Source organism: Arachis hypogaea, chromosome 20, assembly GCF_003086295.3.
Source record: "Arachis hypogaea cultivar Tifrunner chromosome 20, arahy.Tifrunner.gnm2.J5K5, whole genome shotgun sequence".
NCBI classification, from domain to species: Eukaryota; Viridiplantae; Streptophyta; class Magnoliopsida; order Fabales; family Fabaceae; genus Arachis; species Arachis hypogaea.
Window position 1 is genome coordinate 77,723,243 of NC_092055.1, and position 72,089 is coordinate 77,795,331.

The 72,089-nt window shown below is 38.4% G+C and overlaps 4 non-coding genes across 4 annotated transcripts; 2 read left to right on the top strand and 2 right to left on the bottom strand.

The window, feature by feature from the left end:
* Positions 1–11,524: 11,524 nt before the first annotated feature.
* On the bottom strand, positions 11,525–11,631 carry LOC112787257 (small nucleolar RNA R71). The gene has a single exon (XR_003194678.1). It is a non-coding gene; the product is annotated as a small nucleolar RNA R71 (small nucleolar RNA).
* Positions 11,632–31,707: 20,076 nt separating this feature from the next.
* On the bottom strand, positions 31,708–31,816 carry LOC112788129 (small nucleolar RNA R71). Its single transcript, XR_003195508.1, has one exon. It is a non-coding gene; the product is annotated as a small nucleolar RNA R71 (small nucleolar RNA).
* A 12,085-nt stretch (positions 31,817–43,901) lies between these two features.
* LOC112788549 (small nucleolar RNA R71) lies at positions 43,902–44,009 on the top strand. The gene has a single exon (XR_003195909.1). It is a non-coding gene; the product is annotated as a small nucleolar RNA R71 (small nucleolar RNA).
* A 10,895-nt stretch (positions 44,010–54,904) lies between these two features.
* On the top strand, positions 54,905–55,008 carry LOC112788335 (small nucleolar RNA R71). Its single transcript, XR_003195703.1, has one exon. It is a non-coding gene; the product is annotated as a small nucleolar RNA R71 (small nucleolar RNA).
* Positions 55,009–72,089: the final 17,081 nt, after the last annotated feature.

The window sequence follows — 72,089 nt, forward strand, 5'->3', positions numbered from 1 at the left end:
TCTCCCACCTAGCACTTTTGTTTATTGTTCTTAAGTTGGACTTATGGGGAGCTCTTCATCAAGGTGGCTTGTGCTTGAATCCATCCTTGAACATCCACCAATGCTTGGACTTCCATTGTGCTTCGTCATTCAAAGTTAATAACTCCAAGCTTTAATGGAGTTCTTCACAAACCATAGGCTCCCAAAGTTGATTTTCCTTGTGCAATCCAGGATCCCACACTTTGTTTTCTCACCCGTCCTTGAGTTGATCATGGTGGTTTCCTCCGGGTGGCAAGAGAGATGAATTCTCATGGAAGTACCAAACTATCCTCCTCGATCCATCCAATTGAGCACTAGTCCAACCTTTACTCCTTGAACTTCAACCATAATGAGCCTTGATTTGCAACACCAACCATGAAACATCTTTCTTTTACGCTTCATCCCACAAAGCATCCTAAGTTGACCATCCGTTTCAAGCAAGCCATATTTGTAACATCCCGCATTTTTGAAAAATCTAAATATAAATAAATTGTGATTTTACCTTATTGAGTTTAAACTTTATAATTTTAGAAATTATTTTATTAGAAATAATTAAATAGATTCGAAGATAGTTTTATTTTGAATCAATTAATATTTTTAAGTAATTTTATTATAATAGAATATTTTGTATAATTTTAGTAATTGAAAAATAAGAAAGAATTGTATAATTTAATTCAAGTAACTTTTATTCTGAAAAGGGTATGATTTATTTTATTAATTTGATATCTTATTTTATAAATTAATCAATTAAGAGAAATTGAATTCGTTTTATTAATATTTGGAGTTAAGTTAATTAATATTTTTGTGTACATTCTTATAATTGGTTATTTTATATAATTTCAAATTAGAATTCAGTAATGAAGGTGTTATATAATTAAATTTAAGAAATTTCTATTATGAATAAATTATGATTTATTTTATTAGTTTGAACTCCTAGAAATTATTTTATTAGAAATGATTAGATTGATATTTATAAATACTTTAAGTTTAAGTCAATTAATATTTATGTACAACTTATATTATAATAAATTATTTTATAAATTGAAATTAAAGTTTCAGAGATAGAAATATAATAGAGATTTGTATGATTTAATCTAGAAAATTGATATTTGAATTTAAATTGTACTTTACAAAATATAATTAACTTGTTCATTTTATAATGTAAATTAGAAATAATTGATTGCACTTAGCCATATGTTGATAAATAATGTTCCTAAATATTTTTGATAAAGTATATTTGGTTTTAAAATAACTCTACTCATCAATTTTATCAAAATATCTATTCATATCTATCTATATTCATTTATAAAATCCTAATTTTAACCCTAATATCATAAATTCCTAATTTATAACCTAAATTCCTAAATCTACAATCAGAAAAGGAAAGAAAGGGCATGGGGAGCTTAAGGGGGGGAAAACAGAAGGGAAGAAAGAAGGAAATGGAGAGCAGAGGGAGAGGGTGACGGAACAGAGAAGAAGAGGGAGAAGTGGATCGTCATCGGGGAGGGAGGAGACTGCTGCCGCAAGGAGCCCGTGCCACCATCGTCGTCATCCTCGTGAACTGCAGCGTCGCCGTTCAACCTCGTCCCGCCGCGTCTCCATGGTCGCCGTTGCTGCGAGATCGCCACCGTCGAGAAGCTGTCGTCGCGTCTTGTCCTGCCATCACCACCGTTGCCCTGGAGCTCGCCCGCCGTCGTCGTTGAGGGGCCAGCAGAGAGAGAGAACGAGCGCGGGTCAGGGTCGCCACCAAGGAGAGGAGCTATGCTCCACGCCGCCGTCGCCACCAGTCTACAACCACCACTGCGAGGGTTCCATCGCCGTCATTCCAGTGTCGCCGTTCGTGCCCTTCGTAGCCGTCGCCGTCGCCGAGCCATTGCATCGCCGGACATCATCGCTAGAGGACAGAATGGAGAAGCTAGCCAGTTCTGCTTCTGCCTCTGGTTTTTGGAATCTGAGAAGACGCAATCGCCGCTGCTGGAACTGTTATTGTTGGCGTGGCCCTGTTCTGGCTCTACTCTGAATTGTTACTGCTGCTGTTTGGCTGATGCTGAAGCTTTCCATCACCACTGGAGCTACCCGGAAACCCTGTTGTTGCTGCTCCGATCATTTATTGTAAGCTATCTGTAGTTCCAATTTTATTGAACTCCTTTCCATTTCCGACTCCATTGAATTTGAACTCTATTTTGTTGCCACCGTGGTTACTACTGCGAGAGTGAAGAATGAATCGGAAATAATGCTGCTGCCATTGATTGGAGATGCCAAACTATTGCTGCTACTACTTTGAGATGATATGGCTGCTATTAAGGTTGTTGTTCATGAGTGCAGCATTCCCAATTTCTATGGATTTCGACACTTTGAGGTAAGGGGTTTAAAACGATTTCAATTTAAGAATGCCTACAAGGTTTATTGAATAACTGCAAATAGATTTAATAGCTGTGAGTAATTGATTGATTATGTAATTATTAAATTGTGGCTGAAATTGTGATTGGAATGGTTGAGATTGTGATTTGGAATTGTTGATTTGTGATATTGATTGATTATGTGGATTGGGAATTGCTTGATGACTAATTGTTGAGAATTTCTGAATTTTAATGGGTTATGTTGGATTTGTTGCCGTTGAGTTGTTATTTGGTATATTGTAATGTTAATGAAATTGGTTGGTGATTGATTTGGAATTGGTTTTGAGGGGTTTTGAAGGGTTGGATTTCGAATATTAAATAGATTGCTGAAAAACTGATTTTTGAAATTAAAAGGTGACTTTGGAAGTGAATCCGTTATTCAATGATAATCGAAATGATATAAGAGTAAAGGCTGAGTAAAGTATAATAAAAGTTGTTGTTGGGACTCAATTTTGAGAAGTTTGAATGAACTATAGAACTAGTTATGATTTTTTCAAAGTTAAAATGTAAAACTTGATTTTCTGCATTATTTTTAAAGGAAGCCGGAAACTTTGAAAAACTATAACTATTTCTGTGATTATCGGAATTGCGTGGAACTAAGTCTGGATTGAGTTTGGGGATATAGGGAACTGGACTGCTGAATTTGAGACTTTTTCACTAAGTTTATGATTTATGGTGAATTTTTGAATCATGGATGTCAAAACTGGTTTTTCTGCAGAACGTTTAACGCAGCAGCAACTTGATTCCTCTATTGGAAATTCTGCAGTTTGAATTTTGAAATGGAACCAATTTTAAATAAAACTTTATTCCTATTGTTTTAATGCCGTAAAATTTCAGAACAATTGGACTTGTATTTTTAAAGACATGAATTTTTGAAGGATGATGCATTATGCAGAAAAAGCCAGATTCTGTTTTCTTAAATTAGTAACTTTGGGAGTTTATAACTTTTGATCCTGGATAGATATTGAGATGCAACTAATTGGAGATGAAAATTATGTTTAGTATATGTGATTTAAATTTCAGGATTTTCCATGTTTTAATAAGTGAGTTATGGGACTTGGAAGAGGTTGTGTTCAATGATTTGTAAAATAGAATTCTGCAGAAAATTACCTAACTTCCAAGCTACGTAACTCCTTCATTAAAAATGGTATGACCCTAGAACCAATTGAGAGAGAAATTTGGATGAGTTATATTTAACCATATTAATTTTGAAGGTAGTTGGATTTAATTTGGATTTTATATGAAATTTCAAATGTTGTATGGTGCTGCTGTCTTCTGGTTTTAAAACACTGCAGAACAGTCACGGTTTTGCTTATATTCCCGAAGCTATAGTCAGCGAAAAAATATGATTTTTGATTTAATAGAAAGCTTTATTCAAGACGGTCACATGGATATAAGGTTTGCACAATTCCAAATTCATTTGATATTTTAAAAACAAAATGGAAATCAGGCTGCCAAGTTGTGTTGGTAATTATTTTGGATATGGAATTTAAGAGATAGATTTTCTATTATCAAATGTTTTTGACAATATATTGCTGTGGCAAATGCTGAAAGAGGCTGATGAACTGTTGAGAAAGAAGGAACCCGTAAGGGTGGATAAGTCCTATTTTTAAAGGAGATTATGTCCAAATTTTTATAAAAAATATAAGGACTTAATCAACATAAATATTCAAGGCTTATTTAATAATAATAACTTCAATGATTCTTTTAAGAAAAGAATATTTGATCTATGAGATTGTTGGTAGGGGCGTGGGTCTAGTCCCGCTTGTTCAGTGCGTAAACCATTATGCAGGGATGGTGGTTTTGTCCCGCCTGCAGTGAGGACGGTGGTTTTATCCCGCTCACGTATTGATAAATTGTTCAGCAAGGACGGTGGTGTGATCCCGCTTGCATATTATTTTATGTACCCAGTAAGGATGGTGGTTTAATCCCACTTACTGTGGAGGCAAGGACGGTGGTTTAATCCCGCTTGCGTGTTCCGGGTAAGGATGGTGGTTTAATTCCCGCTTGTCTATGGAACCTACGGATAAGGATGGTGGTCTAATCCTGCTTATCCGAGTTGGGTCTGGCAACATAACCGACACGTGAGCTCATGGCCAGTAGGACAGGCATGCATCATATGCATCTATGTGACATTGTTTGGGTGTGTATATTGTAATTGGTTTGCCTAAGTGAATAATTCTGTTAACTGCTAATTGCTATACTTGATATAATTGCTCTTGATTGTGTTTGAACCTCATTACTTGTGTTTGTAACTGATTGGCTGGATTATGGTGAATTGGGTGCTGGTTGAATTGCTTGGGCCTGAGGCCGTGATTGGATTGTGTTTGAGGTTTAGTAAGTATGAAAGATTGAGCTGATTCAGCATAGACTTAATGAACCTATGCTTGGAACAGATTAGTCATTCATACGGTCTAGGAAAACTTTTAAGATTTTTATAAAGGAAAATATGGGTTTAGAATTTTGGATAATTAACTGATGCTTTATAAGATTTTGGATTTTTGAATGTTATGCGGTTGGTTTTCAAAATAAAAGGTTGACACGGCGAGTAAAGATCACTGCAAATGAAAACAGTTTTTCTTTTAAATACTTTTGAGTTAAATTAACTATTTGCGTTTTATTCTTTACTTTCACGGCATTCTCTACCTCTACTGAGAACATGTGGTTTGGTTCTCACCCCCAAATTTTCCACCCTTTCAGCGACAGGTTTGAAGACGCAATTTGAAGCTGCGAGCGATCAGTAGGCTTTCTTTATGGTCTTAATTGCTTTCATAGAGTCCCTCGCTATTGTCCTTTGAGATTTTATTTTACATAGAGGGGTAGGTTTAGTATATTGTATTTGAGTTTTTTTTGGTCTCTTTTGTATAAGAATTATTATCAATAATATTTATGTGATTATTGTTATTTGTGAATGTTTGAATTATGACTTTAATGAATAAAAAAAAAAACAACAAAATTTTCTGGAATTTTCTTAAAACTGAAACGCGAACTCGATACAAAGGCTCGATAATTAAGTAGTTAATACTAGAGAAGGTTACGTAATGTTCTTTCTAGTGGAAATACCCTGACTTAAGCAAGGTATTTTGCTGGACGGGACGTTACAATATTCGAGTGGGATAATAAAGATAATAGAAATGAGTTTCATCCACTCAAATGAAAGTGTAGATGGCAACCTAGGTAAAGGTGATTCCAAGGGTCTTGATAAAGCGTATTCAATTCCCATCCTCCTTTTTCTAAGGACTTCCACCTCTCCACAAGATTTCTTAATTTCAACCCTTTGTTCAACAATTTTATCTAAACATTTTCCCTTACTCAAATCACAAATGGGAGGACGAGAGATATTTACCTCCACATTGCTTTCAAATCCAATGGGGGAAAGTTCTTCATGTTCAAAGGATTTTTCACCACTAAGACTTGGTTCTTGATCTTCCTCACCAAGGGAACTTAATTCTTGCTCTATCCCATCCGATTCTTCATAAGGGATATGCCTTGGAAGGTGTGCACTTTCCTCCCTAGCATCAATTTCAATCATTTTGAAGGGGTTTTCTTCAATCCTAGACTCCCAAGGTGGTTCCGCATCTCCTAAGTCTTCAACCACTTCTTCCTCTTGTTCAATAATCTCTACCTCATCCTCTTGTTGCATTTCTTGCTTTAACTCCTCTTCTTCACCTTGGAGCTTCAAGTTCACTCCCTCACTAAGCTCCTTCGTTGCTTTTCCACATTCCACAATGGAAGTGACTTGATCGCATAGGCTTAGGCGGGATGAGACTATGTTGCCAATGGCTTCTACCATGATAGCCATTTTTGCTCTTAACTCCTCAAAATTCTTTTCATCCTCCTCGTGTTGCCTTAATATATGAGATTGAAGATCCCTTAATTCTAGCATAGAGGTTTCATCGAGAGGTGATGGTGGAAGAGAGGGTTCATTGTTTGGGGGAAAGGTATTATAGTTGGAAGGTGGTTCTTCTTGGTAGAGTTGTGGTGGTAAGTAGTATTCATCTTGTGGTTGAAAGTTTTCATGTATTGGAGGTGGTTCATCTTGGTAATAATATGGAGGGGGTGGTTCTTGAAAATATTGATGTTGGAGTAGGGGTGGCTCTATGTGTGGTTCATATGGCTCATATGTTTGTTGGTAGGATGGATATGGATTAGGGTCATATGAAGATGGTTGGTAAGAAGGGGCTTGTGAGTATGGTTGAGGGTTATATTGAGGATATGGCTCATAGGTGTATGGTGGTGGTTCTTGGAAGTCACAAGGGGATTCACCATAACCATTGGATTGGTATGCATCATAGAATGGCTCTTCTTCATAGTGTGTTGATAGAGGTTGTTGCCATGAGGATTGATCATATGCATATGGCTCCTCCCACCTTTGATTATCCCATCCTTGATACAAATCTTCATTGAAGTTCCCATTTCTTACAACATAGTTGTAATCACACTCATAGCCAAAGTGAAAATTCATGGTGAAAAGTGAAAATAAGAAATTAAAGCTAACAAGAAATAATGAAACAAAGTCCTAAAACTAGCAAAAACTAACAAGCAATCCAAAAATCAAGCTATTCACAATATTCACATATATACAATGACCAATAACATAACACCATTGATGTGTGAACTTTTGTGTGGTATAGAATTCCACTAATGAATGAAATCTTGTTGCAAGTATAGTTCTACACCAACAAAGAGTCCTCACATACAAAAATTTTGGTTGTCACGAATAACAAACCCCAAATAAGAAATAACTGGAGTATTTTGGACTCCGGGTCGTCTCACAAGGAATTGTAATGAAGTGAATGATTATTGGCTATGAAGGGGTAAAGGGGGGTTTGGTTGATAATTGGGCAAGAAAATAAATGGCAAGAAAAGTAATTCGAACAAGTAACTAAAGAAAGCAAGTAATAAAGAGAGACATTCATGGCAAAGATTGAGATCATAGGCTTTCTATCCTAGTCATGCAATGATTAATTCATCTTATTTAGTCAACTCCAACAAATAGGGAGAAAGTCAAACAAGATTAATCAATCATACCACAATAATAACAAGAATTTATCTCATTACGTCATCTCCAACATTGGAAGAAGGTATCATGTTATCCTCATACTCGGAGAAAGTCTAACAAGACTAGCTAATCTCAATCCAAAAGTCCTAATCAACTTACTAATTTAATTAGCAAAAGATTAGCGTCAATGGAAACAATATAAGCTAACAACTCTAGATCACCAACATGAGTTGGGTTTTTATGACTCAAGATTGCCTAATTACTCTCTCCAAGCCAAGAATGCTAAAAATCTACTCTAACATCCAACCAAGCATTTTGTCAAACACTTGGAAGGCATACATGGAAAGCATAGCAAAATAGCAAGGAAAGTAAATCTACACTACTCAATTGCAAGGAATTAAACAACAACAAATCAAATCAACAATAAAGGAACATGAATCATAAATTGCATTAAAGAAAAATGGAAGAGCAAAAGTGTATCAACAACAAAGTAAGCAATTACAAGAATGAAATGAAAAATTAGAGAGAGGAAGAGTAGAGGAACAAGAAATTGTAAAGGAAAAGTAAATCAAAGCATGAATTAAACCTGGATCTAAGATGAAAATTAACCTAACCTAGTTCTAGAGAGAAGAGGGAGCTTCTCTCTCTAGAAATCTAACTAAAGGCTCATATTGGCTAAACTAATTGCTCCCCCCTTTCCCAAGCTTGAATTCTGCATGAAATAGCATTAGAAATGAGTTGGGTTGGGCCCAAAGTGCTTCAGAAATAGCTGGGGGCGATTTCACCTTGGTGGGCCACGGCAGAATCGGCGCGCACGCGTACATGGCGCGTGCGTGCCCCTTAGCGTGAAGCAACATATGGAAAATTTTATATCATTTCAAAGCCCCGGATGTTAGCTTTCCAACGCAACTAGAACCGCCTCATTTAGACCTTTGTAGCTCAAGTTATGGTCGATTGAGTGCGAAGAGGCCGGACTTGACAACTTTACGGTTCCTTCATTTCTTCATGAGTTCTCCCATTTTGCATGCTTTTGTCCTCATTTCTTCCATCCAATACTTGCCCTATGAACCTAAAATCACTCAACAAATACATTAAGGCATCGAATAGAATTAAAGTGAGTTAAAATTACCAAGTTTAGGGCCTAAAAAGCATATTTTCACATTTAAGCACAATTCAAGGGAGAATTACAAAACCATGCTATTTTATTGAATAAATGTGAGAAAAGGTGATAAAATCCCCCAAGGGTGTATTGGTAAAGATTTTTTTCAGTAAAATTGCGTTGCAAGTATAGCTCTACCAACAACAATCCTCGGGTGTCAAATTTAGAAGAGGGATTTGGTTCTCACAAGTTTAACCCCAATAGAAATAACCCAAGTATTCAAACCTCAGGTCGTCTCACAAGGAATGGGCAAACATATGCTTCAACATTAGTTAGAAATCCGGGTTTGTGAGTTATGAGCATGAAAATAAATTGGAATCTTAACAAGCAAGTAATCTTAAATTGCAACATACTAATTCAATTAACTAAGCAAAACATGAGCAATTCCAATGAATAAGTAACATTCCACTTAATTCTATTATAAACCAAACAAGTAATTATAACTAAAGCAAATAATTGACAAAGTTGGTTTTCAAATATGAATAATAAAAACAACTCTTGGCTAGGCATGGGAATTGGGATCACCATCCTTGTCTAACAACCATATCTTGACAATTATAAGGAACCAAGCTCATTAAGTCTACCCTCAAAGTCTTAAGTACGTGACATCTACTCCTAGACTTGAAGTACGTCAAATGGCTTTGATCACATCAACCCATAAGTCCCAACCTACCTACTAATTAGATTAGTAGTGGGTTGGCATCAATGAGTATCAAATTGACCACCAAGGGCTCCCAAATCATCAAATCCATTAGACCCAATGACTCAAGTTTACCCAATTCCCTTGACCTAGGCCAAGAGTAAAGAAGACTACTCCATAATCAAAGTAAACAATTCATCGAACACATGGTAAGCATTAACAAAAGACATGTTCAAAATAACAATTAAATTAGAATCTACAAATACCCACTAACAATTATCAATATACAATCATCAAAACAACAAGACTAAACATAGAAATCATCAATGTAACATCAACAAGTCAATAATCAGAACATTCATGAAATGGGTATAAAATGACAAGTAACAAGGATTCATAAACTATCACAAGATATAAGCAAAATTGTAGTAAAGAATTCAAATTGAACAATTAAAACTAGCAATTAACAAGATCCAATTCATAAATCAACAAGGGAAGATCAAATTAAAACTAGATCTAGAGAGGAACAAGGGTTTCTCTCTCTAGAATCACCCAAGAACCCAAAAACTAGCAAAAAATTATGTCCTAGTGTAAAATGATTGATCCCCCCTCTCCCCCTAGCATCCTTGGGTCTTTTCCATGCAGAAACAGCTTGGAATTGGGCCTCATGAGCCTCAGAAATTGCCAGGCACGATTTCCTTTAATGAGGTCACGTGCAGCTTCCCACGCGTGCGTGCCATGCGTGCGTGCATGCGCGTCGATAGGAATCTTCTGATCCGCGCGGATGCATCCATCCTTGCACGCCCCTTCCAGCCAACCTCATCCACGCGTGCGCGTGGAGTGCGTGGGCGCGCCGATGCTGCTTTTTCCAAGATCTCAATTCTTCATGTTCCTCCCTTTTTGTACATGCTTTCTCCCTCTCTTCTAAGTCATTCCTACCCTATAACTCCTAAAATTACTCAACAAATACATCACGGCATCGAATGGCAATAGAAGAGGATTAAAATATGGCAATTTTAAGGCAAAATAAGTATGTTTTCCATCATGGAGCAATATTGGGAAGTGAACACAAAACCATGCATTTCTTGTGAATAAGTGTGAGAAATGTTGATAAAATCCCCCAAAATAAGCACAAGATAAACCACAAAATCGGGGTTTATCACTTTCCCATTTACAATTAAGTCAATTATGTTTCTGCACTTTACATTATTGCCACTTCTTTTTCTGCACTTCACTGCTTTTATTTACCTCTGAGTCATTTATGTTTCTGCCCATTTATAATTCTGCAATCACAATCTATTTTGTTTAGCTTGACTAATTCACTAATTGATTAAAATTGCTCAAATCTACCAATCTATGTGGATACGATCCCACTCCACTGTGGGTTATTACTTGACGATAATTTTGGTGCGCTTGCCAAAAGAACGAATTCATCAATTTTTGTATGGTGAGTGAATTCCGTTCATCAAGTTTTATGGCGACGTTGACGGGGATTGGTTTGATTTTGACAATGACTAAATTGATTGGAGAACTAGATTAAGCAATTTAATTACCTTGCTATTTTTTTTAGTCCTTCAATTTTTCTTGCTATTCTGTTTTCTTTTTACTTTGATTAATTTTGTCATTCATTGTTCATATTTCCATTCTTCTAACTATTTGATTAATTACATCAACCAAGCTAACCACTAATATTGACAAGAGTGATTCCTTCACTTGCCCTCTGCTTGCCGTTTGTTGAATGTATGACAAGTAGAAGGGAAAAAACTTCATCCTCCTTCGATAGTAAACCTGAGAGGACCCTCCTGAGATTAAGAAAAGAGGCAATAGGCAAAGGCATAGTTGGAGAGGAAGTAGTGGAGGAAGATCTGAGAACCACTATAGAGGAAGAGGTATATAACAATGTTGGAGAGGATACTGGTAATCATATTGGACAAGAGAGCAGAGTCTTAGGCTCCTACATCAATTCAAATCTAGGAAACTGTGGCAGCAGCATTCTGAAGCCAACAATCCATGCTAACAATTTTGAGTTGAAACCTTAACACATCACACTTGTCCAGAATAATTGTTCACAAGGAGAAGGTTCTCAAGAGGACCCAAACCAACATCTTACTACATTCTTGAGGATCTGTGACACTGTAAAGTCCAATAGTGTACACTCTGACACCTACAAGCTATCTTTGTTCTCTTTCTCACTCAAAGATAAGGCAGCAAAGTGGCTGGAAGCATTTTCCAAGGAGAGCTTAACTACATGGGATGATGTTGTGAACAAGTTTCTAGCAAGATTCTACCCTCCACAGAGAGTCAATAGACTAAGAGCCGAGGTGCAAACTTTCAAACAGCAAGATGGTGAAACACTTTATGAGGCCTGGGAGAGGTTCAAAGATTTGACAAGGAAATGTCCACCGGATATATTCAATGAGTGGGTACAACTACACATCTTCTATGAAGGGCTATTATATGAGTCAAAGCAATCAGTAGATCATTCTTCAGGAGGCTCACTCAACAAGAAAAAAACCATTGAAGAAGCCATAGATGTCATAGAGACGGTGGCTGAGAATGAGTATTTCTATGCTTCAGATAGAACTCAAAAGAGAGGAGTAATGGAGCTCAATTCCATGGATGCCTTGTTAGCCCAAAACAAAGTGATCACTACACAACTAACAGCTTTGAACAAGAAGATGGAGAAGAATCAAGTCTCAGCCATTCAAGCCCAAGCTCCTCAACAAGAAGGAGATGCACTAGAAGGAGGGAATTGGGGGTTGTGAATGTAAGAGAGAGCAAGCAATGTAAATGGCAAGAAATTAAAGTACAAAAGGTTAACTTGGCATGCAAGAAAGTAGAAGTCAAAGCAACTAAAAGCAATGAAGATGGCAATTAAAAGCTAAAAAGGAATCTTGGTGAGAATTGGTTAATTAAGGATTCCTATCATAATTGTGGACCACAAACATGGTAACTATGTGTAGATTAATCCCAATCAGTCAACCCTACATCGAGAATAAGTCAATTAGGCATAATTAATTTCAATCCACAAGTCCTAATCAACTTACCAATTAACTTAGTGAAAGATTAGCGTTAGTGGAAACTAAATGAATTAACAACCCTCACGCAATATGGAATGGACATCCACCACTCAAGTTCACCCAAACCACACAATTTCTCAACCAAGAGGGAGAAAAACTATGCAAAAATCCAAACAAGCATGTTATCAAACACTTGGTGGGCATGAAAAGAAAGCATGGTAAATGACAAGAAATAATAAATGCTACAACTACCAATTGCAAGGGAAATAAAGATAGCAACTCAATAAAGGAATAAAGAGGCATGAAACATAAAATTGCATTAAATGTAAATTAAAGTAACAAGAGTGAAAATACATAAAAGTGGCAAAAATGGAGAAAGTGACAAGATAAAATAATGAAATTAAGACAATAGAACAAGGAAAGGTAGAAGAAATTAAAGTAAAACAAGAATTAAAAAGGCAAATTAAAAGGAAAGTAAACTAAGAACCCTAATTTCTAGAGAGAAGGGGGAGCTTGTCTCTCTAGAAAATGAACTACATGATAAAAATCTACCCTAACTGCTCCCCCTTCAAATGGAGTGAGGCCTTGCTTAATATAGGGAGAATCAGCATCAAAAAGTTCAAAAACTAGGTTCTGGAGGCCCAGAAATCACCCCAGCGATTTCCATTAAATGAGTCATGCGCTGGGACGTGTGCGTACGCATGCACACATGGTTTTGTGGCTTTTGTGCGTACGCACAGGTGGTTGTGAGCACGCACACTCCAATGTGTGCTTCTCCTTTGTTTTCTTCATGTTTTTGCCCTTTGTGCATGCTTTTCCATCACTTCTCCCATCCATATTAGCCTCGTAATCCTGAAATCACTCATCAACCACATCAAGGCATCGAATGGAATAAAAGTGAAATAAAATTTAGCTATTTTAAGGCCTAAAAAGCATGTTTTCACAATTAAGCACAACTCTAGGGAGAATTACAAAACTATGCTATTTAGAGGAATAAGTGTAGGAAAAGTTGATGAAATCCACCCAAATAGAGCAAATAAATATCATGAAATGTGGATTCATCAGCCATAGACTCAAGCATTACCTAGGAGACTCACTGGATGAGAAGAGAGTGAGCTACAACCTCAGCTGAGAATGGAAGAACGTCAAGCTAGTGACGATAAAGAAGCACTAGTTGGGAGGCACCCCAACACTTTATATCCTTTTGATTTATCGCTTTCTTAGAAGTAGTTAAAAATTTTCCAATTTAGGAAGTTTAAGTTTCAGTTTAATATTTGTGTTTCATTGCCTTCTAGAGGTAGATTGTAGGTGGTAGATTAGGAAGTTTTAATATCAATTTTTGGTAGTTAGAAAAGGCTTACATTCTATTTTCTTTTATTCTGGAAATGCAATTTGATGAATATATGTACTAATGATGAGTAATTGGACTGAGAACTAGCTAAAAAGCTAAGTTTGGTGTGGCCACCAACCCACTTAATCTAGGCTTACAACCAATTGAATAATTAATTTAAAGAGTAAGCCCATAGATTAAGTTTGGCGTGGCCACCACCACACGAAGATCACCTAGCAAGCCCAATGCCATGCAAGTTAAAAGCATTTAATAAATTGGTGAACACATAAAAGTTGGTTTTAAATGTGTTCTGAAGGAGGTTAGAGGTGAAAGAATGCGAAAGGATGAAAATTAATTCACCCTCATAAACACATTAAAACCCAATGATGAACCAAATTTATTATGATGCAATAGGATTAAGGTTGGTGTCCTAAAGGACACTCATCAGTTGCTATTTCATTGGTTCAAACTATGAGAAATGTAAAGGGTTCTTTTGTCATTACTATTGGGGTTTTCGGTTTTATTTTTAGGAGAGAGAATGGGGCCCACATGATTGATATCTCAAAAAGCAAGAATTCAAAGTGTACTTGCACTTTGGAACTCAACACTTGCAAGAAGCCAAAAGTGATTAGGGTTGGTGCCTCTTCCCATGCTAGGTGCTACTTTCCAAGTGGGAAAACATTGAAGTGCTTTCACTTCCCACCGTCCAGAGTACACTTCCCACCACTATAAAAAGCCCCTCACTTTCCCACCTCCCTTCACAAATTAAACCTCAACCTCATACACAGAAGAACCCCCACACTTTCCTCCTCTCTTCCCCTTACCTTTCTTTTCCTTTTCTTTTCCTTTTCTTGATTGGGACAATCAAGTCCTAAGTTTGGTGTTGGAGTAAAACTGTGTTTTGCTTATTCTCTTGCAATATTCCCCAACCTTCTTTAAACTTTCAAGCACCCTTTTCTCACCCCAATGGCACCACCAAGAGCCTCATCATCAAAGAAAAGAAAGACCAAGGAACCAATTTCTGGATCCTCAAGTTTAAGATTCAATGAGTATAGGTTCCTCTCATCATTCAACCAAAACCAATTTTATGGTTGGGTGAGTGAGAGATAAATTATCCCAGAGGTTGGTTCCCAGCTAGGAAGGTGGTGGAATGCTTGGTGAGAGAGTTTTATGCCAATGCTGTACCTCAACGTAGGCAAGCCTATGTCTATCTCAGCTATGTGAGGGGAAAGGCCATTGATTATAGCCCCTCCAACATAGAGAGGATGCTAATGGTGAATTGGACAAACTCCACCCGGAGCTATGAGGAAAGAATGAAGCAACAAGACCCAGGATTTGATGAAATCCTCAATGAGATCTATGTGCTGAATGTGCAATGGATAAACGACAAGGATGAGAGGCCCAATCAGATGAGAAGAAGGGATTTGAGCCCCCAAGCTAGAGGGTGGCTGGATTTTGTGAGAAGGTTTCTAATTCCCACATCCAACACTTCGGAGATAACTAAAGAGAGAGTTGTGCTCATATACAGCATAATGAGAGGAGAAGGGAGCCTAGAGCTCAAGGTTGGCATTCCCCAGCATCATCCAAAGGCTGTGTGATGAAGCAGGGGTAGAGAAAATTATTGATGAAGTGCTAGTAGAACAAGAAAAGCCCATAACTGCCAAGAAGATGGCCAAAGTGGTGGGTGTCAACCCACTTGAGAGGAGAAGGGAGCATAGAGCTCATGCTCATGTACCACAAGGGCAGCCACAATAAGAGGAAGAAGCCGAAGAGGAACCACATTTTCTAGCACTCCAACCACCACCAGACCAATAATACCAACAATTTCCTGAAGGATTCAACTGGAAACAACTGCAAGGAGACGTACACCAAATGAAGGGAGACCTACATCATCTGAGAGAAGATGTCAACCAACTCAAGGATAATCAACAAAAGCAATGGGACTAAGTGAATGAGAATATACAACAACTCCAAGGAAGTATGAAACACCTGAAGGAGCAGCAAGACCAAATCAACTGGGGAGAGATGCAAGGCAGCCTAAGAATGATTTTGGAACAACAACTACATCAAATGGGGGGCCTTGCTGAGTTCAAGCATCTTTATGAAGCAAGAACTGTAGCAAGAGGAGAATATGACTGCTACGCACAAACAAAATTGACCTACTTGTGCAATGCAGTAGCCAACATGAATCCCAGTTATCCTACCTATATGCAGAAGATGGAGGAACTCAGTGCAAGGCAGGAAGAAATAGCATACCAGCACAAAGAAATTGTGAAATCCTATATGAGAAGGCTAGGATTTTGGAAGCCCAAGGACAAAAAGGCACAAGAGGGATCCTTCAAGAAAGATGACTCCTCCCCCTCCAAAAAGAAAGACAAAGGAAAAGGGCCAACGAACTGAAGCTACTCAAGGTGGTTAAGTCCCATGGTTGACACTCTCTAAATTCTGAATTCTGTTTAAGTTTTCTTTATGTTTTAATTTCTATTTGAGAATAAATAGTAATGCTAGGATAGTTTATGTTTAAAGCTTTTTTTATGCCTTGAAGTCTTTTGTGAGTCCTTTGAAGTACAAGAAAGAAAATGCAACGTTAATTTTAAGTCTTTTCAACATCAATAAAAGAATAGTTTGTCTCCATAAGAGTTGTTGTGAGTTGTGCAAGAACAAGTGGTAAAAGAGACTAAGACCAAGAGAGGCCATTTAAAAACTAAGAGACAAGGAACTAAGTGTAGAACCTTAAATAAACTAAAAAGAAAATGAGACATGAAAGGCAACTAGGTTAGAAGGTATGACAAGTAGAGGTTAAGGGGTGTTCCTTGAATATCTATAGAACCAAGAAGTAGCAAGTAATAAAGACCCAAGGCTCTGAGCATCAACTACTAGAATAGAAAGAAACATTAAAAAGCTCAAAAGAGTTGGAAACTCTAGTCGATGCTGGTGGTGAAGATGTATCAAGAAGAGACCTGGGCAAGTAAATTCCTAGGGGTGCTTCAACACCTAGTACCCTAAAACCAACTGGTTTGGGAGTGCTAATTGAAAGCCTAACTAAAAGGTTATCTTGAGACAAAACACTTAGAGTCGTGGTCAATAAATAAAAAAGAAAGAACAACCAAAAGAAAATGAAATAACTCTTACTACTTCAAGGTGACAATCAATAAAAACGACCCCTGAAGCTTATACTTGAAAGAACCCTCAAGGATCTAGGAGTTCTTTGTGGTATTGAAACAAAAATATTCATGCATGTGTTAAACACTTAGTCCTATCCTTACTCAATTTTGCATCCCTTCAAGGTCAAAGTCTCAATTTATAAAAGGACTACTCACATTGATTTGCTTGGGACAAGCAAAGCTTAAGTTTGGTGTTGTGATGACTTGCATCATCTACCCTTTTTTCTTGTCTAAAAAGGACTATAAAAGAGCATAATCTCATTTGATCATCGTAATTTAGGAATTAATTGATGAATATTATAGTACATTGCTTTGAAATGGGGTTGTACTGAATTTCAGGTGGAAAAGAGCATCAGAAAGGGAAGAAAAACAACAAAACAAGCTGGGTGTGTGAAACTGGCGTGCCACTTGGAACAAATGCCACAAAATTGTATGGGCGTAGCATGCCAGGAGCTGGGTGTGGCACACTAGTATTGAAGTCCAGAGGGGAATCTCAAGCAATTATATGGGCATGGCATGCCAGGAACTGGGCGTGGCACGCCAGTGTAGTTTTTCAGAGAGCAATAATCAAGGCCACTAAAGGGGCGTGGCACGCCAGGCTGGGCGTGGCATGCCTAACCCCTCACATACTATGGGCGTGCTACTTGAGCCATGGGCGTGGCACGCCAGTTCATCACTCCAGAAGGGATCATCACCTGGGCGTGCCCCTTGGTATCGAAGGCGTGGCACGCCAGCTTCAAAATGACACTTGGGCGTGCCACTTGATGAGCTAGGCGTGGCACGCCAAGCTTAAGAAAGCCACAAATGAATGGGAGTGTGATGGGTGGAAATTTAGATTTCCACACAAAACTCACCGGCAAGTGTACCGGGTCGTATTAAATAGTAATTACTCACAAGAGTGAGGTTGATCCCACAGGGATTGATGGATTGAGCAATTTTAGTTATGTAGTTAGTTTAGTTAAGAAAACAGTTGATGTATTGAGTGAATTATGATCAACAGAAGCTAAATTGCATAAAAATTAAAAAGGAGAGGGGAAAGTGACAGAAAAGTAAAGTCCAGAAGAGTAAATTGCATGAAACTTAAAGTGCAAGAAAGTAAAAGAGCTTAAACTTAAAATACAAGTAATATAAATGACGGAAACTTAGATTGCAAGAAATATAAATAGTTGAAGCTTAATGTGCAAGAAATCTAAATTACTGAATCTAAATTGCTGAGGAACTTAAATTGCTGGAAGAGTAAAGGGATTTGGGGGCTCGGATTTAGAATTGAACAAGAAAAGACAAGCTAAAGTAAATCAGAAAGCTGTGAAATAAGAAATGCAGTTTAGTTACCAAGAAGAAATGTAAAATTACTTGAAGAAACAAAACAAAAAGAAACTTAGCTCAATTGTGAAATTCTAAAAGAGAAATTAAAGATCGAAGAAGAGCAATGAGATTAGGAAACAGATCTAGATCTCAATTACTCCTTTGATCAAACAGAAAAGAAATTTCAAAAGAAATAAAAAGGAAGACAGTAAATGAAACTTAAATCCAATTCTCCAATTCCCTAAACAGAAAAGTAGATATTGCAGATGAAGAGAATGAAAACAGAAAACTAAACTCAGATCCAATTCTTAGAATAATTGAGAAAAGAGGGAAAAGATGATTCTCAAACTTAGAATCAATGAAGCTCTTCAATCTCAACTCAAATTCCAAGAATAGATAGCAGAAGTTGCAGAAGAAAATGAAAATGCAGAAAGAAGAACTCATATCCAAATTCAAATTCCCAAATGCAAAACAATTGACAATTTAAAGTGAGCTAAAGGCAAAACTAAAAGTGAGCAAAAGGTTTAAAAAAAAAGGTCCTCTACAAATCAAATTAACTCCTATTTATACACTTTCTATTTTTTGGTTTTCAAAATTTGGAGTGGGCTTTTCAGGTTGGTGAAGAAGTGGATCCAAGATGGCATTTGTTTGAAAATGGTCCATTGGTGCACTTGTTTGAAAATGGCTTAGGGGGCTAGCTCCAGTGGAGCGCTGATAAACCCATATTTCATGAGTTCTTTTGTGCTTAATTAGAGTGATTTATTCAACTCTTCACCTACTTATTCACATTAATTGCATGGTTTTACTTTCCCTTCCTTATTATGTCATGTTGTGAAAAACATGTTTCCTAAGCTTTAAAAATTAATTATTTTAATTACCTTTATTTCCATTCGATGCCGTGATTAGTGTGTTGAGTAGTTTCAGATTTTCTAAGGCAGAATGACTTAAAAGATGAAAAAGGAAACATACTAAAATGGAAGGAGAAAGCAAAACGGAGCTTTAAAGAAACTGGTATCCACGCGATTGATGCCAAGGCATCTTAGGCTAGTTTCACTAGCCTTTTTCTTTTATTTTTAGTTGTTTTATGCATTTTCTTGAGCCTTAAGTAATCATTTTGGGCCAAATAGTCATGCTTGTCTTAAATCATTCAACATGAAGATTTTGATGCAATTTCCATGAGTTTTAGTTATATTACTTGAAAGCTATGAATGGAAAAATTCTCATGAATTTTTGCAAGACTTTGATGCAATTGTTTGGATGATTTCAGGGAAGAAGAGGCTAGGCAAGGAAGCAATAAAATCAATAAAGGAAGCTTGAATATCACATGTGGAGTTTAAGTTCCAGTTTAAGCTTAAACTGGAACTTAAACTACCAAGCCATATAATGCTGGAATTGAAGTTTAACCTCCAGTTTAACCTTAAACTGGAGGTTAAACGCCAGAATGAAAAGTCTCACCAAGGAAGCATTCCACGTTTAACCTCCAGTTTGACCTCAAACTGGAGGTTAAACGCCAGAATGATAATGCCACTCAGGAAGGAGTTCCACGTTTAACCTCCAGTTTAACCTTAAACTGGAGGTTAAACGCCAGAATGGGAAGAGCACCAGGGAGCTTAAACGTGTTCGACCAAGAACTCTCCTCCAGGGTTGCTCCCTCCATTTCCACGTTTAAGCTCCAGTTTGACCTCAAACTGGAGCTTAAACGTGTTCGACCTCCAGGGCTACCTTTTCCATTTCCACGTTTAAGCATCAGTTTAACCTTAAACTGAAGCTTAAACGTGTTATATGGAACAGCTTGACCATGCCTTCTTCAAACATAAATAACTTGAGCTACAAAACTCCAAAGGAGGTGATTCAAAATGAATTGGAAAGAAGACATCTAGAGCTTTCCAAGCATATATGGCATGCATGGTGGATACTAAAAATTGAGGGAGAAAACAGCCCCGTAATGTGCATAGAAGAGCATAGTACCAACATGCAATCAGGCCAGCTGACCTCTTCACCTTCCATGGAGTATAACTCGAGTTGTAGAGATCCAATTGAGGTGCTTCCAGTTGCGTTAGAAAGCTGACATCCATAGCTTTCCAACGAGGTATAATAGTCTATATTTGGCATCAAATTGGCAAGGTTGACAAGAGAACAAAGTGACGACTCAAGAAAGGGGGTGCAACATTTGAGTGTAGTTTAATGGATCATTATCCTTTTTGGATCAATTATGTCACTCAGCCCTTCAAGCAAGCAAGGCCCATCAACAACACCAAATCAAGGCCACAAGAATCATCTAGAATAGTTTATTTTCATTTGATTGTAATTTGCTTTGAATTTCATTTTCATTTTGTAATTTAGGGAGCCTATTTAAAGGCCTTAGTTTCTGCATTTGAGGAAGACACGGGGGATTGAGGGGGAATCCAGCCCCTGAGGGGGAGAACTTTGGATCATTTTCTTTTAGTTTTGTAATTGAATTCAGAGCTATGACTCACTAAACCCCTTTCATTGGGTTAGGGAGCTCTATTGTAATTCAATGAATCAATAATAGTTTATCTTCTTCTTCAATCTTTTCTCTTGAATTTTGTTAGAAAGCTTCTCGATCTAATTCCATTGGGTAGTTGTCTTGGGAAAGAAACTACCCATAATTGGAATCCTTCGGAACCTTGGGAAAGGAATGGAGGATTCATGCTAGAGAAGCTTTCTCACAGTGAATTGGATTGGGGTTTGGATGGATATTGTGACATGTAATCCTACCAAATTGTGGTTCATGAAACTGTGTGGTAAAATCAGTGATCGAGCATCATCTCTTCTTATGAACATTTAAACCAAGGGATTGGGAATTTGTTTGTTTTTAGAGAGAATTGGTGAGCCAAGGGATTGGGATCCAATCATATAAGATTGCCAAGCAAAATTCAATGAACGCATTGGTTGAGGAAGAGATAAACATGTTTTGATTCGGAGATCTCAATATCTCCTATAACCCAATGAATTCCCCATTTCTGATCTACCACTTTCTCTTTACATTCTGCAATTAAATTCATGCAATCACCCCATCCCTTTTAATTTCAGCAATTTAGCTTCTCGCTCTTTAATTCATGCAATTTTACATTCCGCAATTCTCATCTAAATTTTGATTCCGCTCAACTAGAACATACTTCTAATCCGAATTGCTCACTCAACCAATCCTTGTGGGATTCGACCTCACTCTATTGTGAGTTTTTACTTGACGATAACCGGTGCACTTGCCGGAAGGAATTTTGCCGATCGTGCAATTTCCTAAATCGTAGCATAACAAGTTTATGCGCATCAGCGATCGCATGGATGACGCGATCGCGTGCCAAGGATGAATCAGCAGCGACGCGGCCGCATGACTGACGCAACCGTGCGCCTTAAGCAGAACGCATATGATGCGGTCGCATGACTGACGCGACCGCGTGGCAAGGAAAAGCTCCGAATGACGCGACCGCGTGACCCACGCGGACGCGTGACAGAGGCCACGCACCAGAAATTACAGAATACGCCCCCAGCGAATTCTGAAGCCCTTTTTGGCCCAGATCCAAGTACAGACAGCATAGACCAGAGGTTATAAAGTATGGGAATGCTTCAATTCAAAGGGAGCTCGCATATTTTTACCTTTCAATGATTTAGATTTAGTTGAGAGGGAGATCTTCTCTCTCTCTTTTAGGATTTAGGATTTCTTCTTGTTTTAAGAGTAACTCTGGATCCCAGGTTTAATGTTCTTTTAGTATTACTTATATTTATTTATTCCAACATTTGAATTGATTATTATAATTTGATTTATGAATTCTCTCATGTTACAGACTGTTATTTGAATTAATGATAATTGAGGTATTTTCAGTTTATGATTGTTCTCTTTGATTTAAGTTACCATTGCTTCCCATCTAAGGACCTCTTTATCATTCCAGCAATTTTACTTTTCCCCTTTTGGTTCTGGTTAAGAATTTAGTAACTCAACAGTTATTAAACTCAACATAATTGATAATCGTTATCTTGCTGATTGAGCTGAACTTAAATAATCCCAACCTTTTCTGAGGAAATAATTAGGATTCGAAAGTCAATTTAATTAGTCCCTTGACTTTCCTTTGCCCTGGTGAAAGTTGACCATGTGGAGTTTAGATTCAACTTTCATTATTGTAGAGAGAGATAACTAAGTTGGACTTCTTATTTCTCTACCTTGCTAAAAGTTGCTTTACAGTTATTATTTATTCTCAATTGCCATTTAATTCACTCGTCATTTAAATTACTTGCTTCTCACCTTCTAAACCCCGATTATAACCTTTATAGCCAAGAATAAGAACATACTTCCTCGCAGTTCCTTGAGAAGACGACCCGAGGTTTGAATACTCGGTTAACAATTTTTAAAGGGGTTTGTTACTTGTGACACCCAACACATTTGTACGAAGGGATTTTTGCCAGTTTAGAAACTATATCTACAACGCAACCATTTCTATGAATTTCTTTACTGGTAGAAAACCCGACGTCAAGCGCTCAGTGAAGAAAGGTAACGTAGCGCTCCCTTGCTTAGTGTGCCTCCCTTCGAGCCAAGCATGTTTCACTTTGTGCCAATATATAGCGCTCAGTTGGAAATTTCCAACATAGCACCCCTTGCTTCCACGGTTCCCTCTTCGAACCCTGCTGGCTTCCTTTTGCTAGCAATTTCCTTGTAGTAGCTCGGTGAGAACCTTTGAACGTAGCACTCCTTTGTGTGCATGGTTCCCCTTTCGAACCCTTGGCTGCCCCATTTTAGGAGTGTCGCACCTTATTTTTCTTTAAATGGGCCACGAAAACGATGAAAGAGTTAACGTAGCGCTCCTTTGATTTGAGCGCTGGCCTTGCTAGTTGAGTTTCCTTGTAGCGCTAAGTTGGGAAACTCAACGTAGCGCCCTTGCTTTTCTTGCTTGATGTGCCTTGGTGCTCCCAACTAGCGTTCGCTCTTTAAACGCTACGCTCATTTTTTGAGCGCTGGCCCTTGCTCCTTTGGCTGAGCGCCACGCTTCAATATTATAGGCCACACTTTGATAAGGCACGCTTTCATGGTTCTTTCTTTTCTTCACCATTTCTTCACCTACAAGCAACCAAACAAACATATCAAAGTATCACCAAATTCACAAGGTTTCTAAATCATTCATAAATAAAACTAATTCTAGTTTAAACCTTATAATTTTATGTTAATTAAATAATGGTTGATTAATTTAACTTAACCATGAAAATCCACTCCAAATCACTTACTTATAGTGTAAGAAAGTGCATAAAACCTAATGAAATAAGTGAAAAATACTTGAAAAGCTAGCTTAAGATGACTTGTCATCACAACACCAAACTTAAATCTTGCTTGTCCCCAAGAAAGCACTAAACATAAGAAGAAATGAAATGAAACAGAGAAGCATACATGTCCTTATTTAGCAGATAATTGAACTTGGTTCATGGGGTTTTATGCAGACAAATGTAGCTCAAATATTCTTAGCTATTTGATATGGAATGTCTCTTTGATGATTCACTAGAGTTGCTGCTATAATGCCTTGCTTTTTGATTGATCCCTATTATCTTTTTCTTTCTTTTTTTTGCTTAGAAAGCTTATTTATTAATGAAAGCTTGGTAGCAAGTGTTGCAGCAGCCTTTTGGCTCAATTTTTGCTCAACACTTCTTCACCACAGACACTTGGCTCATAATTTCTTCCTAGGAACATTGATGCCTAGCATCTCTTTGGATTACTAAATGCTTTGTAACTAGATTGCTCTTGATAATGGACTTTCGGTTGGCAATCTATTGATTAGCATGCAGAAATTGTGTGTAGGCGTTTGAACTTAGTTTGGTGTGTGAACACCAAACTTAGTTTCTTGCCAATGTTTTTTATACAACAAACCAACCATATATGAAACCTTGTGCCTTTGCTGAAGGTCACAAAACTAAAACTAGAAAACAGACAGTGGCTAAGTAGTTTCTCTGATTGCTTGGAGCTAGCAATTATTTATGCAGAAGGTGAAAATGTGTTTTCAAGTGAGATTTTTGGTGGAACACCAAACCTAGCATCCTTCATTCTCCCTTAAATTGTTTTGGTGTGCAACACCAAACATAGCTCCTTGCAATACAGATAAAGCCACTTGACCTTTTTATTGAAATAGTTAGGAAAAGAAAACTACCTCTGGTTAGGTTGCCTCCCAACAAGCACTCTTTTAATGTCACTAGCTTGACATTCCTCATTCTTGCTCAACTTAATTCTTGAACCTCCTTCTCTTTGTTCCAAGGGCCTCCCAAATAATGCTTTGCTCCGTGGCCATTTGCTGTGATTGTGTCCTTTGTAGCCTCATCCAGAAGGTCAAGGCTTACATAAGGGAGAACATTTGTGATCAAATAGAGGCCAGTCCATTTAGACATGAGCTTGCCTGGGGAAATCTTGAGCCTGGAATTATATAGGAGTACTTGCCGTCCTGGTTTGAACTCTCTTTTCAGAATTTTCTTGTCGTGCCACTTTTTAGCTCTCTCCTTGTATATCTTTGCATTCTCATAAGCTTCTAGTTTGAATTCATCTAGCTCATTGAGTTGCAACAACCTTTTTTCTCATGCTGCTTGAGGATCAAAATTGAGGAGCTTAGTGGCCCAGTAAGCTTTGTGTTCTAACTCCACAAGAAGGTGGCATGATTTTCCATAGATCAGCTGAAATGAAGACCTTCCTATAGGGGTTTTGAATGCTGTTTTATACACCCATAAGACATCATCCAGCTTTCTGGCCCAATCTTTCCTGGTGGTTCCCACAGTTTTCTCCAGAATCCTCTTCAACTCCCTATTTGCAAGCTCTGCTTGGCCATTGGTCTGTGGGTGATATGGTGTGGCTACTTTATGCATAACCCCATATTTGTGAAGTAATTTCTCCACCTGTTTATTGCAAAAATGACTGCCACCATCACTGACAAGACCCTTAGGCACTCCATATCTAGTGAAAATGTACTTCTTAAAGAATTGAAGGACAAGTTGTGCATCACATGTGGTTGTGGCTATAGCTTCCACCCACTTTGAGACATATTCCACTGCTACCAGAATGTATTTGAAGGAGTACGAAGGGGTAAAAGGGCCCATAAAATCAATGCCCTAAAGATCAAATAGCTCCACTTCAAGAATGAAATTTTGAGGCATCTCATTTCTTTTTGATAGTCCTCCAGCTCTTTGGCACTCATTACACTGATGAACGAACTCTCTGGCATCCTTGAATACAGTTGGCCAATAGAATCCACTTTGCAGTACTTTGGCAGTTGTTCTGTCTGGTCCAAAGTGTCCACCATAGGCTGAACCATGACAATGCCACAATATGTCTCTCATCTCAGTTTCAGGGACACACTTCCTAATCATTCCATCCGGACATCTTTTGAACAAAAATGGTTCATCCCACAAAAACTTTCTGGCTTCATTGAGTAGCTTTTTCACTTGTTGCTTGGAGAGTTCTTGAGGGATCTTCTTTCCCACCTTGTAGTTTGCTATGTCAGCAAACCAAGGTGCTTGTTGGACTTGGAAAATATGTTCATTAGGAAATTTCTCGTTCACTTGCTGTGGTACATTTTGATTGGCCTCTTGTGGCACTCTTGACAAATGATCTGCCACCTGATTCTCACTCCCCTTCCTATCTCTTACTTTAATATCAAATTTTTGTAGCAGCAACACCCATCTGATGAGTCTGGGCTTTGCATCTTGTTTAGACATAAGAAACTTGAGAGCAGCATGATCAGTATACACTATAACTTTTGAACCAATCAAGTAGAAATGCATACTTGAGATGAATAGGTAGAGGCTTTAATTCTTGTTTTGGCACCTCCTTTGTCTTGTCTTGTTTCACCTCTTTCTAAATGGAAATTTCAGCTACTTGTTCTTCCATTGTCTCTTGATCTCCTTCCCCTTCTTCTTCTTGATGCTTATGATATTTGGCTTCCAACAATTCTTCCATCGAACCTTCTATCATATCCACTCTCATGTAGTTCTCTTGCTCAGGGAGATGTTGCATTGATTTGAAAACATTGATGACCATTTGCTCATTGTGCACCCTGAAGATCATTTCTCCTTTTTCTACATCAATAATAGCTCTTGCTGTGGCTAGAAATGGTCTTCCTAGGATAATCGAGTTATTTTCTTCCTCTTATGTATCCAAGATCACAAAGTCTACAGGGAAGATAAACTCTCCAACCTTCACCAATAGATTTTCCACAATTCCATTGGGTGTCTTGATTGATCTATCGGCCATTACAAGTGACATCCTGGTGGGTTTGATTTCTTCTATGGCAAGCATTCTCATCATTGAGAGGGGCATCAAGTTGATGCTAGCACCTAGATCGTAGAGAGATTTCTCTAATGTCATCTTGCCTATGGTGCATGAAACAACAAATCTCCCTGGATCTTTAAGCTTTGGTGGAATACCCCTTTGAATTATTGCACTACATTCTTCAGTGAGCATGACGGTTTCCTTCTCTTGCCAGCTTCTCTTTTTGTTGATGAGCTCCTTCAGGAATTTAGCATACAGAGGCATCTGCTCTAATGCTTCAGCAAGTGGGATGTTGATTTCCAGCTTCTTGAGGACCTCAAGGAACTTAGGGAAATGTTGATCGTTGAGTTCTTTTTGTAGTCTTTGAGCATATGGCAGAGGAGGTGTGTGAATCTTCTCCACCTACTTCGGTCCTTGAGATGGTTCCTCCATTACTTGATTCCCTTTCCTTAAAGCTTGGAGCTGCTCATCTTTCTCTTTAAGCTCCTCTTGATCCTGCTTGTTTTCTTCCTTGTCGCTGGCTTCATCTTTCTCAGCTGGCCCCTTGTCATTCTCCATAGGCTTCTTGTTGACTTTCTTGTCATTCACCAAGGTTCTTCCACTCCTTAATTGGATAGCTCTGCATTCTTCTTTGGGATTCGGAATGGTATCATGATGCCAGGGCATCTTGGCCAGTTTTACTAACCTTCTTCTTTACTATTTTATGGTAGTTTCATGCATTTTCTTAGTAAATAAGCATGTTTTGGGTGAATATACACTTACATCTTGATTCAAGAAAACATTGTGAACTTTACATGATTTCATGAGAATTATGCATGAATTGAATGATAAAATGGATGATGCATGATCTCATGACTTGAAACAAAGCTTTGATGCACCTTGTTTGTTTGATTTCAGGACAAAGGAAGCTAAGAAGAGCCACGTTAGCAGCCACGTTAGTCTCACTAACGTGACCACTAACGTGGAACGGGAGCAAGCTTGCAACGTTAGTGGTAAAGTTACCACCAATAACGCCTTTGAAAGCCATCATAACCCACGTTAGTTGTTATATTAGTTACATTAACGTGGGAACTAACGTGGAAGAAAAAAGAAGCTCCAACGTTAGTGGTAAAAGTAAGCACCACTAACGTTCTAAAAGGCTACACATAGCCACGTTAAGAGTCACGTTAATCTAATTAACGTGAACTCTAACGTGGAGTAAGAAGAGATTGCCAACGTTAGTGACACTCAGAGGCAAAAAGCTACTAGTCCCACTCTTCTTTTTATCCTATTTGATTTTCAGTTGCTTGGGGACAAGCAACAATTTAAGTTTAGTGTTGTGATAAGCGGATAATTTATACGCTTTTTGGCATTGTTTTTAGTTAGTTTTTAGTATAATTTAATTAGTTTTTACTATGTTTTTATTAGTTTTTATGCAAAATTCACATTTATGGACTTTACTAAGAGTTTGTGTGTTTTTCTATGATTTCAGGTATTTTCTGGCTGAAATTGAGGGACCTGAGCGAAAATCTTATTCAGAGGCTAAAAAAGGAATACAGATGCTGTTGGATTCTGACCTCCCTGCACTCGAAATGGATTTTCTGGAGCTACAGAAACCCAATTGGTGCGCTTTCAATTGCGTTGGAAAGTAGATATCTAGGGCTTTCCAGCAATATATAATATTTCATACTTTGCCCGAGTTTTGATGACGCAAACTGGCGTTCAAACGCCAGTTTCTGCCATATTCTGGCGTTAAACGCCAGAAACAGGTTACAAACTAGAGTTAAACGCCAGAAACAGGCTACAACCTAGTGTTTAACTCCAAGAAGAGTCTCTACACATGGAAGCTTCAAAGCTCAGCCCAAGCACACACCAAGTGGGCCCTGAAAGTGGATTTCTGCACTATCAGCACTTAGTTACTCATTTTCTATAAACCCTAGTTACTAGTTTAGTATAAAAACTACTTTTAGAGATTTATTTTGTATCCAGTTTTCATATTTCGAAACTGAGACCATTGATCACGTTCTGGGGGCTGGCCATTCGGCCATGCCTAAACCTTTTCCACTTATGTATTTTCTACGGTGGAGTTTCTACACCTCATAGATTAAGATGTGGAGCTCTGCTGTTCTTCATGAATTAATGCGAAGTACTATTGTTTTTCTATTCAATTCAAGCTTATTCTTATTCCAAGATATTCACTCGCACTTCATCCTGATGAATGTGATGATCCGTGACACTTATCATCATTCTCACCTACGAACGTGTGCCTGACAACCACTTCCGTTCTTTCTGCAATAGCTTGAGTGTGTATCTCTTAGCCTCCATTCTGAAAGATCAGAGTCTTCGTGGTATAAGCTAGAATCAATTGGAAGCATTCTTGAGATCCAGAAAGTCTAAACCTTGTCTGTGGTATTCTGAGTAGGATCTGGGATGGGATGACTGTGACGAGCTTCAAACTCGCAAGTGTTGGGCGTAGTGACAGACGCAAAAGGATCAATGGATCCTATTCCAATATGAGTGAGAACCGGCAGATGATTAGCCGTGCGGTGACAGCACACTTGGACCATTTTCACTGAGAGGATGGATGGTAGCCATTGACAACGGTGATCCCCCAACATACAGCTTGCCATGGAAAGGAGTATGAATGATTGAATGAAGATAGTAGGAAAGCAGAGATTCAGAAGTATTTCTATCTTATTTTATATTTTATTTATATTTTAATTATCAAAACCTCAAAACCATTTGAATCTGCCTGACTGAGATTTACAAGATGACCATAGCTTGCTTCAAGCCGACAATCTCCGTGGGAGCGACCCTTACTCACATAAGGTTTATTACTTGGATGACCCAGTGCACTTGCTGATTAGTTGCATCGGAGTTGTGAATAAGTGCTGAGATCACTAGTTCGCCATACCAAGTTTTTGAATCACAATTTTGTGCACCAAGTTTTTGGCGCCGTTGCCGGGGATTACAATTTCGTGCACCAAGTTTTTGGCGCCGTTGCTAGGGATTGTTCGAGTTTGGATAACTGGCGATTCATCTTGTTGCTTAGATTAGGTAATTTTATTTTAATTTTAAGCTTTTTGTTTTTATTTTTTTTATTTTAAAAAATTATAAATAAATTATTCTATGCTCTTCAGAATTTTTAAGAATGAATTCTGGAGTTTCATGATGATTTGTTGAAGTCTGGCTGGCTGTGAAGCCATGTCTAATCTTTTGGACCGAGGTTTCAACTTATCATCACAAGAGCTTGTTGATTTCTATCAATCTTGCTGTTGAATGTAATGATCTGCTAAAGCTTGGCTGGCCATTGGCCATGTCTAGTGTTTTGGACCGGAGCTTTCACTGAAAGCTTTGCTGGCTAGTAAGCCATGTCTAATTCCTGGACCGGATTATAGACTAACATTGCATGATTCCTGGATTCTTATTAAAAATTTTGAAATCCTTATTTTTCTTTTTCAAAATAATTTTCGAAAAATCCAAAAAAATTTACAAAATCATAAAAACCAAAAATAATTTGTGTTTCTTGTTAAAGTCTATTGTCAAATTTTAAGTTTGGTGTCAATTGGAACCTTTTAATTGTTCTTAAAACTTTCGAAAATTCATGCATGTGTTCTTCAAGATCTTCAAGTTGTTCTTGATGATTCTCTTTGTTTGATCTTTAATTTTTCTTGTTAAGCGTCTTTTCTTGTTTTTCATATGCATTTTCAATTTGTTAGTGTCTAAACATTAAAAATTTCTAAGTTTGGTGTCTTGCATGTGTGTCTTTTCTTAAAAATTTTCAAAAATAAGTTCTTGGTATTCATCTTGACATTCAAAGTGTTCTTGGTGTTCATCTTGACATTCAAAGTGTTCTTGCATGCATCATGTGTTTTGATCTTGAATTTTCATATTTTGAGTCATTTTGATGTTTTTCTCTCTCCTCATTAAAAATTCAAAAATCAAAAAATATCTTTCCCTTATTTTTCTCATAAATTTCAAAAATTTGGATTGATTTAGTTAAATGTTTTAAAAATCTAGTTGTTTCTTATGAGTCAAGTCAAATTTTCAAATCCTATCTTTTCAAAACCTTTCCAAAAATCAAATCTTTTTCATTTTTCTTTCAATTTTTTTTGAAAATTTTAAAAAATTGATTTTCAAAATCTTTTTCTTATTTTTATTTCATATTTTCGAATTTAAATGCTAACAATTAATGTGATTGATTCAAAAATTTTAAGTTGTTACTTGCCTAGTAAGAAAGGTTCAATCTTTAAATTTTAAAATCATATCTTTTTGTTTCTTGTTAGTCAACTAATTAACTTTAATTTCAAAAATCAAATCTTTTTAAATTTCTTTTTCCAAATCTTTTTCAAAATGAATTTCAATCATATCTTTTTCAAAACTTAATTTCAAAATCTTTTCTAACTTCTTATCTTTTCAAAATTGATTTTCCAAATCTTTTTCAATTAACTACTTGACTTTTTGTTTGATTTTAAAAGTTTTCTATTTCAATCATATCTTTTTCAAAACCACCTAACTAATTTTCTCTCTCTAATTTTCGAAAACTCCTCCCCACTTTTTCAAAATTCCTTTTAATTAACTAATTATTTTAAATTTTAATTTTAATTTTATTCCTTTTTATAATTTTCGAGTACTAACTAATAATTAAAATAAAAAGAATATTTTTCCTTTTATTTTAATTTAAATTCGAATTCTTCTCTCTCTCATCTCTTTCTATTTATTTATTTATTTACTAACACTTCTCTTCTTCTTATAATTCGAACCCTCTCCCCCTCTCTGTGTTCGAATTCTTCATCTTCTCTCTTCTTCATTCTACTCTTCAATTCTTCCACTCACATAAAAGAATCTCTATACTGTGACATAGAGGATTCCTATTCTTTTCTATTATCTTCTTTTCAATATGAGCAGGAACAGAGATAAAGACATACTTATTGAAGCTGATCCTAAACCTGAAAGGACTCTTAAGAGGAAACTAAGAGAAGCTAAAGCACAGTCCTCTGGAGACGACCTGACAGAAATTTTTGAAAAAGAAGGAGACATGGCCGAACCCAATAATAATGCCAACAATGCAAGGAAGATGCTTGGTGACTTCATTGCACCCTCTTCTGACTTCTGTGGAAGAAGCATCTCAATTCCTGCCATTGGAGCAAACAACTTTGAGCTTAAGCCTCAATTAGTTTCTCTAATGCAACAAAATTGCAAGTGTCATGGACTTCCATTGGAAGATCCTCATCAGTTCTTAGCTGAATTCTTACAAATCTGTGACACTGTCAAGACCAATGGAGTTGATCCCGAGGTCTACAGGCTCATGCTTTTCCCTTTTGCTGTAAGAGACAGAGCTAGAACATGGTTGGATTCACAACCTATGAAAAGCCTAAACTCTTGGGAAAAGTTGGTCAGTGCTTTCCTGGCTAAATTCTTTCCACCTCAAAAGATGAGCAAGCTTAGAGTGGAAATCCAAACCTTTTAGACAGAAGGAAGGTGAGTCCCTCTATGAAGCTTGGGAAAGATATAAGCAATTGATCAAAAGGTGTCCTTCTGACATGCTTCCAGAATGGAGCATCATACGTATATTCTATGATGGTCTGTCTGAGTTGTCAAAAATGTCATTGGACCATTCTGCAGGAGGATCTCTTCATCTGAAAACCCCTGCAGAAGCTTAGGAACTCATTGAAATGGTTGCAAATAACCAGTTCATGTACACCTCTGAGAGGAATCCTGTGAACAATGGGATGCCTCAGAAGAAGGGAGTTCTTGAAATTGATACTCTGAATGCCATATTGGCTCAGAATAAAATATTGACTCAGCAAGTCAAAATGATTTTTCAGAGTCTGAATGGATTGCAAGCTGCATCCAACAGTACTAAAGAAGCATCTTCTGAAGAAGAAGCTTATGATCTTGAGAACCCTGCAATGGCAGAGGTGAATTACATGGGAGAACCCTATGGAAACACCTATAATCCTTCATGGAGAAATCATCCAAATTTCTCATAGAAGGACCAACAGAAGCCTCAAGAAGGCTTCAATAATAATGGTGGAAGAAATAGGTTTAGCAATAGCAAGCCTTTTCCTTCATCTTCTCAGCAACAGACAGAGAATTCTGAACAGAGCCATTCTGGCCTGGCAACCATAGTCTCTGATCTATCCAAGATCACACTAAGTTTCATGAAAGAAACAAGGTCCTCCATTAGAAATTTGGAGGCACAGGTGGGTCAGCTGAGTAAGAAGATTACTGAAACTCCTGCCAGTACTCTCCCAAGCAATACAGAAGAAAATCCCAAGAGAGAGTGCAAGGCCATAACCATGACCAACATGGCCGAACCTGGAGAGAGTGAGGAGAACGTGAGTCCCAGTGAGAAAAGCCTCATGGGACGTCCTCTGGACATAAAGAAGTTTCCCTTTGAGGAACCAAAGGAATCTTAGGCTCATACAGAGACCATAGAGATTCCATTGAACTTCCTTCTGCCATTCATGAGCTCTGATGAATATTCTTTCTCTGAAGAGGATGAAGACATCACTAAAGAGCAAGTTGCTAAATATCTAGGAACAATCATGAAGCTGAATGCCAAGTTATTTGGTACTGAGAGTTGGGAGGATGAACCCCCCTTGTTCACCAATGAACTGAATGCATTAATGAGGCAGACATTACCTCAGAAGAAACCGGATCCTGGAAAATTTTTCATACCTTGTACCATAGGCACCATGACCTTTGAGAAGGCTCTATGAGAACTGGGGTCAGGGATAAACCTCATGCCACTCTCTGTAATAGAGAAACTGAGAATCTTTGAGGTACAAGCTACAAGAATCTCACTAGAGATGGTAGATAAATCAATGAAACAGGCTTATGGACTAGTAGAGTATGTGCTAGTGAAGGTTGAAGGCCTTTACATCCCTGCTGATTTCATAATCCTAGACACTGGAAAGGATGAGGATGAATCCATCATCCTTGGCAGACCCTTCCTAGCCACAACAAAAGCTGTGATTGATATTGACAGAGGAGAGTTGGTCCTTAAGTTAAATGAGGACTACCTTGTATTCAAGACTCAAGGTTCTCCTTCTGTAACCATGGAGAGGAAGCATGAAAAGCTTCTCTCAATACAGAGTCAAACAAAGCCCCCACATTCAAATTCTGAGTTTGGTGTTGGGAGGCCACAACCAAACTCTAAGTTTGGTGTTGAGAGGCCCCAACCCTGCTCTGAATATCTATGAAGCTCCACAAGAGCTCACTGTCAAGCTATTGTCATTAAAGAAGTGCTTATTGGGAGGCAACCCAATGTTATTTACTTATATCTATTTATTTTCCATTGTTATTTTATGTTTTCTTTAGGTTGATAAACATGTGAAGTCACAAAAACAACTGAAAAATAAAAAACAGAATGAAAAATAGCATTAAAAATAGCTCACCCTGGAGGAAGAGCTTATTGGCATTTAAACGCCAGTAAGAGTAGCAGAATGGGCATTAAACGCCAAGTCTGGCACCATTCTGGGCGTTTAACGCCAGAAACAGGCACTAGACCGGCGTTTAATGCCAGAAACAGGCACCAGATCGGCATTAAACGCCAGAAACAAGCACCAAGTTGGTGTTAAATGCCAAGAAAGGGAGAAAAGCTGGCGTTAAATGCCAGAAACAAGCAGCAACCTGGCATTTAACGCCAGAATTGCACTCTAACGGCGTTTTGCATGCCTAAATGGAGCAGGGATGATAAGTCCTTGACCCCTCAGGATCTGTGGATCCCACAGGATCCCCCTTGCCCCACCTCTTCTTCTCTCTTCTCCACACCTTTTCATAACACTCTTCCCCAAATACCCTTCACCAATCACCTCTATTTCTCTTCCCAAGTACCCTTCACCAATCACCTCCATATCTCTTCCCCAAATACCCTTCACCAATCACCTCATTCACTCTCCCCCAAAACCCTATCTATCTTCAAATTCAAAACCCTTTTTCCCTCCCAAACCCAACCCCAACTACACGAACCTAACCTTCCCCCACTCCTATATATACCCATCATCCCTCCTTCAATTTCACACATCACAAACACCTTATACCCCCTTGGCCGAATTAACCCTCTCCCTCCATCTCCTCCATTTTCTTCTTCTCCTCCTTCATTCTTTCTTCTTTGCTCAAGGATGAGCAAACATTTTAAGTTTGGTGTGGTAAAAGCATTGCTTTTTATTTTTCTATAACCATTTATGGCACCTAAGGCCGGAGAAACCTCTAGAAAGAGGAAAGGGAAGGCAATTGCTTCCACCTCCGAGTCATGGGAGATGGAGAGATTCATCTCAAAGGTCTATCAAGACCACTTCTATGAAGTTATGGCCAAGAAGAAGGTGATCCCTGAGGTCCCTTTCAAGCTCAAAAGGAGTGAGTATCCGGAGATCTGACATGAGTTTAGAAGAAAAGGCTGGGAAGTTCTCTCCAATCATATTCAACAAGTCGAGATCTTAATGGTTTAAGAGTTCTATGCAAACGCATGGATCACTAAGAACCATGATCAAAGTATGAACCCGAATCCAAAGAATTAGCTTACAATGGTTCGGGGGAAATACTTAGATTTCAGTCCGAAAAATGTAAGGTTGGCGTTCAACTTGCCAATGATGCAAGAAAATGCACGCCCCTACACCAGAAGGGTCAACTTTGATCAAAGGTTGGACCAAGTCCTCATGGACATATGTGTGGAAGGAAATCAATGGAAAATTGACTCTAGAGGTAAGCCGGTTCAACTAAGAAGGCTTGACCTCAAGCCAGTGGCTAGGGGATGGTTGGAGTTCATCCAACGCTCAATCATTCCCACTAGCAACCGGTTTGAAGTTACTATAGACCGGGCTATCATGATCCATAGCATCATGAATGGAGAGGAAGTAGAAGTTCATGAGATTATACCTCAAGAACTCTACAAGGTGGCTGACAAGTCCTCCACTTTGGCAAGGTTAGCATTTTCTCACCTCATTTGTCACCTCTGCAATTCGGCTGGAATTGTCATAGAGGGAGACATCCTCATTGAGGAGGACAATCCCATCACTAAAAAGAGGATGGAGCAAACAAGAGAGCCCACTCATGGACCTCAACAAGAGCATGAGGAAATTCCTCATCAAGAAATCCCTGAGATGCCTCAAGGGATGCATTTTCCTCCACAAAACTATTGGGAGCAAATCAACACCTCCCTAGGAGAATTAAGTTCCAACATTGGACAACTAAGGGTGGAGCACCAACAGCATTGCATCCTCCTCCATGAAATTAGAGAAGATCAAAGAGCTATGAAGGAGGAGCAGCAAAGGCAAGGAAGAGACATAGAGGAGCTCAAGAGCATCATTGGTTCTTCAAGAGGAAGAAGACGCCACCCTCACTAAGGTGGACCCGTTCCTTAATCTCCTTGTCTATTTATCTATTTATTTTTTCTATTTTTCGAAAATTATGCTTTATGTTTTTTTTATATTTGTGTCTTCATTACATGATCATTAGTGTCTAGTATCTATGTCTTAAAGCTATGAATGTCCTATGAATCCATCACCTTTCTTAAATGAAAAATGTTTTTAATAACAAAAGAACAAGAAGTACATGATTTCAAATTCATCCTCGAAATTAGTTTAATTATTTTGATGTGGTGACAATACTTTTTGTTTTCTAAATGAATGCTTGAACAGTACATATTTTTGAATTTGTTGTTTATGAGTGTTAAAATTATTGGCTCTTGAAAGAATGATGAAAAAGGAGAAATGTTATTTGATAATCTGAAAAATCATAAAATTGATTCTTGAAGCAAGAAAAAGAAGTGAAAAACAAGGCTTGCGAAAAAAAATGGCAAAAATAAAAGAAAAAAGAAAGAAAAAGAAAAAGCAAGTAGAAAAATCCAAGGGCTCTTTAAACCAAAAGGCAAGAGCAAAAAGCCAGTAACCCTTTAAACTAAAAGGCAAGGGTAAAAAGGATCCAAGGCTTTGAGCATTAATGGATAGGAGGGCCCAAAGGAATAAAATCCTGGTCTAAGCAGTTAAACCAAGCTGTCCCTAACCATGTGCTTGTGGCGTGAAGGTGTCAAGCCAAAAGCTTGAGACTAAGCGGTTAAAGTCATGATCCAAAGCAAAAAGAGTGTGCTTAGGACACCTCTAATTGGGGACTCTAGCAAAGCTGAGTCATAATTTGAAAAGGTTCACCCAGTTATGTATCTGTGGTATTTATGTATCCGGTGGTAATACTGGAAAACAAAGTGCTTAGGGCCACGGCCAAGACTCATAAAGTAGCTGTGTTAAAGAATCAACATAATGAACTAGGAGAATCAATAACACTATCTAAATTCTGAGTTCCTATAGATGCCAATCATTCTGAACTTCAAAGGATAAAGTGAGATGCCAAAACGGTTCAGAGGCAAAAAGTTACTAGTCCCGCTCTTCCTTTTATCCTATTTGATTTTCAGTTGCTTAGGGACAAGAAACCATTTAAGTTTGGTGTTGTGATGAGCGGATAATTTATATGCTTTTTGGCATTGTTTTTAGGTACTTTTTAGTATAATTTAATTATTTTTTACTATGTTTTTATTAGTTTTCATGCAAAATTTACATTTCTGGACTTTAGTATGAGTTTGTGTGTTTTTCTATGATTTCAGGTATTTTCTGGCTGAAATTGAGGGACCTGAGCAAAAATCTGATTCAGAGGCTGAAAAAGGACTACAGATGTTATTGGATTCTGACCTCCCTGCACTCGAAATGGATTTTCTGAAGCTAAGGAAACCCAATTGGCGCGCTCTCAATTGCGTTGGAAAGTAGACATCCATGGATTTCCAGCAATATATAATAGTTCACACTTTGCCCGAGTTTTGGTGACACAAACTGGCATTCAAACGCCAGTTTCCTGCCCTATTCTGGCGTTAAATGCCAGAAACAGGTTACAAACTAGAGTTAAACGCCAGAAACAGGATACAACCTGGCGTTTAACTCTAAGAAGATTCTCTACACATGAAAGCTTCAAAGCTCAGCCCAAGCACACACCAAGTGGGCCCCAGAAGTTGATTTCTGCACTATCTACACTTAGTTACTCATTTTCTGTAAACCCTAGTTACTAGTTTTGTATAAAAACTACTTTTAGAGATTTATTTTGTATCCAGCTTTCATATTTCGAAATTGAGACCATTGATCACGTTCTGGGGGCTGACCATTCGGCCATGCCTAGACCTTTTCCACTTATGTATTTTCTACGATGGAGTTTCTACACCTCATAGATTAAGATGTGGAGCTCTGCTGTTCCTCATGAATTAATGCGAAGTACTGTTGTTTTTCTATTCAATTCAAGCTTATTTTTATTCCAAGATATTCACTTGCACTTCAACCTAATGAATGTGATGATCCGTGACACTCATCATCATTCTCACCTATGAACGCGTGCCTGACAACCACTTCCGTTCTATCTGCAATAGCTTGAGCGTATATCTCTTAGCTTCCATCTCGAAAGATCGGAGTCTTCGTGGTATAAGCTAGAATCAATTGGTAGCATTCTTGAGATCCGAAAAGTCTAAACCTTGTTTGTGGTATTCCGAGTAAGATCTGGGATGGAATGACTGTGACGAGCTTCAAACTCGCAAGTGTTGGGCATAGTGACAGACGCAAAATGATCAATGGATCCTATTCCAACATGAGTGAGAACCGACATATGATTAGCCGTGCGGTGACAGCGCACTTGGACCATTTTCACTGAGAGGACGGATGGTAGCCATTGACAACGGTGATCCCCAACATACAACTTACCATGGAAAGGAGTATGAATGATTGAATGAAGACAGTAGGAAAGTAGAGATTGAGAAGCAACAGGCATCTCCATACGCTTATTTGAAATCCCACCAATGAATTACATAAGTATTTCTATCTTATTTTATATTTTATTTATATTTTAATTATGAAAACCTCATAATCATTTGAATTTGCCTGACTGAGATTTACAAGATGACCATAGCTTGCTTCAAGCCGACAATCTCCGTGGGAACGACCCTTACTCTCGTAAGGTTTATTACTTTGACGACCCAGTGCACTTGCTGGTTAGTTGCATCGGAGTTGTGAGGAAGTGCTGAGATCACTAGTTCGCCATACCAATTTTTTGAATCACAATTTCAATGGTGCGCAGAAATTGTGATTACACTTTGATTATGTGAAATTCATTGCTCTTTCTTTCCCTGGTAATGGCGCCAAAAACATGATGCCAATACCATGGTTCACAACTTCGCACAACTAACCAGCAAGTGCACTGGGTCGTCCAAGTAATACCTTACGTGAGTAAGGGTCGAATCCCACGGAGATTGTTGGTATAAAGCAAGCTATGGTCACCTTGCAAATCTCAGTGAGGTAGGGTTAAATGTGATTGGATTAGATAATTAAAAGATAAATAATAAAGGATAGAAATACTTGTGTAATTTATTGGTGAGAATTTCAGATAAGCGAATAGAGATGCTTTCGTTCCTCTGAACCTCTGCTTTCCTGCTATCCTCATCCAATCAGTCTTACTCCTTTCCATGGCTGGCTTTATGTGATACATCACCATTGTCAATGGATACTTTCGGTCTTCTCTCGGGAAAATGATCCAAATGCCCTGTCACGGCACGGCTAATCGTCTGGAGGGATCACCCTTGTCAATGGTTTCATCTTATCCTCTCAGTGAAAATGGTCAACGCACCCTATCACGGCACGACTATTCATCTGTCGGTTCTCGATCATGCTGGAATAGGATTTACTATCCTTTTGCGTTCTGTCACTACGCCCAGCAATCGCAAGTTTGAAGCTCGTCATAGTCATTCAATCATTAAATCCTACTCGGAATACCACAGACAAGGTTTAGACCTTCCGGATTCTCTTGAATGCCGCCATCATTCTAGCTTACACCACGAAGATTCTGATTAAGAGATCTAAGAGATACTCATTCAATCGAAGGTAGAACGGAGGTGGTTGTCAGGCACGCGTTTATAGGGAATGATGATGATTGTCACGTTCATCACATTCAGGTTGAAGAGCGAATGAATATCTTAGAAGCGAAATAAGATGAGTTGAATAGAAAACAGTAGTACATTGCATTAATCTTTGAGGAACAGCAGAGCTCCACACCTTAATCTATGGAGTGTAGAAACTCTACCGTTAAAAATACATAAGTGAAAGGTCTAGGCATGGCCGAATGGCCAGCCCCTCTGATCTAAGAACCAGGCGTCCAAAGATGTCTAATACAGTAGTAAAAGGTCCTATTTATAATAAACTAGTCACTGGGGTTTACAGAAATAAGTAATTGATGCATAAATCCACTTCCGGGGCCCACTTGGTGTGTGCTTGGACTGAGCTTGAGTGCTTCACGTGTAGAGGTCCTTCTTGGAGTTGAACGCCAGTATTTGTTCCAGTTTGGGCGTTCAACTCTGGTTTTGGTTCCTTTTCTAGCGCTGGATGCCAGAATGGGGCAGAGAGCTGGCGTTAAATGCCAGTTTGCGTCGTCTAAACTTAGCCAAAGTATGGACTATTATACATTGCTGGAACGCCCTGGATGTCTACTTTCCAACGCATTTGGAAGCGCGCCATTTCGAGTTCTGTAGCTCCAGAAAATCCACTTTGAGTGCAGGGAGGTCAGAATCCAACAGCATCAGCAGTCCTTCTTCAACCTCTGAATCTGATTTCTGCTCAAGTCCCTCAATTTCAGCTAGAAAATACCTGAAATCACAGAAAAACACAAAAACTCCTAGTAAAGTCTAGAAATGTGAATTTAACATAAAAACTAATGAAAACATCCCTAAAAGTAACTAGATTCTACTAAAAACATACTAAAAACAATGCCAAAAAGCGTATAAATTATCCGCTCATCACAACACCAAACTTAAATTGTTGCTTGTCCCCAAGCAACTGAAAATCAAATAGGATAAAAAGAAGAGAATATACTATAAATTCTAAACTATCAATGAAACATAGCTCCAATCAAATGAGCGGGACTTATAGCTTTTTGCCTCTTGAATAGTTTTGGCATCTCACTTTATCCATTGAGGTTCAGAATGATTGGCATCTATAGGAACTCAGAGTTCAGATAGTGTTATTGATTCTCCTAGTTCAGTATGATGATTCTTGAACACAGCTTCTTTATGAGTCTTGGCCATGGCCCTAAGCACTTTGTTTTCCAGTATTACCACCGGATACATAAATGCCACAGACACATAATTGGGTGAACCTTTTCAGATTGTGACTCAGCTTTGCTAAAGTCCCCAATTAGAGGTGTCCAGGGTTCTTAAGCACACTCTTCTTTTGCTTTGGACCTTGACTTTAACCGCTCAGTCTCAAGTTTTCACTTGACACCTTCACGCCACAAGCACATGGTTAGGGACAGCTTGGTTTAGCCGCTTAGGCCAGGATTTTATTCCTTTAGGCCCTCCTATCCACTGATGCTCAAAGCCTTGGGATCCTTTTTATTTGCCCTTGCCTTTTGGTTTTAAGGGTTATTGGCTTTTTGCTCTTGTCTCTTGGTTTTAAGAGCTTTTGGCTTTTTCTGCTTGCTTTTTCTTTTTCTTTCTATTTTTTTTTCGCCTATTTTTTTTTTTTTTGCAAGCTTTGTTCTTTGCTGCTTTCTCTTGCTTCAAGAATCATTTTTATGATTTTTTAGATTATCAAATAACATGTCTCCTAGTCATCATTCTTTCAAGAGCCAACATATCTAACATTCTTAAACAACAACTTCAAAAGACATATGCACTGTTCAGGCATACATTCAGAAAACAAGAAGCATTGTCACCACATCAATATAATTAAGCTAAGTTCAAGGATAAATTCGAAACTCATGTACTTCTTGTTCTTTTGAATTAAAACATTTTTCATTTAAGAGAGGTGATGGATTCATAGGACATTCATAACTTTATGACAAAGTTACTAACTACTAATGATCATATAATGAAGACACAAACATGGATAAGCACTTAACATAGAAAACGAAAAATAGAAGAAATAAGAACAAGGAATGAATCCACCTTAGTGATGGTGGCGTTTCCTTCTTGAGGAACCAATGATGTCCTTGAGCTCTTCTATGTCTCTTCCTTGTCTTTGTTGCTCCTCCTTCATTGCTTTTTGATCTTCTCTTATTTCATGAAGGATGATGGAGTGCTCTTGATGTTCCACCCTTAGTTACTTCCAATAATTGTGTGGAAGAAAATGTATCCCCTGAGGTATCTCAGGGATCTCTTGATTTGCAGTCAAATGTTCTACCACTGAGCTATAGACTCTTGATGGAAGCTTTTGTCTTCCCTTTCCTCTTTCTAGAGGTTTCTCTGGCCTTAGGTGCCATCAATGGTTATGGAAAAAACAAAAAAGCTATGCTTTTACCACACTAAACTTAGAATGTTGCTCGCCCTCGAGCAAAAGAAGAAAGAATATAAGAAGAAGAAGAAGATATGGAGGAGATGGAAGGATGTGTGTATTCGGCCATATGGGTGGGATTGGGTGGGAGAGAGATGTTGAATTTTGAAGGTAGTGGGTGTATGGATGTGAGTGGTAAATGGAAAACAGAAGGGATGATCATGAATGAGAAGAGAGATGATGAGGTAGGTGGGGATCCTGTGGGGTCCACAGATCCTGAGATGATCCTGTGGGGTCCATAGATCCTGAGGTGTCAAGGCATTTACATCCCTGCACCAATTTAGGCATGTAAAATTCCCTTGCACACAACTCTGGGCGTTCAGCGCCAGGTTGGTGCCCATTTTGGGCGTTCAACACCCATTTGTTGCAATTTTTCTGGGCGTTGAACGCCAGACAGATGCTCCTCCAGGGTGTGATTTTTCTTCTGCTGTTTTTGATTCTGTTTTTGATTTTTTTGTTTATTTTGTGACTCCACATGATCATGAACCTATAAAGACATATAACTAAGAAAAATATAGTTAGATAAATAAAAATTGGGTTGCCTCCCAACAAGTGCTTCTTTAATGTCAATAGCTTGACAGTGGGCTCTCATGGAGCCTCACAGATTTTCAGAGCATTGTGGAGACTCTCCAACACCAAACTTAGAGTTTGGATATGGGAGTTCAACACCAAACTTAGAGTTTGGTTGTGGCCTCCCAACACCAAACTTAGAGTTTAACTGTGGGGGCTTTGGTTGACTCTGCTTTGAGAGAAGCTTTTTATGCTTCCTCTCCATGGATGCAGAGAGAGATCCTTGAGTTGTAAACACAAGGTTGTCCTCATTTAATTGAAGGATCAATTCTCCTCTGTCCACATCCATCACAGCTCTTGCTGTGGCCAGGAAAGGTCTTCCTAGGATTATGGATTCATCCTCTTCCTTTCCAGTATCCAAGACTATGAAATCAGCAGGGATGTAAAGGCCTTCAACCTTTACTAACACGTCCTCTACTTGTCCATAAGCCTATTTTCTTGAATTGTCTGCCATCTCTATTGAGATTTTAGCAGCTTACACCCCATAGATTCCTAGTTTCTCTATTACAGAGAGGGGCATGAGGTTTATCCCTGAACCAAGATCACACAGAGCCTTAAAGATCATGGTGCCTATGGTACAAGGTATTATGAACTTTCCAGGATCCTGTTTCTTCTGAGGCAATGTCAGTTGATCCAGATCACTTAGTTCATTGGTGAACAAGGGAGGTTCATCTTTCCAAGTTTCAATACCAAATAATTTGGCATTCAGCTTCATCATTGAACCAAGAAACTTGGCAGTTTGCTCTTCAGTAACATCCTCATTCTCTTCAGAAGAGGAATACTCATCGGAGCTCATGAAGGGCATAAGGAGGTTCAATGGAATCTCTATAGTCTCTAAATGAGCCTCAGAGTCCTTTGGTTCCTCAGAGGGAAGCTCCTTATTGATCACTGGACGTCCCAGGAGGTCTTCCTCCTTGGGATTCACGTCCTCCTCTCCCTTATTGGGTTCGGCCATTTTGGTTATGTCAATAGCCTTGCACTCTCCTTTTGGATTTTCTTCTGTATTGCTTGGGAGAGTGCTATGAGGGATTTCAGTGATCCTTTTACTCAGCTGGCCCACTTGTGCTTCCAAATTTCTAATGGAAGACCTTGTTTCATTCATGAAACTCACTGTGGCCTTAGATAGATCAGAGACTAAGTTTGCTAAGCTAGATGAGTTCTGCTCAGAATTCTCTGTCTGTTGCTGAGTGGATGATGGAAAAGGCTTGCCATTGCTAAAACTGTTTCTTCCACCATTATTAAAGCCTTGTTGAGGCTTTTGATCCTTCCATGAGAAACTTGGATGATTTCACCATGATGGATTATAGGTGTTTCCATAAGGTTCACCCATGTAATTTACCTCTGCTATTGCAGGGTTCTCAGGATCATAAGCTTCTTCTTCAGAAGATGCCTCTTGAGTACTGTTGGATGCAGCTTACATTCCATTCAGACTCTGAGAAATCATATTGACTTGCTGAGTCAATATTTTGTTCTGAGCCAATATGGCATTCAGAGTATCAATCTCAAGAACTCCCTTCTTCATAGCCGTCCCATTATTCACAGGATTCCGTTCAGAAGTGTACATGAACTGGTTATTTGCAACCATGTCAATGAGTTCTTGAGCTTCTGCAAGCGTTTTCTTTAGGTGAATGGATCCACCTGCAGAGGTATCCAATGACATCTTAGATAACTCAGACAGACCATCATAGAATATATCCAGGATGGTCCATTCTGAAAGCATGTCAGAAGGACATTTTTTGGTCAGTTCTTTGTATCTCTCCCAAGCTTCATAGAGGGATTCACCTTCTTTTTGTCTGAAGGTTTGAACATCCACTCTAAGCTTACTCAGCTTTTGAGGAGGAAAGAACTTGGCTAGGAAATCCTTGACCAGCTTATCCCAAGAGTTCAGGCTATCTTTAGGTTGAGAGTCCAACCATACTCTAGCTCTGTCTCTTACAGCAAAAGGGAAAAGCATGAGCTTGTAGACTTCAGGATCTACTCCATTAGTCTTAACAGTATCACGTATCTGCAAGAATTCAGTTAAGAACTAAAAAGGATCTTCAGATGGAAGTCCATGAAACTTGCAGTTCTGCTGCATCAGAGAAACTAATTGAGGTTTCAGCTCAAAGTTGTTTGCTCCAATGGCAGGAATGGAGATGCTTCTTCCATGTAAATTGGAATTAGGTGCAGTAAAGTCACCAAGCATTCTCCTTGCATTATTATTATTTTCGGCTGCCATCTCCTCTTCTTGTTCGAAAATTTCTGAAAGGTTATCTCTGGATTATTGTATTTTAGCTTCTCTTAGTTTCCTTTTCAGAGTCCTTTCAGGTTCTGGATCTGCTTCAACAAGAATATTCTTGTCCTTGCTCCTACTCATATGACAAAGAAGAGGACACAGAAAAAATAATAATAATAATAATAGGGAACCTTTATACCACAATATAGAGGTCCTTGTGTGAGTAGAAGAAAAGAAGAAGAAAATCTGAACTCAGAGAGAGAGAGGGTTCGGATTTTTGGGGAGTGAGGGAGAGATGTTAGTAGATGAATAAATAAATAAAATAAGATGAGAGAGGGGAAATTTCGAAAATAATTTTTGAAAAAGAGTTAGTGATTTTTGAAAATAGTTTTTGAAAAAGGTTAGTAGTTTTTTCGAAAATTCAAAATAAAAATAAAATAATTAGTTAATTAAAAAGAAATTTTTTAAAAAGGGGGAAGATATTTTCGAAAATAGAGGAGAGAGTTAGTTAGGTGATTTTGAAAAAGGTAAGAAACAAACAAAAAGTTAGTTAGTTAGTTGAAAAAAAATCAATTTTGAAAAGATAAGGAGTTGGGAAGTTAGAGAAGATATTTTGAAATCAAATTTTTGAAAAAAGATAAGATAAGAAGATATTTTTGAAAAGATATGATAGAAATTAGTTTTTGAAAAAGATTTGAATTTTTAAAATCACAATTAATGACTTGATTCACAAGAAATCACAAGATATGATTCTAGAACTTAAAGTTTGAATCTTTCTTAACAAGCAAGTAACAAACTTGAAATTTTTTAATCAAAACATTAATTGTTATTGTTATTTTCGAAAATTTGGTATAAAAATAAGAAAAAGATTTTTGAAAAATATTTTTAGAATTTTCGAAAATAACTAAGAAAAATGAAAAAGATTTGATTTTTGAAAAAGATTTTGAAAAAGATAAGATTTTTAAATTGAAAATTTGATTTGACTCATAAAAACAACTAGATTTTAAAAATTTTTGAAAAAGTCAAATCTAATTTTCGAAATTATGAGAGAAAAGAGGGAAAGATATTTTTTTTTATTTTTGAATTTTTAATAATGAGAGAGAAAAACAAGAAAAATGATGCAATGCATGAAATTTTTAGATTAAAACAATGAATGCATGCAAGACTGCTATGAATGTCAAGATGAACACCAAGAACACTTTGAATGTCAAGATGAACACCAAGAACATATTTTTGAAAAATTTTTAATGCAAGGAAAACATGCAAGACACCAAACTTAGAATTCTTTAATGCTTAGACACTAAGAATTCAAGAATGCATATGAAAAACAAGAAAAGACACAAAACATGCAAATGCAAAGATCAAACAAGAAGACTTACCAAGAACAACTTGAAGATCATGAAGAACACTATGAATGCATGATTTTTTTCGAAAAATGCAAGATGCACATGCAATTGACACCAAACTTATAACATGACACATGACTCAAACAAGAAACACAAAAAATATTTTTGATTTTTATGATTTTCTAATTTTTTTTTTGGATTTTTATTTTATATTTTTCGAAAATTATTTAGAAAAGAGAAAAATAAGGATTCAAAATTTTTAATATGAATTCCAGGAATCTTATGCTCTAAAGCTCCAATCAAAGGGTCAGGCATGGCTTAATAGCCAGCCAAGCTTTAGTATGTAACTCAGACATGACACGTCTAACATACCCTACAGTCGTATTAGACATGGCTTTACAGCCAGCCATGCTTCATGAAACACTAGAATTCATTCTTTAAAAATTCTGAAGAAAATTACATTTTTGAAAACACATTTTTTTTTTCGAAAACAAAGGAGAAATTTTTGAAAGATTTTTGAAAAATTTTTGAAAACAAAACAAAAAGAAAATTACCTAATCTGAGCAACAAGATGAACCGTCAGTTGTCCAAACTCGAACAATTCCCGGCAACGGCGCCAAAAACTTGGTGCGCAGAAATTGTGATTACACTTTGATTATGTGAAATTCATTGCTCTTTCTTTCCCTGGTAATGGCTCCAAAAACATGATAACAATACCATGGTTCACAACTTCGCACAACTAACCAGCAAGTGCACTGAGTCGTCCAAGTAATACCTTACGTGAGTAAGGGTCGAATCCCACGGAGATTGTTGGTATGAAGCAAGCTTTGGTCACCTTGCAAATCTCAGTCAGGTAGGGTTAAATGTGATTGGATTAGATAATTAAAAGATAAATAATAAAGGATAGAAATACTTATGTAATTTATTGGTGAGAATTTCAGATAAGCGAATAGAGATGCTTTCGTTCCTCTGAACCTCTGCTTTCCTGCTATCTTCATCCAATCAATCTTACTCCTTTCCATGGCTAGCTTTATGTGATACATCACCATTGTCAATGGCTACTTTCAGTCTTCTCTCGGGAAAATGATCCAAATGCCCTGTCACGGCACGGCTAATCGTCTGGAGGCATCACCTTGTCAATGGTTTCATCTTATCCTCTCAGTGAAAATGGTCAACGCACCCTGTCACGGCACGGCTATTCATCTGTCGGTTCTCGATCATGCTGGAATAGGATTTACTATCCTTTTGCGTTCTGTCACTACGCCCAGCAATCGCGAGTTTGAATCTCGTCACAGTCATTCAATCATTGAATCCTACTTGGAATACCACAGACAAGGTTTAGACCTTCCGGATTCTCTTGAATGCCGCCATCATTCTAGCTTACACCACGAAGATTCTGATTAAGAGATCTAAGAGATACTCATTCAATTGAAGGTAGAACGGAGGTGGTTGTCAGGCACGCGTTCATAGGGAATGATGATGATTGTCACGTTCATCACATTCAGGTTGAAGAGCGAATGAATATCTTAGAAGCGAAATAAGATGAGTTGAATAGAAAACAGTAGTACTTTGTATTAATCTTTGAGGAACAGCAGAGCTCCACACCTTAATCTATGGAGTGTAGAAACTCTACCGTTAAAAATACATAAGTGAAAGGTCCAGGCATGGCCGAATTGCCAGCCCCTCTGATCTAAGAACCAGGTGTCCAAAGATGTCTAATACAGTAGTAAAAGTCCTATTTATAATAAACTAGTCACTAGGGTTTACAGAAATAAGTAATTGATGCATAAATCCACTTCCGGGACCCACTTGGTGTGTGCTTGGACTGAGCTTGAGTGCTGCACGTGTAGAGGTCCTTCTTGGAGTTGAACGCCAGTATTTGTGCCAGTTTGGGCGTTCAACTCTGGTTTTGGATCCTTTTCTGGCACTGGACGCCAGAATTGGGCAGAGGGCTGGTGTTGAACACCAGTTTGAGTCGTCTAAACGTGGCCAAAGTATGGACTATTATACATTGCTGGAAAGCCCTGGATGTCTACTTTCCAACGCAATTGAAAGCGCGCCATTTCGAGTTCTGTAGCTCCAGAAAGTCCACTTTGAGTGCAGGGAGGTCAGAATCCAACAACATCAGCAGTCCTTGCGAAGGGCTAAGAGGCTACGTTAGTGATCACGTTAGTACCACTAACATTGAAGTTAACGTGGATCAACTGGTTTGGAACGTTAGTAACAAAGTTATCGTCACTAACGCTTTCGAACCCAAGTTTACACTTAACGTTAACGCCACTAACGTCCTAACTATCGTCCTACCATGCCTAACTCACATTCTTTCTACGAGCAAAGCTGACCCCACTGAAGACTGTTACTGCTTCAACTAAAGATCAAGGGCCCATATCCAAGACTTGAAGAGCTAACTAGAAGATCAGAAGAGTAGTATATATAGGGATAGTTTTGAATGAAAAAAAAGATCTGTAATTTGGGGAACTACACTTTGTACATTTTACTTTCTCTGCAACTTCTAGTTTAATTTCAGAATGTACTCTTCTCATTTCTAGAGCTATGAACAACTAAACCCCTTTAAATTGGGTTAGGGAGCTCTGTTGTAATTTGATGGATCAATTATAGTTTTCATTCTTCTTCTTCTTTCTTTACTCTTGATTTACTAGAAAGCTTTCGATCTTAAATCAATTGGTTAGTTGTATTGAGAAAGAAACTCTCCATAATTGGATCTCCTCTGAGACTTGGAAAAGGGATGAGGTGATCATGCTAGAATTGCTTTCTCATGTTGAACCAAATTGGGGTTTGGATGGATATAGTGACATAAAATCCTACTAACACTTTGATTTCAAAATACATGTGGTATAATCAGTGACCATACTTCATTTCTTCCCATGAGCAATTAAATCATAGAATTAGGTAACTGTTCACGCTTAGAGAGATTGGGGTGCCAACGAATTGGGATCCAATCACTTAAGATTGCCAAGGAGATCAATGAATGCATTGATTGAGAAAGAGATGAGAATGAACTTGATCCGGAGAATGCAACATCTCCTAAGCCCAATGAATCCCCCATTTCTGATCTTACCCAACTCTTCTTCTTGTACAATGACAGCTTCTTCTACTTGTTCTAGTACGAATTCATTCTCTGTCTTGTCCACTGGAGTCTCTAGTGTTTCCTTCATGCTACGCTCATCATTAGATTTTCCACATGGGGCTGTGGTTGGTCCTTGAATGTTCGCGCGTCTAGAAGCTAATTGAATTACTGTTTGCTCCAGTTGTCGAATGGTTGTTTGAAGTTTATTTACTGTTTCCTTGAGGCAAACTTCTGATTCTCTAGGTGATGGATTTGGACATAAAACATAGGGAAGTGGTGGTGCTTGGGAGTGATTGGATTGGAACTGGGGTAGGAAAGGATCATACGGTGGCGAATGGTGAAGAGAAGCTTGTGAGTGTGGCGGTTCGAGGTTATGTTGAGAGGATGGTCTATAGGCACGGGGTGGGGCTTGTTGGTAGTTACAAGGTTGTCCACCATATCTTTCAACTGGGTATGCATTGTAGAATGGTCGTTGTTCATGATATCTTGGAGGGTGTTGTTGCCTGAAGGATTGATTAGATCCTCTTGGCTCCATCCATCCTTGATTGGTCTGACCTTAATGCATATTCCTGCTGTAACTTCTATTTCCTTCAACAAAGTTAGACCCAAACTCAAAGCGAGAGGGGTGAGAATTCATGGTAGCAAATAAAGATAAAAAGGAGAAACAAAAATAAATAAACAAGCAAAAGAAAAATATTTACAATAACCAATAATAAGGCACACGTTAGCAGTTCCCCGGCAACGGCGCCATTTTGAAGAACTGAAAATTGATGGTTTAGACGTTATAGTAAACTCTCGTTGTAAGTATAGTTACTAAACCAAGCAATCAACCGTTCTTACAAAAGTTTTGGTTGTCACAAGTAACAAACCCCTTAAATAAATTTTTAACCGAAGTATTCAAACCTCGGGTCGTCTTCTCAAGGAACTGTAGGGACGCATGTTCTTACTGTTGGTTATGGAGGTTGTAAATTGGGGTTTTGAGAATGAAGAGCGAATAGTTTAATTAGCAAATAAAGTAAATGAAGAACAAGTAATTTAAATAGCAAGTGAAATAAATAAATGACTATAAATAAACTTTTGGCAAGGTATGAGAAATTAGAGGTTCTATCCTCGCTATCCTTATCAATGATGATGAGAATTGAATCTTAATTCCACTTTGTTAACCTTTACTAAGATAAAGGAAGGTCAAGGGATTAATTGGTTTGATTTTCGGATCCTATTTATTTCCTAAGAAAAGATTGGGATTATTGAAGTTCAATTCAATTAACAAAGATAACAATTATCAATCATGTTTGAGTTTGACAACTCCTGAGTTACTGATTTCTTAACCAAAACCAAAAGGGGAAGTAAATCTACTGGAATAAAAATGTCTTCAGAATAAAAGCAACAATAGCATAAATAAAAGAACGCCATGTCAAACTGAAATACTTCAAATAGCATTAATTCAAATAAAATTCTGTAACATAGCAGAATTCATAAATCAAATTACAAAAGTAAATAATCAATTGAAGTAATGGAATGAATAAAAGTGAAAGGGAAGCTTAAAGCAAAGGAACATTAAACCTGGGATCGAGGGTTACTCCTAAAGAGAGAAATCCTAAATCCTAATCCTAAAAGAGAGAGGAGAGAGCCTCTCTCCAAAACTAATTCTAAATCATGGAAAATAACTAAATTGGCGAGCTCCCTTTGAATGGATGCATTCCCTCACTTCATAACCTCTGGTCTATGCCTTCTAGAATTGGATTTGGGCCAAAAAGGACTTCAGAATTTGCTATGAGCGTTTTTTGCAATTTCTGGTGTGTGGCCTCTGTCACGCTTCCGCGTGGGTCATGCGGTCGCGTCATTCGGAGCTTTTCTTGTCACGCGGTCGTGTCGGTCATGCGGCTGCGTCATATGTGTTCTGCTTAAGGCGCACGGTCACGTCAGTCATGCAGCCGCGTCACTGTTGATTCGCGCTTGGCATGCGTCCGCGTCGCCCATGCGATCGCGTGGATGCCAGTTTCTTCAGAAACTCCGTTTTGCGCTTTCCTTCCATTTTTGTATGTTTCCTTTTTCATCCTTTAAGTCATTCCTGCCTTAGAAGATCTGAAACTACTCAACACACTAATCACGGCATTGAATGGAAATAAAGGTAATTAATTAAAAATAATCAATTTTAAAGCATAGGAAACATGTTTTTCACATACATCACATAATAAGAAGGAGAAGTAAAACCATGCAATTAATATGAATAAGTGGGTGAAGGATTGAATAAATCACTCAAATTAAGCACAAAATATATCATAAAATATGGGTTTATCAAGTAGCCTAACCTTCCTCCAGAATCACTTTTCTCAGCTAACTTCCGAATGCCTTGAGCTATGAGTTCGTGAACCTTGATCTCTCCCCCTATGAGTATACATTGCACCATTGTTGCTCTCTTAAGGTTCACCTCTGAGTTGTTTCCGGCGGGAGGATGGATCTCCTTACAATTTCAAACCACCCCTTTGCTTCAGGGGTGAGATCCCCTCTCTTAATGAATTTGGGCTTCCTATGGGAATCTTGTACCCAATCTACTCCTTGTATGCAGATATCTTTCACAATCTGGTCATAATTGGGACTGCTATCTATTCTGGATTGATAGCTCTCTTCTGCAAATAGTATGGTTTATAGCTTTAACACCCTCATGATGTTCATGGGACTAAAATCCACTGTTACCCCTCTTACAAAGCTTATATAGGATTCATCTGCCCTATCATACCTGACGGCGTTTGCATAAAACTCTTTCACAAGAGTTGCGTTTACTTTTGTGACCGGATCAGTTAGGAGCTCCCATCTTCTCTTTTCCACCTTCTCTGTGATTTTGGGGCACTCAGTTTTCTTGACTTGAAAACCTAGCTCATATATGATCTCTTTATCAGCCATCCACCTAAATTGTAATGCATGGTGAAAGGTTCTAAATTTCATTTCATCAAAAGGGCGTTGCTCCATAGGCTCCTTCCCTTTTCTTCTTTTAGAGCTCGACGATGCCATGAGTGACCTTTGATTTCAAATTTATAGAAGTATGGATGATTGCATCTTAAAAGATGTAGCTATGAGAGTGTGTGAAAAAGCTTTCGATGGAGGAAGAAGTTTTGAGGGTGTTTTTTGGAAGTAAGAAATATAAGGAGAGGGTTCTGGAATGTGGGACGATACGGAATGAGAGGGCCACTTTTATGGAAGGGTAATGAATAAGTGGAAGGTGTGGATCAATCTTTATGGGTTAAGGATGGACGGTTGGGGTTTGGCATGAAATGAGCACAAGGATTATCACTTTTATGAGGTTCTTGGTTCGGTCTCCAAGGATATCCTTCTTCTAATGTTGCAAGGCAACACTTTCCAATGTACCCCTTTTGAAGACATGTGTATAGTCCCCTTTTGGGAAGTGGCCGAACCCCCTTCTCAATTGGTCTCATCAATTCTGTTCAATCCTTCCTTTATTTCCTACACAAGACAAAAGGAAAGCAAAAGTTAGCATTGAATTTTTGGTGGCAAAAGTTAAAGAGTGGACTGGCTACTTTTTAGATTTTTGTTTTTAAACATCTAAATGCTATCCATGAACGCAAACCAACTGACCTATTTAGTGTTCATGTATGCAATATTTGTGACACCAAACTTAGTTTGTGACCATGTAGTGTAAAAAGAGTTGATTAAGGCTCTAAGATTAACACGATATGAATTGTGTTTATGTCCTTATAGTGTGCCTTGAACACCAAACTTGTTGTTTAGTATATGTTGCATACAAGGTTTCATCTAAGTGTTTGTCAAAGTTGAATTGGGATTCATGAACCTTGCTTTATTAACTACTTTAAACACCCTAAAAAAAGGATATAAAACATGGGTTGCCTCCCATGAAGAACTTCATTAGCATCATTAGCTTGACGTTTAGCCTTTGTCGGGGTGGTTGGTAATGCCTCAAATCTTCCCCTCTCGTAGTGAATCTATCTCTATTGGCTCCATTAAGAATCTCCACATGTTCCAAGGAGAGAATTCTGCTGATGGTGTACACTTGAGGTAGCTGAGATGGAATGGTGGGGAGATGAGGTGGAATAGCTGGGAAATGAGTAGAGATTACTTCATCCCCTGGAGAGAAATCCTCTGTAGGGATCTTCTTGTTCCTCCATCCCATTGGCGCCTTCTTCCTTGTTTCTTTTAATGCTACCCTGCTCCTTGTGGCCTCTTTTTCTAGGAAAATTTTGTTGCTGGTCTCATATGACTCTGGTGGGTTTAGCTTCTCTTGGGTTTTCCTTAGCTGTTGTGCCTTCTGACAGTATTGTTTCTCAACCAAAGGGATTCCCAGGGGTATTGTTTGTGCTTCAGTGCTTGTTTCTTCCACCTGTGCCTTATTGTGATCCTCCCTTGATTCCTTGTTTTCTTGATCTGCTTCTTGTGAGGGTTTGAAGACATTGAAGGTAAGTTGTTCATCATGTATCCTCAGTATTAGCTCTCCTCGCTCCACATCTATAAGTGCTCTGACTGTGGCTAGGAATGGTCTTCCCAATATGATTGGATGGAGGTGACTCTCTTCCATCTCCAAGATAACAAAGTCTGTGGGAAGGAAGTAGTTTCCAACCTTCACCAACACGTTCTCAACCACTCCTATTGCTTGTTTTTTACTTTTGTCAACCAACTTGATGATTTCATCCGTGTGCGTTAGCTCATTGATCTGAAGCTTTTTCATGAGGGATAAAGGCATTAAGTCGATGCTTGCTCCCAGGTCACAGAGTCCCTTATCAATCCTTGTTTCTCCTATAGCACAAGAAATGTGAAAACTCCCTGGGTCCTTTCTTTTTGTAGGCAACTCTGTTTGAATGATAGCACTACACTCCTTATTCATCACTATTGTTTGCCCTCCCTTTAGTGAATTTTTCTTGGTCAGCAGCTCTTTCATACACTTAATGTATGAGGGCATTTGTTGGAGAGTCTTAATGAATGGTATGTTTACATGGAGACATGCAAATATGTCGAGGAACTTTGAGTACACTTTCCTTTCTACGCCTCACTTGAGTCTCTGGGGAAAAGGTGCATATGGGTTCAGAATCTCCTTATCCCTTAACTCCTCCTTATGTGTGGGGTTGGTTTCTTGGTCACTCTCTTCTTGCTTCTCTACTGGAATATTTCGAGAGTGTTCTAATGGTTTGTTCAGTTCTTCCACACTCCCCTCATCACTTATAATGATCATCTTGCGTTCTTCCCATCTTACTTTCTTTGCTTTACCTCTCGGGTTTTTCTCCGTGTCACTTGGGAAGCTATCAGTAGGCTTAGGAATCTGCTGAGAGAGATATCCCACTTGAGACTCCAGCCTCTTGATGGTGTCTCTCTGGTTTTTGATATTAGCTCGTACTTCATCCTTGAACACTCTATTGTCTTGGACTTCCTTGCATATACCTTCAAGTAGAGTCTCAATTCTGGAGAGTCTATCTTCGAATGGTGATGGTGGGTTGAGGTTGGAAGGGTGAGAAGGGCCATTTTGGTTTTGATATAGATGTTGAGAGGTATTATTGGGTGGGTGTTAATATGATCTCTGTGTAGAATGTTGGTGAGTTGCATTGTTGTTGGGGTTGTGACATCTCTCGTCTTAGCCTTGATCTTGTTGATTTCCCCACCCAAAGTTTGGGTGGTTCTTCCAACCAGGATTATAAGTTTTGGAGTATAAATCATGGGTCTGTCTAGGTGAGTTCCCAATATAGTTGGCTTGTTCTCGGTCACTCTCTTCCTCTGTATTTACTCTTTCTTGAGCTGCTGATGAGGTGGTGACTGCTGCAACTTGGTTTCTTTCCATTTTCTTAGTAAAGTCAGCCAGCTGCTTGGTGATCATCTTGTTTTGAGCCAGCAGTGCATCCATGTGGTTCAGCTCCATCACTCTTCGAGTGTTGCTCCTTTCAGAAGCATAGAAGTAGTCATTCTCAGCTACAGTCTCGATGACATCTATGGCTTCCTCAATGGTCTTCTTCTTGTTTAGAGATCCCCCGGATGAGTGGTCTACTACCTTCTTTGATTCATAAGAAAGACCCTCATAGAAAATGTGTAATTGTACCCATTTATTGAACATGTCTGGCGGGCACCTTCTTGTTAAGTCCTTAAACCTCTCCCATGCCTCATAAAGAGTTTCACCATCTTGTTGCCTGAAGGTTTGTACCTCAGCTCTCAACCTGTGGATTCTTTGAGGAGGGTAAAATCTCGCCATGAATTTGTTCACCACATCTTCCCACATTGTTAAACTCTCCTTCGGGAAAGATTCCAGCCATTTAGATGCTTTATCCCTGAGTGAAAAGGGGAACAAAAGTAGTCTATAGGTGTCAGAATGAACACCATTAGACTTCACAGTATCACATATCCTTAGAAAGGTGGTTAGATGTTGATTGGGGTCTTTTTGGGCGCTTCCTCTGAATGCACAGTTGTTCTAAACGAGGGTGATGAGCTGGGGCTTTAGTTCAAAGTTATTGGCATGTATGGTTGGCTTTTGGATGCTACTTCCACAATTTCCTGGGTTTGGATTGATGTAAGAGCCTAGAACTCTTCTCTCTTTCCCAGCATGATTTACTGGGCCTTTTCTGGCATGGTTGTGAGCTTCTTCTTCATGGTGATTCTCCATATTCTCCTCCATGTCTGTTTTAAAATACTCTTCCTCTTCCTCAGCACCAACGACTCACTTCCCTCTTGCTTCCCTCCTTAATCTAAGGAAGGTCCTCTCAGGTTCAGAATCAAAGGAAGTTGAAGCCCCGCTTCTTCTACCTGTCATACAACCAACAAAGCAAAAAGCAAGAAAGAAAATGAATGAAGAAATTACTCTTGTTAGAATGGCTGTTAGTGTGAGTGGTGCAATGTATCAAATAGTTAGTGGGTTAGTGAACTAAATTGTAAACAACAAAGAAAAAAACACAACAAACGGGCCAGGGAAAAAGGGAAGAAAATAACTAAAACTGAAAGTAAATCACTCAGATGGAATTAAACAAAACAAAAGAAAATTGCTCAATCTAGTTATCCTCTAACTTAATCATTGTCGATACAAAATCAATCCCCAACAACGGTGCCATAAACTTGATGCACGGAAACTTGTCTCTCAACAAATTTCCCTTCGTCAAGTATACCGAATTGTCGTCAAGTAAAAACTCGCAATAGAGTGAGGTTGAATCCCATAGGGATTGATTGGTTAAGCAACTTTAATTAGAGGAATGTTCTAAATGAGATAAGCAGAAATTGAGTTGAGAAATTGCAGAAAATTAAATGGCGGGAAAGCAAATAACAAAAAATGTAAGTGCTGGAAATAAATGGCAGAATGTAAATTACAGAAAGTAAATTGCAGAATCTTAAATGGGAATTTAGGGAGTTGAGCATAAAAGTAAATGGCAAAAGGTAAAGAGAATGGGTAAGATCAGAAATGGGAGATTCATTGGGCTTAGGAGATGTTGCATTCTCCGGATCAAGTTCATTCTCATCTGTTCCTCAATCAATGCATTCATTGATCTCTTTGGCAATCTTAAGTGATTGGATCCCAATTCCTTCGCAACCCAATCTCTCTAAGCTTGAACAATTGCCCAATTCCTTGATTTAATTGCTTATGGGAAGAGATGAAGTATGGTCACTGATTATACCACATGTATTTCCAAATCAAAGTGTTGGTAGGATTTTATGTCACTATATCCATCCAAACCCTAATTTGGTCCAACATGAGAAAGCAATTCTAGCATGATCTCCTCATTCCATTTCCAAGGCTCAGAGGAGATCCAATTATGGAGAGTTTCTTTCCCAAGACAACTAACCAATTGATTTAAGATCGAAAGCTTTCTAGTAAATCAAGGGAAAAGAAAGAAGAAGAAGAATGAAAACTATAATTGATCCATCAAATTACAACAGAGCTCCCTAACCCAATGAAAAGGGGTTTAGTTGTTCATAGCTCTGGAAATGGAAGATGATAGAGAAGAGTACATTCTGAAATTAAACTAGATGTTGCAGAGAAAGTAAAATGTACAAAGTGTAGTTCCCAAATTACCGATTTTTTTTAATTCAAAACTATCCCTATATATACTACTTTTTTGATCTTCTAGTTAGATCTTCAAGTCTTGGATATGGACCCTTGATCTTTAGTCGAAGTAGTTCCAGTCTTCAGTGGGCTCAACTTTGCTTGCAGAAAGAATGTGAGTTAGGCATAGTAGGATGTTAGTTAGGACAATAGTGGCGTTAACGTTAAGTGTAAACTTAGGTTCGAAAGCGTTAGTGACGATAACTTTGTTACTAATGTTCCAAACCAGTTGATCCACGTTAACTTCAACGTTAGTGGTACTAACTTGATCACTAACGTAGCCTCTTAGCCCTTTGCAAGCGTTATTGACACTTACTTTTACCAATAACGCTGCTCTTTGTCCCTCTTTCCCACATTAATGATCCACGTTAGTGTAACTAACGTGGCCCTTAACGTGGGCATGCCAAAACTTGAGGGCGTTAGTGACATTTACCTTTGTCACTAACGCTTCAAAACGTCCCTTCCTTCTATGTTAGTGGTTCACGTTAATGGCATTAACGTGACCACTAACGTGGGTGTGCTTGCCATCTCCAACGTTAGTGACAAAGGTTAGTGTAACTAACGTTGGCATATCATCCCTTGCTCCACGTTACCATTCACGTTAGAGGTCTTAACGTGACCACTAACATAGGCAATCTTGGCTTGATCCAGCGTTAGTGACAAAGGTGAGTGTCACTAACGTTGGCGATCTCTTCTTACTCCACGTTAGAGTTCACGTTAATTAGATTAACGTGACTCTTAATGTGGCTATGTGTGGCCTTTTGGAACGTTAGTGGTGCTTACTTTTACCACTAATGTTGGAGCTTCTTTTCCCTTCCACATTAGTTCCCATGTTAATGTAACTAACATGGGTGATGATGGCTTTCGAAGGCGTTATTGGTGGTAACTTTACCACTAAGGTTGCAAGCTTGCTCCCATTCCACGTTAGTGGTCACGTTAGTAAGACTAACGTAGCTGCTAACGTGGCTCTTCTTTGCTTCCTTTGTCCTGAAATCAAACAAACAAGGTGCATCAAAGGTTTGTTTCAAGTCATGAGATCATGCATCATCCATTTTATCATTCAATTCATGCATAATTCTCATGAAATCATGTAAAGTTCACAATATTTGCTTGAATCAAGATGTAAGTTTATATTCACCCAAAACTTGCTTATTTACTAAGAAAATGCATGAAACTATCCTAAAATAGTAAAGAAGAAGGTCAGTGAAACAGGCCAAGATGCCCTGGCATCACTTGCATCATCTACCCTTTTTTCTTGTCTAAAAAAGACCATAAAAGAGCATAATCTCATTTGATCATTGCAATTCAGGAATTAATTGATGAATATTATTGTACATTGCTTTAAAATGGGTTTTGCTAAATTTTGGGTGGAAAAAAGCATCAAAAAGGGAAGAAAAACAACAAAACAAGCTGGGCGTGTGAAGCTGGCGTGCCACTTGGAACAAACGCCACAAAATTGTATGGGCATGGCACGCTAGTATTTAAGTCCAGACGGGAATCTCAAGCAATTATATGGGCGTGGCACCCCAGTGTAATTTTCCAGAGAGCAATAATGAAGGCCACTAAAGGGGCGTGGCACGCCTAACCCCTCACATACTATGGGCGTACCAGTTGAGCCATGGGCGTGGTACGCCAGTTCATCACTCTAGAAGGGATCATCACCTGGGCGTGCCACTTGGTATCGAAGGCATGGCACGCCAGCTTCAAAATGACACTTGGGCGTGCCACTTCATGAGCCAGGCGTGGCACGCCAAGCTTAAGAAAGCCGCAAATGAATGGGCGTGTCACCTGAGCAGCATGGCGTGGCACACTAGTACAAGATTCTAGAGAAGAGGTTGAAATCCCAAAAGGCTGGGCGTGCCACTTGGTATCAAAGGCGTGTGATAAACCCCATATTTAGAGTTTATCTTGTTCTTGATTTGGGGGATTTCATCACCTTTTACACACATTTATTCAATGAAATAGCATGGTTTTATGATTGTCTCCTAATTTGTGCTTAAGTGTGAAAACATGCTTTCTAGGCCCTTAATTAGCTAAATTTAACTCACCTTTGATTCCACTAGATGTCTTGATTTGTTTGTTAGTGATTTTAGATTGAAAAGGCTAGGAATGGACCAAAGGAATGAAGAGAAAAGCATGAAAAGTGTAGAAATCATGGAAAAGCCAAAGATTTGAGAAACATCATCCACGCGCACGCGCACGGTACACACATGCGTGGATTGCGAAAACTTCAAGGGGCGCGCACGCGCACTGTGCGCATACGCGCCGATGGGCGCACGTGATTTTTTAAATAGAAAACGTGCCCAGCGATTTCAACACAAGATAAACCCTACAAATGTGGTTTATCAACCTCCCCACACTTAAACCAAGCATGTCCTCATACTTAAACCAAGAGAGAAACAAGGGGTATCAACATTTATTCAATGTGAAGTAATCTAAATGCAACCTAAACTATATACATCTATCTATATGAATGCGACTAAATGCAAAATGATTCTACCTACTTGGTTAAAAATAAATCAATCTCCAGGACATACATGCACAAGTAGGGCTAAGGTCCCTTGACGACTCATGAATTCTACCAATTTAAATATCAAAATGAAGTTCAAGTAGACTTGCAAGAAGAACGCTCATGAAAGTTGGGAATCAAGGAATTGAGCATCGAACCCTCACCGGAAGTGTTTGCACTCTAGTCGCTCAAGTGTGTAGGGTCGATTCTCTCAATTCTCCCCTAATTATGCTTTCTAAGATTTATTTTTCTTCTAACAATCAACATATATTTCATGGATGCATAAAAGTATCATGAGGTCTTTTCTTTAGGTTGTAATGGGGCTAGGATTAAGGTAAGGATGCATATTTGATTAAGTGAGCTTGAAATTTGAATCTTTGATAAGCTTAAACTTCCCACCTAACCTATGACATCCTATGCAATTTCAAAGCTAACCTAACTACCCATTTTTTTCTCACTTTTCCACACACTCATGTATTCTTTTTCATTTTACAACACTTATGCATTGACCCTCATTGAGCTTTGCTTGGGGCATTTTGTCCCCTTTTATTTCTTTCTTTTTCTATATTTTTTTCTTTTTTTTTCACATTTATTATATTTTTTTCTTTTTTCTTTTATTTTTTCTCATTTTTCTTTCTATATACAAGATCATCAATGCATAAGGTTTTACATTCATTACACATGAGCATGTACCCAATTCCCAATATTTACAACAAAAATACAAAACTACCCTTTTATTCACCCAATGTGCCAAGATTTCCCACACTTAAGTGACACACACAATAGCCTAAGCTAATCAAAGATCCAAATAGGGGACTTTTATTATTTTTTGCTTTACGGCTTGTAATGTGATAAAATTAAAAACAAAGTGGGTTAATCGTAGGCTCAAATTTGGCTAACAAAGGAAGATAAAAGGTAAGGCTATTTGGGTAAGTGAGCTAAATGAAATGATGACCTCAATCATATAAATGCATGAATACACAAAATAATGGACATAAAAAATTAAACAAATCAAAGATTACAATCATAGAAAGAGAATAATGCACACAACAAGGAAAATAAGTGGTTATAAGATGTAACCACGCCATTAGGCTCAAATCTCACAAGATTGTGTTCTTAGGTCAAAACCATGTTCCAAGATATATTCTTTCAAGAAAGTTCAACAAAAAATTTTCAAATTGGTAGGGTGCCCTAAAAACAGTTTCTTGGAAAAGAAATCATCACCCAAACCAACTAGTCCCATTAAGAAAGAAGTGGTAAAAATATGTACAAATTCTAACTAGCATGCAACCTAACATGCAATGCAATAACTAATCTGACATTGGTGTTGAAAAAAAGGAAATTGTTACCCATGGAGATCGGTCGAACGACCTCCCCACACTTGAAGATTGCACCGTCCTCGGTGCATGCAAAGAAGAGCAATGTGGATGGGTTGTTACAATTGATGAGCTCCTTCAAATGATTGTGCAGATGACTTGTTTGTTGCCCCATTTAGAAGCTTTTCCTTTTCATCCTTCTTGGTGGCCAACCTAAAAGGAAAGAAAAAGAAAGAAAATTAAGCCTACAACAAAGATATTAAAGCAAATAGAACATAGGCGGGGGCTAATGCCAAATAAGAGTATGGTTCTTTACTACATGGTAGCTAAGCATGTGAATAAGAAAACAATGTAAGCTAAGGCATATCATGAAGCTTGATGCAAGAGTAAAGTCAAAGCATGAAGGAGCATATTGAGCATCAAGATCAAGTAAGAAAAAGTGGGTCATGAATGACAATATGAGGTCATATCAATGCACAAAGACACAAGAGTCATACAAGATGAAGCATTGATTTAAAAGTTTCATTACCCATCAATATCAAAGAAGTCAAAAGGCACCAAAATAATGCAAGAAATTCTCAACAACTGAGTAAGAGAATTCAACACCATTATTAAAATAAGAAACTCGAGAAAAAAAAAGTAAAAACACGCTATAAAAACAAAATGAAAATCCAAAGAATAAAAGTATGCGAATGCAATGGACAAAAGAAAATGGAAGATGAGAAAAAAAACTCTTTTTTTTACCGGCGCGGATGCGTCATGCACGCTTACGCGCCGATGTGCATTTTGGCCTAAGGGAGCGTACGCGCCAGGTGCGCGCACGCGCGGGTGAGGTTGGCCTAAAGGCATAGTGCTGGCCCAAGTTTGGCCCAACTCTCTGGAGCATATACCAGGTGGGCAGGTGGCGCTATCGGCGCACGCGCGCACAGTGTGCGTACGCGCGCATTGCGCAATTAGCTTGATGGACGCGTACGCGCCAGGTGCGCACACGCGTGGATTGGTTTGCGCCTTAGTCTCAATATTTGCACAGTGCAGGCCTAACTCTCGGATTTTTGGCTGGGGGTGAAATTTTTGCATCCACGCGTACGCGTACATGGCGCGTTCGCGTGGATGGTCGAAAATGCTTGATGCACGCGTACGCCCCAGGTGCGCGTACGCGTGGATGGTGCTCTGTTTTTCAAAATTTTTCTATGTTTTTGCACCAATCCAAGCATTCCAAACCTCCAAAAAGCTACCAAAAGACCCTAAAACCTTATTTAACATATTATACTACCAAATATACTCAACAAACTAACTAAAAACAAGAATTTAAACCAATTACCAATATGTACAAAAAGAGAAAATGAAAAGAAGTTACCATGGTGGTGTGTCTCCCACCTAGCACTTTTGTTTATTGTCCTTAAGTTGGACTTATGGGGAGCTCCTCTCAAGGTGGCTTGTGCTTGAAGCTATCTTGGAACATCCACCAATGCTTGGTTCTCTATTGTGCCCCAAGATTCCTTATTTGTTGCACCAAGTGTTGATGGAGTTCTTCACAAGCTTGGGGCTCCCAAAGTTGATCCTCCTTGTGCGATCCGGGATTCCACACTTTGTTTTCACACCTCTCTTGAAGTTGACTCTCATTATTAGCCCATCTGGGTGGTGAAAAAGGTGAATTCTCTATAAAGTGACCAACAATCCGTCTAGACCCATATAGGTGAGCACCACTCCAACCTTTATATCTCATGTTTGATGTATCAACCATAATGAACCTTGATTTGCAACGCCAACCACGTAACATCTTTCTTTTACACTTCATCCCACAAAGTTCCCTAAGTTGGCCATCCGTTTCAAGCAAACCATATTCAAGTGGGATAATAAAGCTAATAGAAATGAATTTCACCCACTCAAATGAAGGTGTAGATGGCAACCTAGGCAAAGGTGATTCCAAGGGTCTTAACAAAGCATATCCCATCCTCCTTTTTCTAAGGACTTCCACCTCTTTACGAGATTTCTCAAATGTAATCCTTTGTTCAACAATACTACCTAAGCCTTTTCCCTGACACAAATCATAAATGGGAGGATGAGAGAAATTTACCTCCACATTGCCTTCAAATTCACCGGGAAAAGGTTCTTCAAGCTCAAAGGATTCTTCACCACTAAGACTTGGTGCTTGATCTTCCTCACCAAGGGAACTCAATTCTTTCTCTATCCCATCCAAGTCTTCATATGGAATATGCTTTGGAAGATGCGCACTTTCCTCCGTAGCATCAAATTCGATCTTCTTGGAGGGGTTTTCTTCAACTATATGCTCTCATGGAGGCTCCGCATCTCCTAAGTCTTCAACTAATTCTTCCCTTTCTTCAACAATTATAGCTTCCTCCAGTTGTTCCAATACAAAGCAACTTCCCTCATTCTCCACCAATCTCTCCTTCATGTTACGCTCCTCATTTGATTCTCCACATGTAGCCATGGGAGTTCCTTGAGTGTTCAAGCATTGGGATGCTAAACGGTTTACCACCTCATCCAAGGAGGCCGTGAATTATTGTACATCCCTTTTCATCTCCTCTTGTCCTTGAACAAGAACATCAAGGATGTCATCCATTGGAGGTTGGGGTGGTTGGAAGTGTTCATCAATTTGGGGGAAGGATTCATGGTAAGAAGGTGGTTCTTCTTGGTAGAGTTGTGGTGGTTCAATATTTTCCATTCTTTCCACTTGTTGCACAACACACTCCATGGTTGCTTAAAATTGATACAATACTTCCTTGAGATGATCCATTGACTCTTGTTCCTCTTGGATATCATGAGTATGATCATATGGCTCTTGGATTGAAGGACATGAATATTCTTTCATGGGAGGTTGTGGTGGAAAGTAGTATTCATCTTGTGGTTGAAAATTTGCATGCATTGGCGGTGGTTTATCTTGGTAATAGCATGGAGGGGGTAGCTCTTGAAAATGTTGATGTTGGAAGGGTGGTGGCTCATATGGCTCATATGGTTGTTGGTAGGATGGATATGGATTAGGGTCATATGAAGATGGTTGGTGCAAAGAGGCTTGTGAGTGTGGTAGATGGCTATGTTGAGGATATGGCTCATAGGCATATGGTGGTGGTTCTTGAAAGTCACAAAGAGATTCACCATAGCTATTGGATTGATATGCATCATAGAATGGCTCTTGTTCATAGTGCATTGGTGGAGGTTGTTGCCATGAAGATTGATCATATGCATATGGCTCCTCCCATCTTTGGTTGTCCCATCCTTAATACACATTCTCATTGTAGCCCTCATTTTCTACAACATAGTTAGAACCAAACTCATAGCCAAAGTGAGAATTCATAGTGAAAAGAGAAAATAAAATTCAAAAGCTAATAGAAAAATAATGAAACAAAGTCCTAAACTAGCAAAGACTAGTAAGCAATCCAAAAATCAAGCTATTCACAATATTCACATATATACAATAACCAATATCATAACACCATTGCAATTCCCCGGCAACGGCGCCATTTTAATGAGAGGACTTTTGTATGGTTTAGAATTCACAAATGAATTCTCGTTGCAAGTATAGTTTCTAAACAAATAATAGTCCTTTCATATAAAAATTTAGTTGTCAAAAGTAACAAACCCCTAAATTTATAAACCGAAGTATTCAAACCTCGGGTCGTTCTCCCTAGGAATTGCAAACAAATGTTCTTGTTATTGGTTATGAAGTATAATTGGTGTTTTTAAGTTAAGGAACAAGGAATGTAAATTGCAAAAGAAATAAACTAATAACTAAGAAAGCTCTTGGCAAGATGTGAGAACTAGAAGTCCCATCCTAATTATCCTCCTCAATTGTGATCAAAATTGTCCATTGCTATAACTTAGTTAACCTCTAATCATGGAGGAATGTCAAGTGGATGAATCAACTTGATTCCACAAGTCCTAGCCAACTCCCAAGGGAAAGACTAGCTTTAGTGGTATCCAAATCAATTAGCAACTTCTAATTATCAATCTACAAAAGAATTAGATAACTCAAGCGTCACTAATTACTCTACCAAAGCCAAGAGGGGAAAATTCTATACTAAAATCCAATCAAGCATTTTATGAAACACTTGGAAGGTGAAAAAGGAAGCATAGTAAATTGATAACAAAAATAGAATCTAACAACATGAGAATGTAAGAAATCAACAACAACAATCAAAGAAAACACAATTATTATGAATTACCTCATATTGAATTGAAAGAAAATGAAAGGAACAAGAGTAGATCTACAACAAAATATAGAAGCAACATAAAGGAAAAGCAACATAAAGGAAATTACAACATAAGAATAGAAGAGAGATCATTGCAACAACAAATAATTGAGAAGAAAAAATAGAAGAAAAGTATGAATTGAAACCTAGATCGAGATTTTTAAACTAAACCTAATCCTAATTCTAATCCTAGAGAGAAGTGAGAGGGCTACTGGTGTTGACTATTGAGGACCGCGCGACGATGAAGACGATGCGAGCTACTGCCTGCTGGTGTTCAGAAGATGAAGACGATGGAGATGGAGGGCTACTGGGCAGGGAACCAGGCAACGATGGGGGGTTACTGGGGCTGAGGACCAGGCGACGGCGGTGGCTGACGACCCGAGACCGCGGCGACGAAGGAGGGCGACTGGGCGGCTAGGGTTCACGGCGGCTAGGGTTCACTGATTCACTCACTGTGAGATGAATCATGAATGAATGCGTGAATGGGGGTCGAGGGGGAAGGGGGGATGGGGTGCTCCGTGCTCCACGATCGGGTCGGGTCGGGTGAGTTTTTTTTTTTTTTTAATTTTTACAATAAAACAGCGTCGTTTAGCAGAACCGGGCAGTCACCGATTCGGTCCAACCGGCCAGTTTTTGGCTGGTTTGCCGGTTCTTCAGCGGTTCTTTTTGGCGCGGTTTTAAGAAGGGGACCGGACCGTTTGCATCACCGGTTCGCAGTTAAACCGGTCGAACCGGCCGGTCCGGTCCGGTTTTTAGAACCTTGTTTATTATTATTATTTTATTTTACTTGTCATATAACATATTCCCTCCTTACTTCCAAAACCCCCAATTTACAATCTTCATAACCAATAATAAGAACATACTTCCCTGCAATTCATTGAGAAGACGACCCGAGGTTTGAATACTCGGTTATCAATTTCAAAGGGGTTTGGTACTTGTGACAACCAAAACATTTGTATGAAAGGACTTTTGAAGGTTTAGAAACTATACTTGCAACGAGGATTTATCTGCAAATTTCTAAATCACGCAAAAGTTCCTCTCATCAAAATGGCGCCGTTGCCTGGGAATTGTAAACGTGTGCCTTATTATTGGTTATTGTAAATATTTAAAAAAAAATTTTTTTCTTTCATATTTTTATTTTAAAACTTTTATCTTATCTTATCTTATTTTTCAAAATTCAATTTTTATTAAAAATTATCTCTTTTTCAAATATTTTCTTTTTAGTTTTTTTTTATTTTCTCTCACTACTATGAACTCTCACCCTTTGGCTATGAGTCTGGTTACAATTATGTTGCAGGAAGAAGAAATTACAATGAGAACAGGCATCAAGGTTGGAACAATCAAAGATGGGAGGAGCCACAAGGATTTGATCAACCCTCATGGCAACAACCACCTCCAATGGACTATCAACAACCACCACCATATGCCTATAAACCCTCTCCTCAACACAGCTTTGAACCGCCATACTCACAAGCCACCTACAACCATTCACCTCCATATGACCCTAACCCGTATCCACCATACCAACCACCTTATGAGCCAAATGAACCATACACAGAACCACCACCTTTCCAACACAACTACTCTCATGAACCACCACCTCAATATTCACCATCTCCATATCATTATCAAGATGAACCACCTTCCTATTATGAACCCTCTCTCCCAACCAATGAATCCTCATATCCACCCCAACCTCCAATGGATGATAGACTTCGTGTTATTCTTCAAAGGCAAGAAAGGATGAATAAGAGTGTGCAAAATTTCGTGGCCACCTTCGGCGAGTTAGTAAATATAATAGCTTCCCAATATTTGAGCACTCAAAGAACTTCCATGGCTACATGTGGAGAATCAAAAGAAGAGCAAAGCATGAAGGAGACACTAGAAACTTCGGTGGACAATGAGGAACATGGCTTTGTATTGGAACAAGTGGAGGAAGCCATAATAGTTGCAGAGGAAGAAGTGGCTGAAGACTTAGGAGATGCTGAACCTCCATGGGAAAGTCAGGTTATAAAACCTCCTTCCAAGGCGATTGAAATTGATGCTGAGGAGGGTGTACAACCTCCAATGCATATCATGGTTAAGGACTTGGAAGAGGTTGATCAAGAGATGAGGATTCAAGAAGAAGAAGCACAACCTCCCATACCCTTGGTAAGTAATGAAAAAGAGATTGAATTGGAAGAAAGCTACCAAGAGGAAGAGGTTGAAATTAAAGAAGTTTGCAAAGAGGTGGAAGTTGTCAAAGAACACAAGGGAGTGGAGCTTGAAATCACCTTGCCAAAGTTATTGGAGACCCCTCCCCCTAGGTTACCATCAACCTTCACAACATTCAAGTGGGTAAAATTCATATCCCTTAGCTTTCTAATCCCACTTGAATATGGGCTAATGAAGACGGATGGTCAACTTAGAGCTCTTTGTGGCATTAAGAGTAAGAGGAAGATGGCTAGTGGTAAGAATTGTCCTGCAAGGTTCATTATGGTTGGAAGCTTTAAGTTTAAACGCAAAGGTTGGCGTAGAGCTCAATTGAATGGGTCTAGGAAGTTGTTTGGACGCTTCAGTGTGAATTCTAAAGCTGAATCACCCGGATGGAATCATGATAATCATCTTGAAGACGGGTGCAAAAGCAAGATTTGGGACCCCGGAATTCATTCCAACAATCAACACTCTTGGGGCCTTGTCACTTGCTTTAACTTACTTGAAGGCTTTCTGCGCCTAGTTTGGGACCCCGGAGGCCATTGGAATCACAAACATTGGTGGAGATTCCTGGATGAATACAAGCATAAGCCACCATAACAGGGAGCTCACCAAATGTCCAACTTAAGGACTCTAACTAAAAGTGCTAGGTGGGAGACAACCCACCATGGTATGATCATTCCTTTTTCATTTAGTTTTATCTGTTTTCAAGTTCTATTTTATTTTATTGTATTGAACCTGGAGTTTTGCATAACATTCATATTAGCATTGCATTCTGCGTTTTTTATGCATATATAAGAAAAAAAAAAGCACGCGCGCGATGCGGCAGCGTCGCTGACGCGTCCGCGTCATGTGGGAAAAATGGCTCCTACGCGACCGCGTCACTCACGCGGCCGCGTGACCTGGAAATCGACGTACGAAGGGTGCATGACCGAAAGTTGTGCGAGAGTGGTGCTGGACTGGTGCTGACCGCACACGCCTTACCACGCGGACGCGTGGCTCACGCGTCCGCGTCATATCCCCATTATGGCCACTCACGCGATCGCATCGACCACGCGACCGCGTCACCCTGGATTTTGGCAATACTATGTTTTGAACAGAGAGTTGTGCGACCGCGAGGCTGCACTCGCGCCACTAGCACAAATCGAGTCACGCGATCGCGTGCCCCACGCGTCCGCGTCACCCAACCTTATCGCGCACCACGCGACCGCGTCGCCAGCGTCACACAACCTATCCAGATCAGCGCCAATTATCTTATCATTTCTTTTCTAATCCTAATTTCTTCTATCTCCTTTCTTACTTACTTCTTCTTCCCTTCTTTCCCTTCTCATTCTTCTTATCTTTTATTTTATTTTTTAATTTATTTGCATATTTCATTCATTGCATCTTAATTTTGTGCATATTTTTGTTTTCTTTTCTAAATTTATTATTTTTTCTTTGGTGTTAAAATTTTCTTATTTAACTCTTGCATCTTCTCTTGAATTATTTTGGGTGCTTAGTGACTTGTTTTTATTCTGGTTAGGTAATATTATTTATATCAATGCCAATCTTTCATACCTGTATTACTTTTACATTGACATGAATTTATATTATCTCTCCTTACCCACACTCTCTTCCCTATTGTTGCAACTTTTTGCATTCTTGATTTGCCATGTACTTCTACTATTTTCTCACTTGCATGTTGTAGCTACCATGTAATTGGGACCCTTTTCATTTGGCATTAACCCAACCATACTTCATTTATTTTCTTATCTCTATTATTGGGTTACCTTTCTTCCCTTTTTCTTTCAGGATGGCCACCAGAAAGAGAACCGGAAGACGTTTACATGGGGAGACAAACAAGTCCATCAGCACATTCCTTGATGAGAAAAGCATCAGTTGGAACAACCCGTCCACCTGCACATCTTAGCATGCACCGAGGACGGTGCAATCGTTAAGTGTGGGGAGGTTGGTACCGATCTCCATGGGTTAGTATTTTCTTCTCAAACACCAATATTTTATTTTCCTTGTTAGTTGTTGCATTTGCATGTTTGATTGCATGATTATTTGATTTTGTGCATATTTTACCACTTGGTTGAAGTAATATTTTCTTTTTCAAGAAACCTTTTAAGAGCATTTCACTAATTTGAGAAAAAAATTTTTTTTGTTACACTTGTTTGAAGAGATATTATACTGGAACATGGTTTAGAGCTCGAACACACAAAACCTGTGAGATTTTTAGCCTATTTGAATTGGTTGCATTTTTCAACCAATATTTTATTTTTGATGTGTGTTTTTCTCTCTAAAATTGTGATCTTTGTCTTGCTTAATTCTATATTTCCATGGTTTGATGTATACATGCACTTATATGATTGAGGCCTTTGTTTCACTGAGCTTACATACCCATATGGCCTTACCTTTCATTATCCTTTGCAAACCAATTTGAGCCTATTTTACCCCTTTTATTCTTTATTTTAGCTCATCACTAACTCTAAGCGGAAAACAATAATGTCCTTAATTTGAATCCTTGGTTAGCTTAGACTAGTGAGGGTGCTTATGATTTAAGTGTGGGAAAAGTGGGTTTCGAAACATTTGGTTTGAGAATTGGGTGTTATATATCTTTATGAAAATGTGAAAGAAATGTTTAGGACATGATTCATGCATTCAATAATTTAATCATATGCATTGAGAAAAACAAAGAAAATAAAAATATAATATTAAAAAAAAAGAAGAAGAGAGAAAAAGAAAAGAAAAAAAGAGCAAATAAATAAAAGGGGACAAAATGCCCCAAAGTAAATGGTGAAAGCAATGCATATATACTGTACTTGAAATTAGAATGCATGAATATGTGGAAAACATGGCTAATGGATAGTTAGATGTTGTATTATGATTACTTGGATTGTCTAAAGTTAGGTGGAAAATTTAAGTTATTTTAAGTTAATTAAGGATTCAAATTTTAGTCCACTTGGCCAAATACAATCCTACCTTGACCCTAACCCCATTACAACCCTTAAAAGACCTCTTGATTTGTGTATTTATGCATTAAATTTATGTTGATTGTTAGATGAAGAACAAGCCTTAGAAAGCAAGGTTAGTAGAGAATTGAGAGAATCGAACCTAAAACACTTGAGTGATTAGAGTGTATACACTACCAGTGAGGGTTCGATGCTCAATCCTTTGTTCCCTGCTTTCATGAGCAATTTTCTTCTTGCAAGTCTATTTGTACTTCATTTTCATGATTTGAATTAGTGAAATCCAGTTCATATTTCCTCTTGAAAGATTTGTTTACTTTTAACTAAGTAGGTGGAAACATTCTGCATGTAGTTACATTCATAGGTTGCATTTCATACATTCTTCATTCTTTATAGTTTCTCTTGAGCTTAGCATGAGGACATGCTATTATTTAAGTGTGGGGAAGTTGATAAACCACTATTTCATGATTTATCTTGTACTTAATTGAGTGGATTTTATCAACTCTTTGCCCACTTATTCATACTATTTCATGGTTTTACCTTTGCCTTCCTAATTATGTGCTATGATTGAAAACATGCTTCTTTGGCCTTTATATTGCTAATATTAATCCTCTCTTATCACCATTAGATGCTTTGATATGTGTGTTAAGTGATTTCAGAGATTACAGGGCAAGAATGGCTCAGAGGATAGAAAGGAAGCATGCAAAAGTGGAAGGAATACAAGAAGTTGAAGAAACTGCTAAGCTGTCCAGCCTGACCTCTTCGCACTCAAATGGCTATAACTTTAACTAGAAAGGTCCAAACGACATAGTTCTAGTTGCGTTGGAAAGCTAACGTTCGGGGCTTCGATTTGATATATAATATGCCATAGTTGCCCTAACGCTAGGTGACGCGACCGCGTGCTCTATGTGGCTACGTCGCAGTGACGGAAATCAGCGTGTTTGAATTCTTCTCTAGCGATTTTTGGGCTGTTTTCGACCCAGTTCTCGGCCCAGAAAACACATATTAGAGGCTATAAAGTGGGGGAATGCATCCATTCATAATGAAGCTTTCACATTCACAATTTTAGGAGTAGATGTAGTTTTTAGAGAGAGAGGTTCTCTCTTCTCTCTTAGGATTAGGATTTAGGACTTCTCTTAGTTTTAGGAGTGACTCTCAATCCCAGGTTCAATGTTCTTTTACTTTATATTTATCTCTTATTTTCAGATACTTTAATACTTATACTAGTTATGTTGCCTATTTGGCTTATGCTACATTCACGTTATGATTTTCTTTGAATTAATATTATTTGAGGTATTTCAGTTATTATTGCTTTTTTTTATTTACATGATTATTGCTTCCCATCTGCAGGCATTTTTATTCCAGTAGATTTACTTTTCCCCTTTTGGTTTTAGTTAAGAAATCAGTAACTCAGGAGTTATCCAATTCAACAACATAATTGATAATTGTTATCTTGCCAATTAAGTTGAACTTCAATAATCCCAATCTTTTCTTAGGAAATAAATAGAATTCGAAGATCAAACCAATTTGTCCCTTGACTTTCCTTTGCTTTAGTAAAGTTCAACTAAGTGGAATTAAGATTCAACTTTCATATAACATATTGATAAGGATAACTAAGTCTGGACTTCGAATTTCTTATACCTTGCCAAGAGATTTTATTATTATTATTTTATTTTACTTGTCATATAACATATTCCCTCTTTACTTCCAAAACCCCCAATTTACACTCTTCATAACCAATAATAAGAACATACTTCCCTTCAATTCCTTGAGAAGATGACCCCAGGTTTGAATACTCGGTTATCAATTTCAAAGGGGTTTGTTACTTGTGACAACCAAAACATTTGTATGAAAGGACTTTTGAAGGTTTAGAAACTATACTTGCAACGAGGATTTATCCGCAAATTTCTAGATCACGCAAAAGTTCCTCTCATCAGTAACATATGGCAAATTTTATATCATTTCGAAGCCCCGGATGTTAGCATTCCAACGCAACTGGAACCTCCTCATTTGGACCTCTGTAGCTCAAGTT